This window comes from Dicentrarchus labrax, unplaced genomic scaffold (genome assembly GCF_905237075.1).
Source record: "Dicentrarchus labrax unplaced genomic scaffold, dlabrax2021, whole genome shotgun sequence".
NCBI classification, from domain to species: Eukaryota; Metazoa; Chordata; class Actinopteri; family Moronidae; genus Dicentrarchus; species Dicentrarchus labrax.
The window spans coordinates 28,097,866-28,168,816 of NW_026136713.1; the positions used below are offsets into that span (position 1 = coordinate 28,097,866).

Sequence of the window (70,951 nt, forward strand, 5' to 3'; positions counted from 1 at the left end):
GTACTTTGAGTATATATTAATGCTAATACTTTTACTTGTGTGACATTTTGAATGCAGGACTTTTACTTGTAACAGAGTATTTTCACAGTGTGGTATTGCTACTTTTACTAAAAAGAGAAAGATCTGAGTACTTCTTCCACCACTGATATAGACCTTAACCTTCAACTGTAGACAAACTTAAAGTATGCTGGTCGAATGGTCCAATAAGGTATAAAAACCCTCCTCCACACCTGGAATTGAAACCAACCGAACAATTCCAGTAACAGACTGTTTGGATACAGTCTGAAAGTGTGTGCCGTTATAGCCATATTTAAATGATCAACCCCTCTCTCCATGAAGGCCATCTTTTCAACCCGCTTTATTTCAAGCATAGCCCCATAAATGTGACACTGAGGTTTCACTTCACAGGATATAAAGTTGTATAAAATGGAAATACCACAATCCAACTCATTATTTTATCTGGAAATGTTTTAATGAATTTCCAGTAAATATACTTTTTCATGATATGTATTGATCTTGCCGTATAAAATAATAGACTGAAGACTTGACTTGTACTCTGATTGCTGTGAGAATTCAAATCTTGAGATCTGACTTCCAAAATACTTGAATGCTAAATCATAATCATTCCAAAGTGACTTTACAGAGGAACTAAAAGTGGAAAGTGGAAAAGTTTGATTACCAGTATTAGAGGTAAAAGGTCAGAGGTCATGAAGCCCTGATTGCGCAACAACTCCTCCTCTGACCATGTAGGACAGCCTCCGCTCTCTCTGTCCTCGACTCACTCCAGTGAAAGGATGATCTGAGTGTCTGATGCTTTGCCATAAGAGCCGATGAGAGTGTGTGCAGAATTTGAATGGAGTGTGGTTTTGTGTGTTGCTAAGAGGACTCTGCAGAGCTGTGAGGAATCTGCCATTTGGAGGCTGCCAGGCTCGGTCTGCATCACTTTCTGCAACCTGACTTTTTGTTCCACTTAACGTGACACTAATCTGATCATTTCAGCGTCATTTTGTAACCACCAGGACATAATTTAATCTATTTTAGTTTCCTGAGTTCTTCCTCTGTGGTCGGTTGACTTTTAGTTCCTGTGCCTTTCACTGTTTTTGTGTATTTTTAAAGGGATTCTTTCAATTTTCCAACTAATTTTCAATGTCAACTGCGACCACATTCCTCTAGGTTGGTCCTAAAATTTGAAAGGCCTGCCGTGCACTTTAGACCTGAGAAGATTAGGTTAGATTGACCAAAAAATAACTGGAAAATTGTTAAATTATTAAAGTTTTAAAATATTTTTTTAAGCAACAATGACCCAAAAATCACTGTTTCCAGATTCTCAAATGTAAATGTTTGCTGGTTTTCTCCTTATAACATTTACAGAGACCCAACAGTACCACCATGAGCAAGCACTTAGCGACAAGGGCAAGGAAAAACTGCCTGTTAAAAGGCAGAAACCTCGGACAGATCCTTCGGCTCTAGGTGGGTGGTCGTCTGTCTCGACCAGTTGGGGTGAGCCTTCAAAACAGTCACAGTTTGGTTAGCTTTAGGCAACAAAACGACTTGGGTTTAGGGAAAGATTATGGTTTGGGTTATCAAGTTATCTCATGTGTCTGCAAGACAGCAGATGGACCATTCTTGATTTTTCACAATTTTTTCAACATTTAGTAGACTGAACTGTATTCAATTCAAATCAACCTTATTGCATCATACTTACTACAAATAGATAAAAACGGATAAATAGAAGACCCTTGCAATAAAAAAGTGCATCATGAATAAAAAAATAAGTTTTTACGTCTTTTAAGAAGCAGGACGGAGATAACTATAATCTAACACAACCTTGGGGGAGACTAACTGCTGTGTCAGAGCGAGCCAACATATCTCTTATTTTCAAATGATTAACTGACATGATAATTGGCAGATTAATCAACAGTGAATAAGTCATAAATTACAGCCCTAGTGTGCATAGAACCATATGATGCATAAATAAAAGCAAAAAGGTGGAGGATTTAGTTAGAAAATTAAAAATGCTCAAATGTGCACTACTACGGGCCCTTAAGTGCATTGCTCGCATATGTGCAGCTATTCTGCAAATCGCTCCAAGCTTTGCACTCCTCGCAGCAGCATACTCGTCTTCAGCCTTTGTCCTGTTCTTCGTGCAGTTGAGTGCCTGTATTTGTGCACATTCCGCCTTCGACAGCGACTCTCATCTTGTTCTTTGTATTATCACTGATCCTGACAGGCCTTTTTCCACTGTTTTCGTGGATATCGACGCACAAATAAAATACTAAATAACAGTTTCTCAGGCACTCACGAGGAGGCTTTAGCTGAATTCAACAGGATGTCAAGCTTGATGCATTTGAATCTTGAATCTATCAAGCATGCAATGTTTACATGTGCTATTAATAACAAAAAGCACAAAAAGCTGTTGACATGACCCACTGATAAGTACACTCCCTGATTTTGTTTTAGCATCAGGCACTACCCCCATACCCAAAAATTTCTCTGATGATGTTTTGTAAGTCAGCAGAGTTCAAAATTAACTTTCAAAACACAAATGTGGGAGGAAACATGAGGATGTGGGGCGCCATAGAAAAGCTACAGTAACTTTTTAAGTTAACATACAAGCATAAAAAGATCCATCACACACCTAATGTTACTCTCTCTCTTTAACTTGTTGATTAGGCCTCTTCATGAACGGCTAGCAGGCACTGATCTGCTCGCAACTTGTCATAAATCCATACTTTACTACAATTTAAAAATCCGTCAAGTGCTTTCAAGCTAAAATTTGACCATCTCTGGACTGGAACCTTTAAAGACACCTTGAACTTACTCATTTTTCACTGCTCTATTTCTCCTATCCGAACCATTAACTTAAACGAATAATCAAAAGTAAAACCATATGGATGTTCTGGTTGTACCTCACCTCACCTCACACAGTATAAATAGTGGTTAATTAAGTAAATACTGAGTTTGCAGAGTGAAGTTCAGCAGTTGCATTGGTCCAACTGGTTCTAGTTCAAAACCACAGCAGCATCAGACAGAGTGCTGCCAGTTTCTCACCGCACAGGAATTATATAGCAAGCAGGTTTTGTTTGACGAGAGTTCCTGTAACTCCACCCAGACACGGTTGTTTGCAGAGTTATGCCATGCACACGAAAAAATTAAAACAGCGCTGGAAAACAAAGCGGAAAATTGACATGAATTATTCTGTAAAGCAGGAAGATACAAAACAAGCTTAAATAACCCCCTGCATTGTGCAATAATAAATTAAGGCTAAGTAATAGTGTCAGTATCTGACAGATCAGGGTGATGCCATGAGAACGTCTTGTTTTAACTACTTCCTGTGTTTAGCAAAAGGCGTGAGCTGAATGTACACAACATCCTGTGTGAGGCTGTTGACACAGACCATGTGACAAATGAGTGTGAAGCAAAACACCAACACAGACAAGGACACAGTGATCTACACTGGATGTATAAATCAGTATATTTACTGCAGGGAACTGAGCCTTCTTAGAGATAATGTATACTGTTATTTATCAAGTAATATCAAAATGTGCATTTGAATATACAGTACGTGGGTGTGGACACATGGGGACACAGCAAAAGCAACATTCAGATATCAAAATGCAATGCAGCAGCCTTCCTAAAAGCACTAATCTGGCTCCAAGTAGTGTTTTTTAAAAATTACTAATTAATCCGTCCATTATTTTTTCAATTCATTTTATTAACAGAAAATTCCAAAGTCCCAATCAGTGTCCACTGGTTGTGCTATAGAGCAATGTTTTGATAAGTGGGTTGCCATTTTCTTTGTCTAGCACACACAATGTTTGGAAAGAAACACTGACTGTTGACAAGAAAAGAGGGAACCTATAAGATAAACTCAGGCTCCATTGCTTACTGCAGGTTAGAAGTCCCCCTCTGAGAAATGTTTGTTTGGCTAAAACTCAGCTTTCTCCCCCCATCCACCTCTTCCTCACTACCTGACTCCCAGGTCACAATCGCAGCAGGATAATCCCAGATTAGCCTCCCAGCAGGACGTGGGTTCAATCCCTTTTGATGTCTAGCCGAGCCGAGCCGAGCCGGGCCACAAACCTGCGCTGAGCCATAGCCCACGCTGGCTGCCACCGCCTGCAGAGCTCCAAATCAAATAACAGGACAGGGCCTCCACCTCCGAACACACCTAGTGTGACTATTTCTTTATGTAACGCTCACTTACAGGCAGCAGCAGTGTAAGTGGGATTACAGTGGATTTCCAAACTGAGGCCCCAGCACCCTTTGTGAACTAAACTGTGGCCGAGTCGTGACCCTCTAAAAGGGGAAAGGGGAGCTACTGAGAGGCTTTGGTAAATTTTCTCACACTCAGCCTGCACATGCCTGCAGACAGTAGCCTGTTTAAAATATGTAAGAGTGAGAAACTGCTCATGGCACGCACACCCATCTGCCCCCAAATCAAAAACTGGTTGGACCACTTGAGAGAGAGATGGAGGGAAAGTGGTGAAACTGAGAAAGAAGGCGCAAAATGTCAGCTCAGAGGAAAGAATACTTGCTAAAAGCCTAAAGTAATGAATAGAAATCAGTGAATTGATGCTGTTTGTGCAAGGGTGCATACACACATGGTTGTGATATAAATGCAGAATCCAGCTCAACTGCAAAGGAAAAACCACGTGGATCACCGTATCATACTGAGGCTCAGATAAAGGCTGCAGGCAGAGCGGGAGACATGTTTTTATTCCTAACATTATTCACCGTCTCTGCTCTGATTTTCTTTCAAAAGGTCTAAGATTTAAACCAGCAATATTTCAGAAATTCTAACATCACAGTCCAAAATTGTTATTCAAGGTTTTATACACATGGTAATGATATCGACAGACAACCCAAGAGAACTGCACAGAAACAGATGTACCAACTTGGGTTGTTTCTCACTCACATTCCCTCTCCAGATGTCTCAAACTGAGTTTAGAATCTGAACATATTTAAAGTCCCCCTCCAGTAAAATATCTCGTATATATATATATATATATATATAGTTCTAGTTCCTACAGTGAGCTGTGTGAATGCTGTATGTGCAGAGTTTGACTCTAGAAGGATGTTTTCACATTCATCTGCTGAAAGTGGAAAGTTTCTCTGTGCTCATCGAAAATCTGCTTTTAAGGGGCGGGGCCTACCAGCATGATTTGTGACATCACAAAAAGTTGATCATGGTCCAGAATGCAACTTATAGAGTGTGATGTAGAAACTTTCAGCTTGACTTTCTAAAAATGTAGTAATTTTTATCATGCTTACAGCTTATATTGTTATTTTTATTTGCTGTTATTTAGATCCTGTTACTGAAGTCTGCATTACTTCAAAAAATCAAGGAAGACAACACAACAAAAGACTCTAGTATCTTCTTTTGTCAGCAAACAGAAGCTTCATCGTGATTATTAGCTTAAAAGAATTTGAGAAACAACAAGAGGATCTTTAGACAGGTTGAAAGCCAGCGTTAATAAGGCACCAAGAGCAGTTAAATGTCCACAATGATCATCATCACTGTATTTATAGGTTGATGCTGAACTAGCTCCACAGATGGCACAAACCAGCACTGACTTGGTTTAGGTATTGAGAGAAGAAGCTCAGGCTGACAGGAAGTTTTTTCGGCTCCACTCTGGTTCTCGTGGAGGGACGTAGTCCTTGGAAAGCTCTTTTGGTGTCGCCAGCCTTTCAACACGAGCACTTGCTGTGGCTCTCCTCGCTGCTCTTGGAACCTGGTTTTAGAGAGTCAGACATTTAGTATTTAGTTTTAGGACTGACAGCAATTCGGAAAGAAATGTTAACTAATAACTAACTATTAGTTCCAAACTCGTGTTTTAGAAGATGTTAATCATGTTGCTGCTGTTCAAGCAAAGGATCTTTTGCCATTATACATTTTTCCGCCTGTCATTACGTGTTACATTTATTAAAATAAGAGCCAGACCACAGATCATATGGGACAGATGGCCAATAACAATCTGGCAATTGCGTGCAAGCAGAGCATCCACTGAATAGTCATTTGACAATTGTTGGAAAATTCCACAATTAATTGAAAGAGCTATTCATCATGTGAAAGCTACTCTACAGTACATGACAGAGAGCTGGTTCAAACAGCTGGAAAATATTTTAATTGGCTGTGTGATGTCAAGTATACAGCCAAGGAAAACTGTTCTGGCTTTGATAGGATGTTTATTTCACCTAAGACTCTTTCACTGAGAGAGTTCAAACACACTGCACCAATAAATGACGACGTGATACATCAGTAGGTGATCTTACCATCCAGATTGATTCCTCCGGGCGTCCAAGCTGGCAGCAGATGTTGCTCTGCTTCAGTCTGGGCAGGGACAGCTGGACCAGTCGCTGAGAGATCTGGACCGTCTTAGAAGCAAAAGAAACAATGGATGCGACACTCTGTGGAAGACAAACAGACGGAGGAAATTCAGACTTCATGTGGTTATGATCTAGCCAGGTAACTTGGTCTTCAACCATCAGCTGAAGAAAAGCTGGCTGAGGAAGGTCTGGATTACTTATTATTAGTTCTGCTGCCCAACACAGTTTTCAGAAAACTATTCTAACAGTGAAAGTGATCAAATCTCTACTGCAGTACATACAATTTTATATCATAATAATAGTTGCTGCGATAAAATAAATTTTCTGGAAGTAAAATTGTGTACATTATATAATTTAAATACTCTGATAATCAATGTCTGAACTTCATTACATTAATGTAAAAATCCCATAAATCCAATATTGCAACAACACAGTCCTAATTGATTTGCAGAATTACTTCCAATGGTCTAATACATCAGATATATATTAAAGGAATAAGTCCTTTGGTATTACAAAAACTCTGATGTCAGTCAGAGTTGGGGATGCGGGATGAGAGAAAGGGTGCTGCAGCTCAATGTCAGCCGACATTAGCGCTGCCTGTTGCTGTTCTCGGTGTACAGGTGCTTTAGGTTCTCACCTCTCTGTTGCTCTGGAAGTCTGGATGGTTCACTTTGGGGTCTGAGAGCTGCAGCAGTCGCAGCGTGATGACAGCAGATTTCATTTTGGGATCAACGTGCCAAATAGGACAGTTATTCTCACAGTGAGGTGTGTGAGGAGGCCTGTGGGACCAGCAGAAAGAGCTTTAAACATACCGCTAGGATTAAACATCTGAAAGGTCAAGTGGTTTATTATTAAGCTGAATTTTTTTTACAAAATGACTTATTCTAATGTCCTTTCTCAAAATATTTCAACTTTATCCTCAAAAGGTTCTTCTCCACCAATATTACTCTGTGGTACAGCTACAGGAACCACTTCTAGAAAGTGATGGAAGTACATTTATATTCTGAACAAAAGGCCCACAAACTTATCTTGGAGTTTTTTCAACTGTATCACACAGAGGGCCAGAATAAGAAGGTCACTGAATACAGACAAAAGCTGAGGGAATAGGTAAGTGAGTGGACCTTATATTTAGAATATTTCCCACAGACCCTGTGACATAATAGTTCAGATGAATGCTATGAAACTGCAACGTTCCTGGTCTGACCCCTCTCTCTCCCACTATCTAATAAAGATAAAATGCCCCAAACAAGATGACACCAAACTAAATGCCTTTTCAAGATGTATTTTCATTAAAAATATCTCAAATATCCGTTGAACCTCTGTAGTATAAGAATATTCACTGGTACTTCAGTATTTGAGTTTATTATCTGACTAACCATATATTGTTACCTACAACATGGGACTAATTTGTGAGGACAGGTCTTATAAATACTTAAAATGTATTAGCCTCCTCTACAATAGTAACAGTAACTTTCATATTGTTAAGTTTATTCCTAGAGGGCACATGTGTCTAACTTTAGAGGGATATTTGATTTTTATCTGCCACGTGTTGCTCTTGCGGTGGTTTTGTCTGGTTTTTTATTTATTTAGCGTCTTTGTGTTGTTTTTCTGGAGCAACAAGATGAGAGGATTACGTTTCGACTGCTGGTGATTATTATTTTTTGTGCAGGGCACTAAAACAGCAATCAATGTGATGTCTACTGTTTAAATCACAAAGGCAAATATTCATTTGGTGTACTGGATTCAGTAAACCCTGTTTAAATTTCTCTCCGTGCCCAACAACATGTTCTGCTGCTGTGTTCAGGATTTATAAAAAGACTTCCGCGGCTGTCTGCGAGCGTCCCAGGGGTCCTGAACTTTGGACAATAAGCTCTATTGTCTCCGCTCCTCGCTCTCCCACAGTCTGACACTGAAATAACAGATGTCCAAACGTTGGCTTCCTCACGCAGCGTGGAGACGTTAGTGTTGGACCGCAGCCTCTGCTTAGTTCTTTCATATTTAACTATATGATATGTTATATTCTGCTGCGAAAAAAATTCTAGACTTTAGTTCGTACGTGGACCCCCCTGAGGGAGAATAACTCATGAATCTGCCAAAAAACAGTGACATAGGAGGTCCATGAGAATGCTGGATGTGGACATAATCTCTGAAACAGATACCTCAAAGGGTTGATCACGGTGCCGGTACATACCGTACACATTTCTTAATATTGGTGAATATGCTTCCACAAGGTTTGCCGTCAGTGGAGAAATAATATTATTATTTTGATAATAATCCAAATACAATCATAAAACCTTTAAACTCATTCAACCACTACTGAATAACACTGTCCTCTACTTATTATGCTATGTTTAGGACAGCAACTAATAATTATTGTCTTATTTTTGCATTAATTGATTAATTATTTAGGCTACAAAGTATCAAACAATTTCCATGGTAATGTCTTCAGATTTATCCATTAAAGCTGCAGTAGGTAAGTTTAATAAAGAAACACTTTTTGTCATATTTGCTGAAATTTTCACTGTGTTCTGACAATAGTACACCAAACAGATAATCTGTGAAAAAATCTGGTTCCTCTGGTTCGTTCTAGTGCTCCTTATGGTATTTACAAGAATCCACCGGGCCTGAACAAAAACAACCAATCAGAGACAAGCAACTTGTAAAGACACTGTGGGTTAGAGGCTTGAAGATAGTTGATTGTTGAGTCTCATTCTCAGGGTCCCAAAGAGTCTGGATTTGCCCTGGGAATGAGACTCAACAATCAACTATCTTTCAGACCAAGTATATTTAATATATTCAATTTATAATTGTTTAATTAACAGAGAACAGCAGAAAAATCCTCACAACTGAGAAGATGGAACCAATAAATGTTAGGCATTTTTGCTTGATAAAAAAACCAGTGTTTCACAACCTTTTAGGCTCCTGACAGCTCATCAAAGGTTATAGCTTCACTGAGAGCATTAGTTGTGAGCAGTCCAACATATCCTAACCATATTTTGAAATACTGTACAGTACACACACTGGAATGAAGTTAAAACAAAAGTTAAAGGGCGCCCCTGTGGCTTAGGGGTTAAGACGGTGACCATGAATCAACTGTTGCTGCGTCAAGTCTGACCCGGGGCTTGTTTCCTGTCAGCTCTCTACTGTCTGTTTGTAATAAAGATATAAAAATGCTTGAAAAAATACTGTTAACCCTTTATTTAGATATTCCACCTACATATTTGAATAATTGTAACAATTCAACAGGTTATTTGTTGAGATTCAACAACCGGTTTCTGATATTACACCACTGTGGTTAAGGTGTGGTTAGGTTTAGGCATAAAAACATCCTGGTTAGGGTATGTTTGTAAATTGTCACATAATATCTGTGAAACAACCACAGACAAAAGGAAACAGTTGAGATGTTACAACTAGCTGTAGGCGGACTGTCAAAATAAAGTGTTTTGCTCTGAGAATTGAATGCTGAAAGTATCACAACAAGCTCTACCTGTTTCAGTGATGATAACTCTAAAACTCGATGCTTACTGAGTTCCAAAGATGCCACGTAGATATATGGGCTTCTAAATAACCTTAAACATCAGAACACTCATTTGACCTGGGTTTGTTTGGCTCAGCTCCACTTTACTGCTTATGTTTGATGTCTGATGAGGCTTTTACCCTGCTTCCTGGGAGCTGCGGCTCCTGGTTTTGGGTGTTGACAAGCGGACAATGTGCTCGTACTGGGACGTCCTGGAGGAAGGACGCTGGGTCTTCCTGAAGGAGCTCGTCTCCTCCTCCTTCCTGCAGGAAAATGGAAGCTATTACCACATCCATTATATGTTGTGCTGTGTGTCTGGGACAAAAGAATGTCTTGAGCCAGGGGGAAGGAGGATGAGGAGGAGGGGGGACAGAACAATGGAGAAGTGTCAGAGCGTGGCTGATGACGGAGGTACGAGTGGAAAATCATCTGCACCCACAAAAACTTTTAAATTTGGTGAACACTTAGTCGAGACAGTGGGACGACACATAGCCAAGGTCTGATGCTCCCTGCTGACAATCTGACTGATTGTTTTGCTCTTAAAGCAAATAGTCAAACAGATCATTGTTTAAGGAATGTAACGTCTCAGTCTGGTGATATTTGACGCCATCCGACTGAAGATAGCGACATAAAAATGAATATATTGAATATTTGAGGTCTATTTTTTAAGCTTTGTATCTTCAGTAGTATGAACTGGGCTGGGCTGATTGCCACAGACAGACTGTGAAATGATGTATATCACATAAAAGCATCAAAATCTCACATTTGAAAAGCTGGAACAAGCAAATCAATGACTTTAAAAGTTAATCAACTAACACAATTGATTATTTTCCTTTCCACTAATGTATTGATTAATGGTCTAATTGTTTCAGCACTACAAGTCGACCGACAGAAAATGAATCTGAAAATATTTCAATAATTGCTTAATTGTAAAAGACAGTTTTTCAAGCAAAATTTCCAAACATTCACTGGTTCCAGTTTCTTAATTGTGAGAATTTTCTGCTTTTTTCTGATCGCTGAAAATGGAGTATCTGTGGGTTCTGCACCATTGCTCGGACACAACACACAATCTATAGAATGTGGCTTTAAGAAACGAGGGAACTTAAATTAACTTAAATTACACTATTTTATAAAACAGTAAAAGAACAAATTAATCAGGAAAATAATATCAATAATGAAAATGATGAAGAGTTGCAGCCTTATACTGAATGAAAGCACCAGCTGCCATACCCTATATTAGCCACACTATTAATACTGAGGTATTATACCAGTGATATTGTGGTAAAAAACTAGTGGAGCTGGACCAGGACCAGACTGTCTGCCAGATAATCAGATTAGAAATTAACAGAATGGACTAGACTCCTTGACTACAGAGTGATGCGATTAGATGTGGAACAGAAATGTAATTATCAGGCTTCAGAATACATTCATCACAATCTAAATTCAGCATTCAAACAATCAGAGCAAAACAATATTATACATATTCTTAATGTGCATCTCCATCACTGAGGCCGATATATTGGTGATATATTGGCAACGATCCGAGACATTAGAGATACATATGGAACAACTACCAAAGCGATTTATTGCAATGCAGTGCGATTCAACACGATTTGATTCAACATGATAAGATGTGATGCAAAAGAATATGATGGTGGGCACAGATAGTTTGTTTACCCTTTCCTTGGTTCATAAGCAGCTTGTGCAACAATTTAGAGGAGGAATCAATCACATTTATGAATAATAAAGGCTTAGGGCCACTGTAATTATAAATAATTAAAAATTATATATAAATCAGATTTTACCAATGCAAAGTGAATCAGTGAATCCCAAGTTCATCCCAAATTGCATCGGGCACACGTTTTTAAATTGGTACAATTACATCTTGAACTTTAATGACAGTACACCAGTGCAAACTGGTGAACCTTACCATCCCTGATACATACTGTATTACATTATTACAAATTATTACATTATATTATTACAACTGTATTTTTTACATTATTTGTCTCTCTGATATTTTATATCATTCGTTTTCAGTCTTGTGAAACTGTATTTATTGTTGTTCATTTCTGTTTTTATATGCTGTTTCAGTTTGTTGTTTTGTTTCAGAATGAAAGATGCTATATAAATAAAGTTGAGTTCAGTTGAGTCCATCCAGCATCCTAAATCAACAGAATCTTCTCACCTCTCTTCCACACAGTCCCTGATGAACCTTGAGCTTCGAACCAAACCAGCAGGTGATTGCTGTCATCTTCAATTACAGTAAATTAGTATTATTTGTTCTGGAAGCTGCACTTCCTGTGCGGGCTTCTTATTGAATTACACTGCATGTTACTGAGCTTTTAATCTGACAGCTGAGGCGGAGGAACAACAAACAGTATCAAAATAAAAGCCTCTGAAGCTGTAACTACCATCACAGGCTCTCTGCACTAATTGAGCCTGACAGCTCTCAGGGGTGGTCACCTCTGACTGGGATGCAGCTGGCATCAGTCCTGAACATCACTTTGCAGTTTGCATTTCCTGAATCCGCTCTGTGCCAAAGAGCATTAAGTCTTTACCCTTCAGCTTTGCAAACATTTTCTCAAATATGTCGATGCAGCACAACATAAAAAGCTTGTGTACTGTACAGTCCCCCGGGGGAAGGAACACAAACAGCTCTCCCCGCCTCATGCCTTTTTGATAGAGTCATCAATAATGTTCAGGGTGGCGAAAGGCTACAGTTACCTCTGGTGGTCCTCTCTTGCTGAGAAGTCTCTTTTGTGCCTGGCTAGGTATTGGATTCTTGCACTTGGAACGGCTCCGAGCACTGAAGTGGAGACGGGCCATATTGGCTCCTGGTTGCCCCAGCTCAGCTTCTCACTGATCAATGCAAGGGGAAAAGTTTCCAATAAGGAGCTGTGATGATAAAAATGTTGGTGCAGGAGCAGAATGAATATTTTTCAAGTGGGCTATTACCAAATGAAAGAATCATACTTCCAATCATCTTCCCATTGTTTTAACCTTTACACCACACGTTCAAAGTGTGCCAGACATCTGTCTTTAATTATGTAGTTTAGAGAAATTGCACTCAAGGAAGGAAACAATGACCACAGAGGCTCCTGAATTCCTGGAGTCAATTTCACACTAGATCAATGACCAAACGTGCAATTTCATATGATGTAACAGCTGGAACCGAACTTATCCTGCAATGCTGGACTGTACAAACAGAACATGTAATGAACAGAGGCCACATTGATACCTCTTGTGGTATCAAAAAAGTTATGTTTGTTTTATATATGTAATAAAGAATCAGATTTTAATCAAGAGTAAAAACTCAGTATGACTCAGCTACTCACCAAGGAGTTGTGGCCCAAACTGTTTTTGAGGTTTTGTGCTGTGCAAGATCCAAGATTCTGCCAAAAAAACATTCATAAAAAACCCACAAATCAGCGTTAAATACGAGTGTAATTCAGAGACTTTGGGCCCAGGGGGAACATGCAATCGCTCGGTGGGTTTCCCGTCTCTGGTGAGGGCTTTCTTCTTTCTGGCACATCCAAAAACTGGTCTTACTCTTCAGTTAAAAAGTTGGCTTCAAATTCTAAACCTCATTTTGGCCACTAATCAATGTCAAAGACACAACTGTCAAAGTTCATCTGTGAGTCAGACATTTTCATGAAAGAGGTTTTTTCATTTCGCAAGACTGATGAAATTGTAGATTTTTGGCTTATGCTTTTTCTTTATTCCACTGTGACCCCTCAAGGAGGGATATGGACATGGACATCACTAACATCACACTTCACTTTAACAACCCCATTTATCATTTATATATAAACATATAATAAATAGTTTATAACACATTACTACATAAACAATGTTACAAGTAGGTATAAGAGCATTTCAATTCTATAAGGCAGTATTTTCAATATTATAACTTTCCTAATGAAGATATATTTAATATAATTCAACTGTGCTTCAACACTACTGTGTTGTTCATCATGTTTATATACCATATAAACTATATCAAATACTTAAAGGACCAGTGTAGAATTTAGTGCCATCTAGTGGTGAAGTTGCAGAATGCAACCAACTAAGTAACGTTCACCTTTTAAGTGTGTAGGAGACTCTACGATGGCTGTGAAACTCGCGAAATGCGCTTAAGGCCCTATCTAGAGCCAGGGTTTGGTTTGTCCATTCTGGGCTACTGTAGAAACATGGTGGTTCAACATTGTGGACTTGTAGAAAAGGACCCGCTCCCTCCATAGATAAAAACAACTGCAATGGTTCTTATATTCAGGTGATTACACACTAATGAAAACATATGTATGAATATTATATTCCATTTCTGCCAATAGATCCTCCTCAATGTTACACACTGGACGTTTAAAACAACCATATAGCAGCTTGCAACTACATTATTGTGTGTTATAACCCATTTATTACATTTATTATATGCTGCTATTAAAGAGAGGGCTTCAAATAATGTGTTACCAGAAAAGGTAAGAAACAGACTGTATGTAGACAGTGAAACTTGTTGCTCAGTAATGGGCAAGTACAATACAGTAGGGAAGGAAATAAGAAAAACATCAAGGGGAAATTCACATTTCAGCAGAGGTAAGAAGAGAAAAGTAATAAAAACAGATAAACAACTGTCGGAATGAATTAAATAACAAATAAAATAAAAAATTAAGTAAATTAGAGATGACATTGAAAAGCATACACTAAAGTGTATTCCCGACATTTTTGTTTGCTGAATGTAATCAGATGAGCTCCACCACCCATCAAATCCCAAATCTATTCTTACTAATAGATTATAACCTCACTGATTATAACCTCACATTTAAAACTGTTTATTATATCAAAGTTTAAATGTTAAATTTTAAAATATTCATCACTTTTCAGCTAACTATTTAACTGTTCATCCAGTACTCTTAGCTAATGCTTACAATTTAAACTTTTTATGTCACTTTTTTGCTAACTATTCATATCTGTTAGGTAACCATTTCAACTGTTTATTCAGTATTTCTAGCTATTCTGACTGTATATTTATCACTTTTAGCTAGTGTAAACTATTTAAACTGTTTATCCTTTACCTTTAGTCAACATTAACTATAAGTGTAAAGTATTATACACACATACAGTAAATATAATAATATAAGTAAATATTCAATAGTGACTTACAAGTAGCCATTATGATCTTATAACAATAACTTATTGATGCTATAGCCACAGCATTTAAATCTCTAACTAATTCATTCAAATGATGTTAGTTACTTCACCTGTTTGATGGACCAAATCTGGACTGAATCCCTGCAACAATCAACAACAAAACGAAAATATCAGACAACAAATATGAAGACTGTGTTATAAATTACAATTAGTAAATGTACCTTGTTTTCCAGACATCATCTCAACTTGCAGCAGCAGCAGCAGCAGCAGCAGCAGCAGGCTGGATGTGTCGGCTTGCTGCCTGTTGGTGGTGTCACACTAATCTCCTGCTGTTGCTATGGAGCCAGGAGCCCTTAGCGACCAACTCCACACCTGAGGACTCCTTGAAACTGGAGTCTGCACACTCAACCCATCCATCTTGCCATCTCAAGATTTCCGTGGCAGGATGTTAAATAGAAAGTGATACTTCGAGGTCAGTGGTGAGGGTGGCTGCTGCAGTATTTCTGTGTTTGGATCAGATTCCATATATAATAGTGCTTTGAGGGCCTGACAACAGAGTAAATGTCAGGACCTATGTTAGGACGAGGCTTTCTCCTCACGTGATTAGTCCGTCTGCATTCGTGGATAAGCTTTTATTATTAGTTTAATAAACCATAAATATGAGTTTAATTGTCACAATTACAATGAAGTCACAACAATCACTTTAGTGGAAACCATTTATTTAAGTGCTGTATATAAGACTTTATCAAACTGGGTAGAATCTTTTCAAACAATACTGTATCTTGGACATGTTTCGGTATTGAAAAAAAGTGTAACTTTTTTTAAAATGTGCTTTACATTCATCAAAAATGGTACACATGAAGGCTTTGCACACATCAACAACATGGTTCACCTTCATCCCACAGTTACCAGACTGGACAGATTTGAACAAATATAACAGTATTAAGACAACATAAAGAGCCCACAGCTGTGCTCAGACATCTCTCTGAACAGCAAAAACAAAAGACATCCAGCAAATCATCTGGTTTATATTCCCTTTTTTAAGATAAATTAAATTCCCTTTTCAAGATAAAGGCTCATCAAAGTAGGTAACAATGAACTTTTAAAGCTGTAATCCAAAAATGACACTCCTGCAGTAACAAAGGTATTTGGTAGTGTTACAGTATATATATAGTTTGGTGCTGTGCCTGATCATTCTATAATAACATGACAACAGCTACGAACAGCCTTCAATATCCGCTCTAATATTTAGACATTAAATAGTTGTGGGGTCTCGCTGAAATTAGGCTTTTATTTATTATCAGTTTAAATATTAACGGCACATCAGAAAGCTTGTCAGCAAGCTCCACAATTTAAAGTCTTCTATACTTAAAGCTTTTATAGTCAAGTTTGCCTGTTGTTGCCCCAAATGGCAGAAAGAGGTCACTGTTTGAAAATCTTTTACAGTTTTTAATATGCAAAAATCACGTACCACTACTGACCTGAATACAGCACAATCTCTTTAGGTTTTGTGTTTTGGTTTGAAATTTTGGGTCACAAAGTGGACAAACGGTAAGTGAACATATCAACTCTCTATCAATGGCCTCACTTTGTACTCTACGTTGATATGATGGCTTTATTTTCTTGTGAAAATCTTGCCCAGTAGAACTTTTAATCTTTATGAGGTATTAAATATCGTGTGGATCACGACACACGAGGAACATTATGATACACTCCAAATTAGAAAAATAAATTGTGTGACGCTAACAGACTGTTAGCTCATCGCTGGTGATGAAGCTGCAGCTTCACAGCTGCTCTGAATGAATCTACAGCCTGAAATAAATCCACTGTGATTCAGTACCAGGGCTCCAGAGTGCAACATTTTTAAGAGTGCGACTAATCATTGTTGTAGGTGGCACTGGTGCACCTGACGCTGCCCGGGTGATAACATACATTTATTTCGCAAGCGCATCATCTCTCTGTGTTCTCCTGTGAGCGAACTCACACACTGATGGTAGGATCATATCGTGTTCTAAACCAATAAGAGACAGAGCTCGGTGTGGTCCTGTTCACTGCGCTAAGTTGTGTGTGTTTAAAAATTGCCGAGCCCCGGTCCTTCGGCGACAGCATCAGACTCGGAACCAGAGGAGGAGACAACCGAGTCTGGGATAGAGCCCGGCTCCGAGACCCAAATTAAAAAGGCCAAAATATATTCCTTCAGACAGGACTGGCTGAAACAATTTCCCTGGCTGAGGTACAACAAAGGACGTAACGCAATGCACTGCGTGTACTGTCAGGAGTGCGGTCAGAATATGGCCGGAAATAGTGCATTTGTGAGCGGGTCAACAACGTTTCGTATCGAACTTTTATTTGGAAATGTTTTATTTTGCTTAGTGTTTTAGTTTGAAATTTAGCTTCAATTTCAGCTCAGTGAAGCACTTTAAACACTTTATTTTTCTATTTATATATAATTATGCTTCAAATAAAGACAAGCATTTCTCTACACCTTATTCTTGTTTAAAAATCATTCACATTATATGAAAGTTATGGAGAGCGATAAAAAGGTGACCTTATGGTGTGAAAGGCGACGCAATGAAAAATGTGGGTGCACCTACATTTTGTGCTGGTGCACCTAAAAAAAAAAAGTTAGGCGCACCAGTGCAACCAATGCAAAAAGTTAGTCTGGAGCCCTGAGTACCGTCTGACAAGCTGCATGAACACCTGAAGGCAGCACCTGAACTGCTTCTACAGCTGACCGTGTATCATCATCTACAAACGTTGGGAGGAACAAGCCCCCACGAGCAGTCTTGTAAAGTAAAACATTTATGGCTCTATTAATGAAACCTCTCACCCGCTTGTGTGAAAAGAAAAGAAATCTTTGGTAACGATAACATTTTAACACAAGTTGGTATGAGTTTCCTATAGGCACCCATCTTCAATAAACATTAAGACCTGGTCAACGGTGAAACAAGGAGATATTTTTTCAAATTCAGTTGAGTTCTACAGTTTCACATCCAGAATCTAAAAGTTTTATAATCCCAGCTAAATGAACCAAAACAAGATAAATAATCTAATTTTCTCATACAAGAGTTTGAGCCAACCTGGTGTAGTGAAAACAGCTAAGTGAAAAGGTGCAGAGAACCTATTCAATTCCATCAAAAACACAGGATTAACTGGCAGAGACCAGTCTTTTATATATCAGAAACCATCTGGATGATCAGGTTCCGAGCATCCATAACGCCTGAGCTGAGCTCTGCCTCTCCCTTCTTCACGTGGGTGCCGATGAGGAACAACCTGCGGTCGCCGACCTCGGACAGTGACAGAGCTTCGTGGAGGTCAGTAATGCCGCAGGCTCCTGGAAGGTCCTGGAAACATAAGCCAAACATGAGGAGACATCGGGGTGGAGATGAATCTCAAAGAATTGAATCATCCCCTTACTTCATTCCAAAATTACACCACAGGCCGTGTGTGAGATGACAAACTGAAAATCCTCCTCCTGTGTAGACACACTGTTACTCCTTGTATTAAAGCTCCATTTGCATTTATAAGTTGCATTTTATAAAAATAACTTTTTGTCATATTTTCTGAATCTTTCACTTTAACCTGACAGTAGTACATGAGACAGAAAATCTGTGAATGAATCAGGTTCCTCTATATCTCATTGCCAGGGTCGCAAAGCATCTGTATTTGAAGCCCTGGGAATGACACCCAATAATCAACTCTCTTTCTTGGCTCTGATTGGTTGTTTTCGTTCAGGCCTCGGGATTCTTGTAAATGCCATTAGGAGTACTAGGAGGAGCCAGAGGAACCTGATTTTTTGTCTAATGTACGACTGTCGGGATGTAATGAGAGAGTCGAATGTGACACAAAAAATATTTTTATAGAAATTACCCACTGCTGCTTTAAACACGTCATTAGTTTTTTAGTGATAATAATAATATTAATTATAACACTAGAGCTTAAACTATTTATCCAACGACAGAACATTAATCAGCAACTATTGTTGATAATTAATCATTACAAGTCATTCTTTAATGCAAAAATGCAGAGAATCCACTGGCCACAGCTTCTGTTCCTGGTTTTTCTTAATTTTCTAAAATAACAAACGAAAAATAAAACTAGGTTATGGAGTTTTGATCTGACCCTGTATTCTGAAAAACGGTGAACTGGTGTTTTTCACTATTTTCTGGCACTTACACATTAATATAGAGAAAGTAATCTGCATATTAATCAATAATGAAATTGTTAGTTTCTGCCCCTGTGAACACAAACTGAAGCTGCTTTAAAAGTCTCTAATTATAAACTGTGCGAGGTTCCTCGAGGACAAGTGGCCGGCAGGCTTTTGTTGAAAAGAGTCTGGAGTGTTTTTCTGTCACGCTCACCTGTTTGTTGGCCAGTACCATTAAAGGCAGGCGGGGGTCAGAGGCCAGCAGCTCATGTAGAAGTCTCTTGGCGAGGGGGAAGAGCAGTGCATTGGAAGAGTCGACCACAAACACCAACATAAGAGCCTTGGACATGTACCTCTTCCAGTATGGCCGCAGCTCCTCTTTACCTCCAACTGACAGACAGACAGACAGACAGACAGTGAGTCCAGCTCTGTGATTGGGTTCAGATGTGAATAGGAGTTCAGACTTACTTTCTAGGAACTCGATGTGCAGGTCGCCTCTGTTGATGGAGACGGCGTTGAAGCCCTGCGTCGGCTGCATGTCCTGCTCCAGGCTGCCGCTGGCCAAACAGTGCAGCAGGCTGGTCTTACCGGCTCCATCCAGACCCAGAACCAGCACCTGCGTCCCCGCTGATTTCACGGGTTGAGACTGCAGCACACACACACACACAGACCAGTACACATCAGATAAGGGCTGGACACTAGCTGAAAGATATTCATATATGACGTTCTATACCATTCATTCGATTCCCAATGTTGAGGAATGGAGAGAAAAATAAGGCTAACTGCTCAAACCTGATTATTTTATTTTGTTATATAAATGTTAATTACTTTAAAACTTAAATGTAAATGTCTTTGGTTTAAACCAGACACTTTGGACATTTGATGGACCAACAATTAGTCAATTCATTAAGAAAAGTTCCAGCAGGTTAATCGATAATGACAATGGTGATTATTAGTTGTAGTTAACTTTATTATAATTAAATCTGCATATTATCATTTTATTTTTATAAAATGTAAAAAAAAAAAATGTCCATCAGAGTTGTCCTGGGCCCAAGAGATGTGCCAAAATAATCATAGTCATAGAAAACGAGCCAATATTCACATTAAGAGCCTGGAAATGATGACTCACACAATTCATCGATTAAAAGAACTGTTGCAGATACATTTCCTGTCCTTCTACTAAATAATTAATCGCCTCACTTATAATCTAGATATAAAAGCTACAATCTATCTCTTCAGTCAGTGAGGTCCTACATTTCCCAGAATTACCCCGCAGCAACCTCCCAGAGAACTTGACTAAACTTGTTGCTCTTTAATACAAATACAGGCATTCAGCTGGTCGTGTTAGCGGGTTACAAACTCCAGACAAAGAGAAAGTTAATGCAAACATAAAACATAAAACATCTTCTATGGCCGCTGTATTCTGGTCTATGGGTGTTAGCGGTAGATATGTGAGGCTCTTCTTCTACGTTTGTTTTAGGAGTACATACACCCACTCCCCCGGCGGTTTCCACGAAGGTGTCTCCGTTAAAGTAACGTTTTTACCTCCGGTGCTTTCTGAGGTTCAGCAGCAACAACGGGAGCAGCAGCAGCAGAGACCACAACAGTGTGTTCAGCTGCCTCTCTTCTTTCCTTTCCTTCTTCCTTTCCCTCTCTGCCGCTTCTACCGTCCTTTGCCGGGCGTGTTTCAGGCTTCTTCTCCCTGGAGGAAGATGCGTAGTTCCAGATAAGATAGGCGACTCCCCCCGCAAGAGCCACGGAGACTCCGAGGACACCGGCTTCTCTCAGACCAAACATGGCGCTCAATAGCCGGGTTGTGTTTTACTGACCGTCGCTGTTTTACCGGTCCGTTTCCGCCATTGTTCGTCTTGTAGTGAGTCTTTAAGCGTCCAACCTCTTCGTCCTCTTCTTCTCCTCAACAAGTGGATTAACAGACAGGAAGCTCAGGAGGAACTTCTCCGACCGATATTTCCGGGCTGCTATTTGTTGATGCAGTGTTACAATCTCACCGCTTGATGGCGCCACTATTCCCTACATATTTTAAACTCTTCTTTTTAATAAACAGGAATAAACATACATTAATTATCACAATTGTTACTAACTACACAATAACTGATATTAAATATCTTTAACTAGACTTTATACACCATTTCAAAATTAGCATAACCCAAAGGATAAGTTAATATGTTAATGTTAAATAGTGTAAATAGTAGTGGTGGAAGATGAACTCAGATTCAGTACCACACAGTAAAATGTAAATGTAAAAGTTAAAGTGTAAAGTTACAAATAAAAGTCCTTACTTAGGTAAAATTACAACATAACATAATATATATACTTACGTATATAAAAGGTAAAAGTACTCATACTGTCAAAAGTGGAGCTAATGTCAACTGCTTGATATACTGCCAGATGAATTAATCCATAATTATAAATCATAGTTTATTTATATTTTTTATTAATAATAAAAGAAATGTGGTGTAACATATTGACTACTGATTGAGTTATTAGTTATGACAAAAAGTTACCACTGACATTGGTCGTATTACTTTAGAGAAATGATAGTGGTAGTGTGTTAACTTTTCCACTGATTTAAACTCAAAAGCTTTTCCAACATTAAAGTATCTTTGGTAAAACTGTACAAAAGCATAACGTGTGGGAAAAAATATGAAAAGCAAGATAAAGGAGGTAGAGACTGCACAAAACTGTCCAGATTGTGAGCCCAAACTGTTCCTTATGCAAACAAGGCAATTTTAGAAAGACTTTAGGAGTTAAAACAATAAGTCGAGTTAATTGTGAAATACATTTATTAACTAATTACAGGATTTGCAGTTAAATTCACAGTACCTGGACAGAAACACAATGAAGGAAAATCCCCTTGAACCAAGCTGATAATCACATTAAAGGGTCATTTTCCAAATGAAGCCAACTTGCTTTAACGTGGAGAAACAAAAACAAACCAAACTTCTTTCTTTCTTCTCAGCTTCCTGCCTTCCCACCTTCCCTTCATGGTTTCCAAGGTGCTGCCTGGTTGGTCCTCTTCATCATCACCTTCTCCAGCTGCTCAGGAGCACTCAGGAGCCAGGCCTGGACGGTGCTCTCCTCCTGCATCACCCCAAGACTCTTCCAGGTCCGAGCCCGCAGTGAGGGAGGCCTTTTCCGCTGCGGGGCCTCCTCCGCTCCTGAGCTGCAGGACTCCACCGTCTCGGCCTGTCGGTGCCTCCTGGCCTTGGACACCTCTTGGAAGTGTCTGTAGCTCTTCTGCTTGATGGAGGACAGGAGCCTGGCCCTGCTGCTGCTGGCCTCGGCCTCTGTAGGCTTCTCCTCATCATCGCCAGAGTTCTTGTCTTTGGTATCCTGTGAGAAGGTCTTCTGCTGCCAAGTGATGAACTCTGACATGCGGTCCTTCAGGTGGGTGGATAAGTCTCGATGGGTCATGCTGACCTGGCCGCTGAGCTCCACCGTGCCCTCCTTCAGCTTCTCGTAGTGGCTCTGGATGTTGTTAAGCTCCGTCAGGAAGTCTGCAGTCATGAGCTCCTGGATGGCTGTGGCTCTCCCAAGGAAGTCTGCACACACAACCTCCTTCTTTGGCCTCTTCTGCTTTTGGAAGGTGAGAAAATGTGGCATGGCGGTGTAGTGTATGGCTCTGGCGGCATCAAGCTTTCGATAGATGTAAATCACATCCTGATGCCCCGAGTTTACAGAGTCCATGAGAAACTTCTTAACTTGAGCCCAGTCCCTCAGAGCGAGTCTGATGTTCAACGGTGGAACTGCAAGTTGTGTGTGGTAAAAAGCAAACATCAAATACAAGCCTCCTACACGAATCTGGTAGCTGTATGGGGGCAGGAAGTACTTCACGGCCGTAGCCAACGTTATCCTGCAGAATCTCTTCAGCTCACCCACACGGGCAATACCTAAAAAGACATCCGAGAGGCCCATCTCCCTCCAAATGGCTGAAAACTCCTCGTACCTGACTGAGTCAGTCTGCTGGAAACGAGCGAGCAGTTCCTCCACATCTTCTGTCAGGGGACCGTAGAAGAAGTCATGGTAATAACGCTGCATACGAGGCATCGTGTCTGCAGACAATCAACCTCAGGTAACAGCGAAACTCTCAAGCATGCTTGTCAGAAGTGGGGAGGAGCTCTGAAATCATTCAAGGCAGGTGAGGCACGTCAATGGTAAATTACCTGAGAACTACGCCCTCAAGTGGAGGGAGTCAATTATGGCGACTGGTCAAGCAAACTCATCAAAACAGCTGCACAATGGATCTCCTTGGAAAACATGATTAAAATACTGTCAACTTCCACAATCAGGGTTCAGTGGGTCACATACAGGTATTTTTAAGGCAATGTTTTTTTTGATCCCACTACATAGAAGAACAGATTAATTGATTTTATAAAAACATCAGACTATAGGATATGTTTTGTATGCTGGGGACACTAGACTGAAAATCAACCACTAATAAGTGTAAATAACTTGTAAATAAAGCCACGTCTACTGCGTCACAGGTTGTGTCCTAAGTTTGAGCATGAGCTTAATTTGAAGGGTTTGTAAAGGCTTAATATATCAGGTGTTCCACAACGGAAAAAAGTAATAATATCTGATTTTATATTGGGTTTCTAATTATTTTTTGTAACAACTCAGAAAAAATAAATTTGTACAATGTACAGGTTTTGGTAACATTTCTGACACCAGTTGGTCAGTGCTTTTATTCTGAAAGGCACATTCTTTAAAGATTTTCTTTTGTTTTGAATTGATGTGGAGATGTGCTTTTAATCTATATATGGACTATATCTATATCAGTGTAGTATGTGACCCCCAGGGGACTCCATGCTTCACGGAGGAATATTTCCCAATTCAGATAATATCAACATAACATGGCAAAATTTAAGGCGAAAACCTACCTTGGAAAAAGAAAGTGCACTAATCACCTTTTCTACCTTAATAAGTTAATTAAATTCAGTTAAATCCAAAACCAAATCTCAACTAATGTGAATGCAATCAATCTCTGCACGGATCCAAGTGCAATTCAAGAGTAGCTATTGAATTAATCTAAATGAAAATATTATAGGAAACACAGGGGTCACAGGTCACTGTGAAGAATTTTATTAAGACTTAACAAAAATGGGACACCTGTTTGGTCGCTTTCCTCATTTCCGAAACATGATAAACATGCATCTGACAAATTTAATTCAAGAATTAAAATGATTTTTGCTCGAATTTAGACCAACACAGGGACTGAAAAATAAATATCTCTTTAACATTGCATCTTTGTAGCTGATTGAAAGAAAAGGGACAATTTAAAAGGAACATGAAGCAAACAGCCAGAGTACGACGTATGACATCCTGATACTCAGACCCAAGAAATATTAAGGATGATTCTCCCAAAACTGAACTTCAAATCACTTTGCAAAAGCAGTTTATTTTACCCAAACTGCTGGAACTGATCTGTGGTTTTGCCAAAATGAAAATGTAAGGTCCCACAACATGGCCTTGATGACATGATTTTATGGATTTCATTTAAACCTCATTGAATAATCACATTTTAGTATAGATTACAGATGTGCACTTGGCATATAATGATAGAACAGCACAGCCAGGTAACAGTTCAGAACAAGGAGGTTTTCATTCTCCTGACCATTGGTGAAAAAAATATGTAGTGGCAACATCTGCAGTTTCCTTTAGTTCATTTTACTGTGATCTCAGAAGGTCAAAAGTGACAAAGTAAAAACAGAAACGCTTTAAAAAAACATCTGCTTTTGCAGAGCAACTTACAGCTGATTTCAGTAGAACTGTCCTTTAAATATTCTCTCTTCTGTACTTTAAAAAAACATTAAAACAAATTAATGACAAAGAAGAGCAAAGGGGAGCTTTTGGTTTTAAATGGCCAGAACAAAAAAGTGAAATTGACATAAAAAAGACAAAAGCTTATGGTTTCTTGGTGATGTCTCAGCCACTCAGTGTCTCCTGTGGCGCCCCTTCTGCCTCATGTGTTGCTTCCCTCCGACTACCAGCCTCCTTTTCCACCCTTCTTCTTCTTCTGTGGTGCCTTCTTGCGTGTGGCCCCCGAGGCTGCAGGTTTCTGCTGTCGAGGCGGGACCACATTGCTGGCGGGGGCTGTAGTTGAACCGGATGCAGACCCTGGTCTGGGGGAGGTAGGGGGGCTACTGGCTGTCTTACTGGCATCCCTAGAACAGAGGAAAGAGGCAAAGTCAAAAATCACTCTTAGGCAAAAATGTGTTCATTCTGGGATCATTCTGTATCTCAAGTTCACCGATAACCCTAATACAAGTTGAAATGTGACGGATGGCAAACAATGTGCCGTGTGCACTGCGAGGACTTTAAAAAGGAATAGTTTGAAATACTTTTAGTTTCTCGTTGAGAGTTGGATGAGACGGTTGATAACCCTCTCACATATGGTGCATACTGGTAGGTGTATTTTTGCACTAAGGCCAGGCTAGTCGCAGAAATCTTCTATGCAACTCAAACAGCATGTATTTGTGGGGGAAAAGCACTTGCACTTTCATTTTCCATTTTCAGTATTTCTTTGTGTTTTTTATCAAAGTCTAGTAAACTTTATAATGAAAGGTCATTTTGAAAGCTGATATTTTATATCATAACATCAAAATTAGCAGTCAGTTCACACTGCCTCCTTGTCACAGGTGTAGAACTGTTTCTGAGCATATGGATTTCTACTTTGGCTGAGACTCATTTTATTTTTGGCCTCAGTAACACACAAGCTTCTGCACAGCAGCTGGACACCTCCACTGAGGCTGCACTGGCAGGGACACAAAAGGACAATCTCAGGTGCTTTTCCTCCATTAGCGCAGTTGATCACTAGGTTTCAATTACAGGAAATTGCACACAGACTCCACTCGCAGGTGATGTGCGTATGGGATTGTGGAGTTTACTCACAGCTCGGCTGAAGCTCCTGCCGTCGCTCCCTGTGTGCCTTTTCCTATTTGCTCCTTCTTCTTCCCCTTCTTCTTGCCTCTGTAGTAGGAACGCTCCCTCATGGGCAGCCACCTCTCGATGTCGGGGGTCGCTTTGGGGTCGCAGTTCTTGGGCAGTTTGCCTAAAAAGAAGATGAGGAGGAATCACTGAAGGAGCTCAGCTCAGCATAATAAATGAGACTGATCTGTAGTCAGTAAGTATCTACATAATATATTATCTTAGAAGCATCAATAGGAAAGACTTGCTGCAGCACATTATATAACAATGCTAGGGGCTACCGTATCAGAGGAAATAGTGGTCACACTGATTAATGGCTTACCCTTCTTTTTCTTCCTCTTCTTTTTGATCTCGCCTTGGCTGTAAAGAAAAATCCAGACGCATTAGCATAGAGGAGATGAAAGTGTTGCCACCTACACTCATCCTTCCCACAAGCAACAATATTCTGGACACCATAGAGCCGATGTGGAAGACAGCGACGAGAGCTTACCCTTGTTCTTTGGGAAGATTTTCTCCTGTGACCTTAGCGGCTTTTTTCCTGACATAGGTCGCTCCGTGGGAGTTCTCCAGCTCATCCACGTCCACGTTGAAGGCCATCGTGTCTGCCGATGGTAGGTGTTTGCTGAGGCTGGAGAGGAACGCTAAGGACATGTTTCCCATTGGCATTTCAAATGTACCTTCTTTCAAAACATCATAAGGTCATCCAGGAGTCCTTGTCTTGCTCTTCTGATTATTGGCTTTTGCATTAGTATTATTGATGGATATACAATGTTTTACAAGAGTCTGTATGAAAATTTAAATTAATGATATATGTTCTAAGCTATTGACATCATACTAGGCAACCCTGGATTAGATTCTGGATCAACGTCTATGGTGTGGTCTTCTAGGGCTGTTTTCACAATAAAGCAACTAATCATTTTGTTTATAAAATGTCAAAAATAGTGGAATATTATCATTTTCCAAGGAGGATTCATTGTTTTACATGATCATTAATCCAAAACAACAAAGATTTTCATATATCATAGAGGCAGAAAACCCTCACATTTGAGAATTCAAAGTCAGACAATGTTTGACGTCTTGCTTGAAAAATGCCTGAAACGATGAATCGAGTACTAAAGCAGCTGCCAGTTACTAAAATGATAATATTAGATAGAGAGATAGACAGACAGACAGACAGACAGACAGACAGACAGACAGACAGACAGACAGATAGACAGACAGACTTTATTGATCCCAAGCTGGGCAATTTCAGTAGGTCAAAGGATACGATTTAGCTTTGTCCGTGTTCACCAGAGAATACGCCGAGATGAGTTGTGCCAGTGTGTGGATGTCCTTGGGGTTTTGCCTGTTTCAAGAAACATTAAGCTTAATTGTTGAAAAGAAAGAACTCCAACAATCTACAGTACACAATGCAGTACAAATGTCCACCACCTGATAAGCTAGGTTAAAGGTTGCACATACATTTCCAAATGTGCTGCATACATATGTAAATGAGTAACTGCTTTGCCTTCACAATGAGATCTCATTTTATAATTAGTGTTTTTCCTGCTCTATAAGCACCTTGTAATGTTGTTTACCAAGCTGTTTAAGAACTTGACATCATGCTGGCAAGATGACTGAACAGAAAAGCAGGAACAGCAGCTGCGAGATACCCTCTAAGGAGAACATTATGTGTTTCTCCCCCCCAAAACTCCACATATGTTTAATTTGAGAGCGTTTTGGAGGCTGGAACTCACTTCCACAGCTGCTCCAGATCACTAATGGCTTCTTTTTTCCGTCCGTACTTCAGTTTGAAATTGGCAGCTTCTCGTACAAGTGCCAAGTGTGCAACAGATCCGGGCTGCGGAGGAGGAAGATGAGGCTGATTACACCGTGGAAACAAACTCAGATATCACAAACTACAAAATGTGTTGGCTTGTCTTGTCAGATTTAAGTATTACCCACAGCCTTAACTACAGATGGTTATGTCAAGATTTGTCTTGTTTTTTATTTGACTCCATGGAAAAAAGTCAAAACTAAGACAAAGAACTCAATGCTGTAATGTTTCTGCATTGCACTTCCTGCAGCTCACCTGTCCATCAAACACAGTGGGAGTGTAATGTTCCCTGAATGTTCTCTTGGTACATTTGAACTCTCTATAGGTGGCTGTTTATGTTAGCAACCCAGTTCTCTTTCTGTTTATTTAAACCACAATTCAAACATAAAATGCATCACCAAAAAACAGCTACCAAAGCGGATAGAACAGCAATCAGTAAAAAGTGTCATTGATTGGACACAGGAAGAATTCCTATTGTGTTATATCTCAACTTCTTATCGAAACCAAACATCGGACACAAACCTGTTCAGACTGGTAGTGTTCAATAGCTTGTTTGAAAACGTCAATAGCGCTGTCAATGTCTTCTTCGTGGGAGTACATCGTTACCAGAGCGGAAATCTGAGGAGTCAATCACACATTTTAGATCAATGGTAGGTGACTGAAGCTAAATCAGAGAGTTTACACAGTTACTATTGTTTTCATTTCACACGTACCATCCCTGATTTGTGCTTGAACTCTTCAATTGACCGTAGGACATCACAAGCTTTTGTTACGTGACCTGAAGACAAAAAAAAACAAAATCAAAGTGAAGTAACGGATAAAAGAGTCTGTCTGAACACATCAAACCATAACCAATGTAAAAACAAGCCAGTACCTTGTACTAAATAGAGTTGTGCCATTGTCAGTTTGATGCCAGATGCACTCTCTGGATGTTGCTCTGAGAATTGCTGGAAAACAAAAGAATGGTCCATTACTGAGTGCATACAAAACAGTAACTCTTCACTCAACAACAATTAGGAGTCCTGCAGCTATTGATGCATGGAGCCATAAAGAAAGAAAAAAATTAAGGATCATTCCAACTTGACTACTCTTCTTTTTATTTTTTAAAGAGCTACAGACAGAGGGCACGGCAGTAAAATTAGCTTACATTCTTGAGTAAATGACTCACAGCCACAGCACTGATGTGTGTAATGAGCCTGTAACTGTAAAGCCATTTGCTGGGTCTTTTAAAGTGTCTTATCAATGCTATACATAAATATTCTTTTAGTATGGTAATGTGGGAATGAAACATTTGTTTTTAGGATGGGAATCGGGCTGAAAACAACCAGCAGTGTTGGTGCTTTCTACCTGAAGTAGCTCTATGGCCCGGCTGTGCTGCTTCTCTCTGCACAGCTGAGCAACCTGGATGAGGACCGGCCGTGGGTGACTCGGATTCTGAGACTGAAGACTGGATGACAGTTTCCTGCACTGGTCAGCCTGTTGATGGCAAACAGCAACGCAGCAACAAATCGTGATCAGTGATGAAATGGAAAATGACTGCACCCTCTTCAACATAGCAGCTTTTTAGCTACACCTGTACCTGGTTAGTGTACATGGCCAGGAGGGCTTTGTTGAGGTCAATGGCCTGCAGCTGCTTCCTCGCTAGCTTGTATTCAACACCTTCAGCGTTTGTCAGCTTCACCTTTTTCTTTGAGTCGAACACGTTTTGGTCCTGTGAAAACAGACCGAGCTTTAGTGCACACATATGACCAAGTTACTTTCTGATTTCATATCTGCGTGTGGATGTTAACGGATCTTCGGCAGTGTTTTTATATTCAGTAAGTTGGACGTCGTGGTGCTCAGGTTACCATGAGATCACAATGATTATTACTTTTATGATGAAATATCTAACCTGGCCATACACCCACCTTGTTTATTGTAATGATATTGTTGGCAGTCACAGCAAGCAGCCCCACATCTGATGGCCTGCAATGAAGAGCATACTGTTGACACATACTGTAATGTAATTGTTCATGGCCTCTGGAATGTCTGTTAAACTGTTTTAAGTACTATCACAACAACAATTCAACATGTGCTACATTCTCTTCATCTGCTTTTGGGATTAAATTAAATGTGATGAACCCTGCACTCACTTGAGCTTGATGACCTGGTTGTAGAGCTGCAGCGCCTCGTCTGTCCGACCTTGTAACTGCATTACGTAAGCCATCTGAGAATGGATGACAGCCAGCTCCGAGTCAATGTCCTCCTCAGTCACATCCTGAAAGGGACAAACCAGCAATCACAGTGATTATCCATTACAATACATTTCTAAATCCCAATCTTTGTCTAGACTATTTCTACGTTTTGGTAGCTGTTTATACAATGTAACCAATTATTATTCTGTGCATTGTCAGAGTTCATACTTTACTTCATTATTTCACGATCTTGCTAAATCAATTCACAAAAATAGTTCCACAAAGTATCACATCATTATCTCTAAAGTATCTGTACCACTGTCTTATCGATGCAAAGTAAAACGGTAAATTTCCTTGAAAATGGATCATGCTTGATTAAATGTTTTATAAAAACAAAGCAACACTCACAGAATCATCTGCCAACGAGACTCTGCACAGCTCTGTGAAAGAAAACAATCAGGTAATGTGAAATTGAGAATAGATCAAATGGTAACTCAACAGAAGGTGGAACCGAGCGGGACTGACCCTCTGCTTGTTGTAGTTTATTGTAGGCATCTGTAAGCTGTCCTTGGCCAATCAGAGCGCAGGCAGCATTGTAACACAGCTCATACGTAGACTCTGGAAGACCTAGATCCTCCTGCAGAAACAAATACATCATCATCTTAAAAACCTTTTCATACAATGAATGCAGAGTCATTTGCCTGGTGACACCAGGATATTATGAAAATATCCAGTCTGCACTCCTCTTCTCTGGTATTCACACTCATTTAAAACATATGAAGTAGCAGCTTATTATGTACATTATATTAATTGGTTTACTTTATTTTGTTTCGCTCAGCCATCAAGAGGAACTGCCAGACTAACTACAGTGCACAACAAAGGCCCAAATATGTTAATACTGTAGAGGAGTGTTTACCAATGGAGCATCCTCCCACTGACTCATAGAAGCCACCACAGCAGCCAGGTTGGTCTTCCTCTCCTCCTCATACTCATCCTGGGAGTTCCTGATCAGATCTGTGTAGACGGACTTGCAGTCATCATAGCGCTCCAGTCTGTACAACTGGACAATGAAAAGATAGTTCAAGATTGAGTAGACAGATACGGACATACAGAAAAAAAAACTGGTAAACTGGTACACCCTTAACATAAATTGATGATAATTCATTCATTCCCAGTCAACTGTGGACAACTATATAATAATAGTTGACAGCAGTAGTCATATGTTGGATTTCAATGGAGTGTTTCAGTGTCCCAACACTGTCCAAATGGTGTTTCACAGGTTCATGTATTTTATGGAACTTTGTCACATGTTGAGATTAGATCTGAAGGTAATTCATAAGAATATTCAGCAGCTTTGAGACAAAAGTACACAGCAGTTTAAGAGCTCATATCCCACATCTTGTGGATAAATTGTGTTCTTTTACACGATGCTCCACATCAATGAGGAGGTGGGAAGTACACAGTCTCTAGATCAAAAGCATGCAGCAATACTAGAATCTTCTGAATGGTCAAACAGCCTTACCACTTGACCGTAGAGCTCCTTCAGCTTGTCTGTTTGCTCAGGGGCAGCCTCAATGGTCTTCAGGGCACTTTCTACTCTGTTCAGCCGGTACTCGCAGTACGCCTTCTCAAACACAACATCACTGAGAAAGAGGAAAAAGAAAAATGATTTAACATGCAGAGACAGTGCCAGACTGCAAGATATGAATAAAGTTGTTTGTTATATGTGTAAAGCATGAAGTAAAACTAACTTTTGATAGCAGCACTGAACAAATGGCAAGGTTTAATATTACATAAACAATTAATGTTTTTTCAGTTTCATATCAGAATCAAACAGTAACTTTTCAGCTGATTTGAGGTTTGCAAATACACTATTTTGTTATTATGAACAAAATTCTAGCCATTTTTACTTTGTTTACGTTTGTATGTGTACTTGCACGCTATCTGCCTGTACCTAAATTACAACATGCTTCCTATTGTTTCACTCTTTAAAGCACTTTGGATTTATTTTATAAGACTTTGTTCTACAACTAAACAAATCATCAAAAAGATAATCAATCGATCAGTTAGTCTGTTAAATGGTCGAAAGAAAAACATATATTTAGTGTCGGCCCAACAGTCCAAAACCCAAAGATATTCCAATCACAGTGACTTAAAAACAGAAATCAATCAAAACAAAACAAACAATTATCCACATTTGTAACTCAACAAGTGTAAAAGTTAAAAACAAGGCAATAAGCACACAGTTAGTCGCTTACCTGCCGAGCAGCTTTGAGTGAGTGTTCATGACATTCAGCGCCTCTTTGAAGGTGCCATTCTGAATAAGGCAAACTATTTTACAATGAAGGGCCGTCACATCATCTCTGTTTTCGTGCAAAACTGCGACAGAAAAAGGAGAAAAAACACACCGCACCGACATCATAAGTAATGCAGATGAAAGAAAGGGACACTGCTGACTGAGGGGTTTAATAATGGAAGAATCACCAGTCATTAAACGGTGAGCTGACTGAGAGCTGGTTAGCGGACAACCATGATCAGTTAGCTGGAGGGCTAGGGACACGTCACTAATCAGCAACGGGCGGCGTATTTCTGGGGCAAATTATTATGTTATAACTTCACATAAAACCTACATAAATCACCTGGCGTTGTAGCAATATCACGCAGGTATACGGCTACGGGCAGATATTTGGTATACAGAGCTTACTCGGTGTTTGAGGGAGCGGACAAGTAGCTGTCTAACTGCCGTTAGCCTAGCCTCATGCTAACAGCTGGCCATGCCCTAGCTTAGCCACTGAACTCTGCTAACTGGAGCTAGAAGAAATAGTCCGTCTGTCCGCTGTCTGTCTGCTGTCTGTCTGCTGTCTGTCCGCAGCTCCGGTTCCATTTGAGAGTAACAAAGACAGCCATTAATTCCTACTTTTAGTCAGAGCTTTCAGGGCTCTTGTGTAGTCTCCATTCTGCCCGCAGCGGTTCACTTCAGTCCACAGCGAAGCCACAGAGACCCCTCCGCTCGCCATCTTCACTGAACGGGCTCTCACTCAGCGCCGGAAGCAGAAGCTGTACACATCCGGGGTAACAATAGTCGTATTTATTATTTTATAAATACAATTAAAATACAGCGCCACAATCAACCATAAACTACGACGTTGTTTGGGTGATAAATAAAAGTTGATATTTAGAAGATTTACGCTAGCTTTATGATTTCTCACTTAGACGAGAGGAAGGCGTATGATGCGTTCACAGCCGAGGAGCAGCCGTGCGCACTAATGTCTGAGTTCATACAGAAAGTTAAAGTCTTTGAGATCATTTTTTAAATGGTTGAGTGATCTTTACCTTTAGATGACAGGTGACAGTGATATCATATACTTTACTATTTTGCGGAGGGAAATGTTGTATATATTACTCAATTAAATTACAATCACAATGACAAAACACATCATTGGTTAATAAAATATGATAGTTTAAAATAAAATTAACTACAGTATATGAAGTCATTAAAGTTGGCTCTATCTACAAATGACAATGCCTATGACACATTTATACATACATATTGATCAACTAATAATGATTAATTACACTGTGAGAACCCTTACTTTATATTTGACACAGTTGCTGATAATACTTCTCCACAAGGGAGTTTTGTGTTTTTGCGTGACGAGGTCCTAACTGCGATATTTCCTGGAGCCCGTGAAGGCAGCAGTACAGGCAGCGTTGTGGGTTCGGTCGGACTCGACAGCAGAGGAGGGGGCACTGTTGTCATTCGTCAGGGCTGTGTGTGTGTCGAGCTTTTGTCCAGGAGAAATGGCTGGGATTAAAGGTAAGACATTTCCACTTTTCATTCAGTTTATAAATTCCTTTAATTCTGGCTCGGTTTGTATAATTCTGTCAGAATATCCTGAAGACAGAGGAATGCGTTTGCCATGTCCAGCTAGCTAACGGTAACGTGAAGAAGTAGTTAGCCGCAGGGCCAATACAGTCGTTAGCATTAGCTCAATAGCCTGCATTCATTGGGCTACAAGCGAGCGCTGTCCAGTCAACACAATTAAATGCATATTGACTTAAGTGAGTTGGCACTCTGCAGCCCTGTAACGCTGCATTGTGATGTCCTATTTAATGTCATTCTCTTTTGGTAACGTTACTAACCTAGTGGTTACCGTTATAATGCTAACGCTAGCTGCACCTGACTTCAGTGATTACACAGCCGCTGACTGAGATGCTGTGCTTCCTGGATTAACTGTTAATTGCTGCTAACAAGCAACCACACTGACTGCATTGCTATCAGGGTTTAACATGATCCCCGAATTGCATGGCTTGGATAGCTAATGTAGCTGTTACACGTGAAATCAGCTGATTCATCACATGATAGCTACAGTAGCCAGGGGCCCTGCTGCTGCCACAATGTGATTCCTCTGGGTCTCGGGATACACAAGCACGGATTCAGAAAGAAGCTGTGTGACATTGTCCATGCTGATCTCCTCCCCTCTGTCTCTTGTAGCTCTCATCAGTCTGTCCTTTGGAGGGGCCATTGGCCTCATGTTCCTCATGCTTGGATGTGCCCTCCCTGTGTACGAGTAAGTACCACCATCACACACACCATGTAAGGCTGTTCAAGTGTGTGTGTGTGTGTGTGTGTGTGTGTGTGTGTGTGTGTGTGTGTGAGGGCGCTGTTCACGCATGGCACTCAGATGCACATTGGGTGATCCCATCAGAGGTTTTCAGCTTTAAATACAGGTGTGAATGCATGGCTGGATTAACCTGCTTGGGGGCTCTGGAGCATAAGTGAGCTGCTGGGTCTCTAATACTGACCTGCCACTGTATATAAGACAAAGACCTTTTTCCACCTTAACGAACAATCAAGTCAAGTTCTATTTTGACACCTTGTTCATCTGTTTCTGTGACTTTTGTTTAGTATTTCTAATATGGAATATAACATTACCAGCTTTACTGTGCGGTACTTTCAGAGACACAGAAGCTGCAGCAGCATTTGTTATGAGCACTTCACTTAACATTTTCCAGCTGGGTAACAAAATATGGTGATTTAAGGGTTTTTATGTATGTAAATCAACTTACAACAACATGTACAGCTGTTATGCCTCACCCACGATGATCATTATTTTTCTGTTGCAATTTTTCATGGATTTGGTTAGGCAGGTAGTTAGCGATGTAAGAAGAAGATCCCCATTCTTAATCCAGCAAACAAAGCTCTGATTGGTTGATTCTTTCTCAACTTGGCTGAAACACCAGACCTATTTGAATCACTGAACTAATCTGAGATGTGGGTGGTTATTCAAAGGTTTTGAAGCAGGCTACCAAGTAAGTAAAATGTCAGCTGAAATAATGAAGGTTTTAACACAAGATTTTGACACCCTGCAGTACCTCAGGTTTTAGTAATAAAGCTGGACCCACCTTGAAGCCACGTACAGTGTCAGTGGATATTGTACTTTATTGGAGCATTTTAAGAACAAATTTACCACAGACCAGTTGTACAGTAAAGCTTGGGTTTTTGGAGGCCACTGGATGGTTACCTGCTTTGCACAGTTGGTAATTCAGCCTTGCATGAGCAAGGATGTACCAAGCTTCAGCTCAGAGGTGGACTTCAAATAGATGTCTGTGACTGTGTCAAAAGAGAGCCTGGTCAACTTGCAGTGTATTGTTAGCACACCAAACCTCTCCACTATAGTAGGATAGAGTTGATTTGCCTATTCAAAACAAGTCTGACAAGGTCTTTATACTGCCTGCATGAGATACCTCGAGCCACAGCCCCAAAATCAGGCTCTTGTGATCTAATCTCATTTCTGTTTCAGCCGTTATCATTATACTAAACGGCAGCCTCAGTCCAGCAGACCGTAGGGGAAGAAGTCTGAAAAATTTCTGAAAATCAATTAGTGACTGATATAATCAGCCAGCCTATCATAGATAAAGCAGTATCTGTGAGCCAGTGAGTGACAAGAAATTGCAGTGCGGAAATACCAAAGAAATTCATTAACATTCATAATACAGGCTTCATAATACAGGCCACCACTCTGTAATAATCAAATGTAATGGATCTTTATCAAAAATGTTTGTGTTAATGTTAAAAACAAATATTTGTGGATATATCATCAGATTTCTATTGATATTAATGGGCTGTAGATCCCCTGATTAAAACACACCTGTGAAGTTAGATAATGTGCTGAACACCGTTTGGTTCTTCATCCCTCAATTCACCTGACTGCATCCTTTATCATCACAGCGTGTGGGTATTTATCTCTCCTTCTCTCCCTCTCTCTGCAGCAAATACTGGCCTTTGTTCCTCCTTTTCTTCTACATCCTCTCCCCCATCCCTTACTGCATCTCGCGGAGGGTGGTCGACGACACAGACTCGGCCAGCAACGCCTGCAAAGAGCTGGCCATCTTCCTCACGACGGGCATCGTCATTTCAGCCTTCGGCCTGCCCATCGTCTTCGCAAGAGCTGAAGTAGTAAGTTGCAGAATCTTCTCAGTGCTGTTTCAAGTAATGTCAAAAAGAACGTGCATACAGATTTGTAGTAACTCCAAAACAGTAAATCTAGAATCAAAAGGAGACAACTTTGTGCTACATATCTATTCTACTTCATAATAAATGCAAAATTGAACATCTAACTTCCTGGAAAACTGATCATAGAAGTAGAGTAGAATTTACAACAACAACATTAATACCACCGCACGTTCTGAAACAATCCACCTTATCTTCAACAAACCTTTCGTAAGAGGAAGTATTTCACTTTCTGTGTTACTTGACACCCACATTCATCCGTCTCTCCTCATACTGTGTCTCAATCAAACATCCAGTTTTTACAAGAGCTTTACTTACAAAACCAAGACAACACACCCAAAAACACCAGATATGAATTAATCCACAGCTTAAAATATTCCCCAACAAATGCACAATTGACTACTGTTACAATAGTATTTGCCAAAATCAACAGCGACCAGCTGTTGTACAAGTGTTTAAAAATTCAACCATTTATTTGTGACCCATTTTTTAAGTATTTATGTCTTCAGAAGGAACCAATGGATTTGGGCCTGGAAGCCATAGATAGGGTAGGAAAGTCAGTAACTAAAAGACTATCAGTATTTCTGCTCGCAAAGCTTATCAGTGCCTCCCTAACAGGTTTGGGTTTTGCTCCAGCAGCAGACTGATTTGTACGGAGCGAGGAAATATGCAAATTAGATAAGCAAGAACATCCAGAGTACAAAGTCAAACAAAAACTAGCGAGGCAACTGGTAAAAATGAGTTTAAAAAAGATGTTTGTCTGCAGAGGATCTGACAGACGATCAGCATTTAGCTGCTGGCTGCTGTTAATGTCCCTTCCTGCTGTGTGTCCTGAACACACAACTGTAGGGCCGCGTGTAGAAATCATTCTGTGAACTGTTGCTGTTGACACCCACTTGATTTTGGCCTAAATAAGTGCTGCAGCCTGGCAGCACCCAGCAGCATTTGTTAACCTGAATTATTAATGCGTTGCTTTACAGATCGCCTGGGGGGCGTGTGCGCTCGTGCTAACGGGTAACGTAGTCATCTTCGCGACCATTATGGGCTTCTTCCTGGTCTTCGGATCCAACGACGACTTCAGTTGGCAGCAGTGGTAAAACAGCAGAGGGAGGGGGACCTTAGTCGGAACTGTTTTTATTAGCGTTACAATTATTATTATTATGGTATTACTGTTTGGTTCTTGTTGTTGTTATTTATATGATGACCGCCCATCCATAGACTCACACCAAACCAGTGCAATACTTTCTCTTTCTTTCTTTTTTTTTTTTTACCGCCTGCATCATATTGAACTGACACAAGTGGGATGGAAAAAACTGACTTTGAGTTGGATTTGTTCTCATTTTAGTTACGCTGTCTGACTTCTGTGTTTGTGAGTTTCCTCCATTTGTGTGTCAGCTTTCATTTTGAGCGTTCTGAACTGATAAGCGCCGGGGAACAACTGCTTGTTTTATATGTGAAAATATGTGAAAAGGAATCCAATTGAATGTTGAACAAGACTTAATCTGACCAAAAGCGCAGGGTGATACCTCAGGCTCCTTTCTCCATTTAGTAAACACTCTTGAGAAGCTCTGGAAGAAGCTCTCTCTATACTCAGAGCTCAGATGGGTGTGCATTTCCAGTCTAAGTGCTGAGTTGAGTGAAAATCAGCAGAAACCTGATGGAAAATCTGCACAGTACCAGCTCAGATTTCACCACTCATGATGAGCAAAAAGCTCTATTTCCATTTGCCACGGCTTTTATTGATTGAAACTGTGTCTATTTTTTATTGTCGATGAAATGTGAAAATTCAGCTTGATGCAATGCAGATTTTTCACCATCTTTCTGCTAATGTAATGCCACCAACACTAAGCTGTGACAGTGTGTGTTTGTGAAAGAAATGGGCTGTTACTGCCACCAACCCTTCTCATCTTTCAGACCCTGTTACATGTGTAAATGTGATTTAAATCAGTTATCTTTCCGGCAGCATGTTCTTTCTTTCTGTTTTTAGACCATGTTGGAAATAAATGTTATCCTTTTTTTTTCTGTCTGCAACCCATAAAAACATGTCATCACACAAAACAAGGAGACGATGTTCAGGAGCAGCAGAATGCGAGGGTTTGTTAAACACCCTTGCCATCACAGCTGAGATCAAATTAAACTGACTTGGTGAATTCCCAGGTGCCAACTGGATGCAGGCTGCATATTCCCTATGTTAATTTGCACATGATAGCTCTTACCTCACTCTAAGTATGGGTAAGCCTCGCCTTGTCAGGTCAAGAAAGCATGAAAAGCCTATATTAGCTGCCAGCTAGCGTAGGATTAGCTTGAGGACAGCAGTCCTGTTGGAAACTCAGCCAAGCTAAGAACTGGGCTACTTATAATCAAGGCCCGGTCAGTCACTAACAGCCCTTAAGCTTTTAAACGTGACTCCTTCAAAATAAAAGAATCCTGCATCGTCTGTGCTCAGTGTTAATGTTGTATTTCTCTGTAGAAGCACATTGGGTCGCACCAGCATTTTCATAATAAAAACACACTTATGATTTGTTTGGAAGTGCTTCTATGTTCTCCTTCCTGTGAGAAGGAAATTTGTACACCGGTTTGTGTAATCTGTTGGCAGCTTTGGGATCAGCACAGCCTGCAGTCAGTCAGGTGGAGCTCTCCTGTTTGCTGTTTAACTGCATTAGCTGTGGCTAAACAAGGAACTGAGCATCTGCTGCCTCGTCGAAGCACTGGTTTGTTGAAACGGAGGGTTGAGTGTCAAACATTTCCTCTTTAGATGTTGATTTTGTTTTATTGTTTGATGGCTCAGTTTGAATATGTGCTCTCTGGAAGATGAAAAATGTGAGTTTTAATGAGACTGAACTATCATAATTTGTTTTATTTGTGTGTCATAATCTCAAGACTGAAAGATTTTCAGTTTTTGTGTGTTGTAGGCCCAAAAGATTATTACATTACATTAACCATGGATTTCCATGCACAGCAGATTTCCAGTGAAAGTTTTTAACACTCACTGTATATTCTTTCCCATGGTATAACTTGCATTTAAGGTATAGTTCAGCATGTTGGGAAATATGTTCTTTTTTTAAGAGTTACATGAGGAGATCGATTATAACTCTCGTCTGTGTGTTAATGGAGCTAGAGCCTAGATGTGATTAGCCTAGCATTTAACGCACAGACTGGAAGCAAGGGGGAGACAGCTAGCCTGTAAAAAATATTCATTATTTAAGACGTTGTATCTTGTTTGTTTAACCCCTCCATAAACAAATGGTTGGTTTTAGAGGGATTTATGTTCTTTAACTATAAACTGTTGGATCAACTTGTTTGTAAAGAAATAGCACAGAACTCAAAAAAACACATTTGTCATTTTAATTTTTTTGTTTGTGTGTGTATTAAACAAACGAGATACAACGTGTTAATCAGTAACCGTTTAACCCCCAGCTTCCAGGGCTATGCTAAGCTAATCACCTCCCGGTCCTGGCATCACACTTGAAGCACAGACATGAATATCTGTCATCTCATCTATCACTTGGGAAGAAAGCAAATGAATATTTATCATAATGTCACACTGAGTGAACTGTAACAACTGATCATTCTGCTGCAGTACAGAACATTACCTGTTCTTACAGTATATCCTACATAAAAGAAAAACTCAAGCATTGGAAATCTGCCTCAGGAACCTGTGTCTAGAAAATAGTGTTTTTAAAAGTGAAATCTGGGTTTTAGCACTACACATTGGCATTAACACTTCACTCTCAGCTCTAATATTTGTGAACCTTCTTGTCTGTTACGTGACTCTTCCAGAGATCACAGCCTCAGTGCAAGCAGTGATTGTATTAAAAGAAACCATAACAATGGTAACTTTTTAGTTTCACTTCAAAATGTATTTAACCAAGTTACTGAATATAGAGAACTACTGACATGATTTGTACATATTATAATTCTGTAACACCACTTTGAATCTAATAGAAGATGCTCTAGCACAGTGGTGGTGGTCTGTAAGCCGGTCTGTGGTTGGACAAGCAGGGTAACTCCATGTTTTGTTCCTGAGACGTGACTATACGACACTGTATGCATTTTAAGCTCGATTTGTCAAATGTTCTTTGTTAACTCCCCCGATGTTACAGAATCTGGTGTGTAGACGGGTTTCTTTGTGTTTCTGTTCTAAGAGAGATGTTACACTTTGTTTCTCACAGATTTGGGAGGATTATGTATTTATTTATTTTATGGGACGCTTCGTGTCATGTCCAACGCCATTTTCTATCTCCAACTTTTGTGTTCAAGAGGCAGAAGTCAGCATGGTGGTTTTCTTTTTTTTAATAAACGCCATTTTTGAACATCCTCTCCATTGAATGACTACACATGCATATGCCTTGCTGGCAAGACTGGATCAGATAGGCAATATAGGCTCAGTCGTTTTACTTCACAGGAAATAAGCTGAACTGATATTATCTGCATGGCCTGGTTAGTTTGTGCTGTTGTTGAGCAGCACTCAGGGCTCGCAGGAGAATCAGCTCATTACTAGACAAAACAACAGTCAAAACATCTCATGTTAGATCGAAGGAGGGTCTTTAAAGCATATACAGTGATGGGTTTTAATCATCTTAAGTCTTTTGTGTTTATTAATGGGTCTATTACTGATAATACCCCCAACTGAAGGCCGCTGTATAAATAGTGATCACAATATAATAAACACACCTCTGTATGATATAAAATAAGCCCTCATCAGAGAAATTATGGCCTTATATCTGTATTGTATTGTATGTATTTTTGCACACTTTAGTTATTTATCTAATTTAAAATTCATTAAATTTACATTTCTGCCATCAGTCTGCACACAAGAACCCATTCAGACCAGTTTCTATGGCAGCGTAAACTGAGGTCATCCTGTTTGCTGTATTATCCTTCAGATATCTGTTCTAATAAGTCTGTTCTTTGGGTTACTGGGTGTAGATTGACGACGAGAAATGTAATTTTGCAGGTATTTTAAATGTAAATGTACTAAATAATGAAAATTGCAAAAACTAAAGAAGTCTGAATCTTTTACAAAGCCACTGTAAGTGTGATAGAAGCAACTTATCAGTTCAATATAATAACGGACTGATGTTTAAAACAATAAAGAAAAACATCATCTGATTTGTTTTAGAAAGCTAACCAGGCCACAACAGGCCCCTGGATGCATACTGTAGTTATTAATAGTCAATATTTATTTAGCACGTTTAAGTGTCTGTTTTATTTTACCCCAAAGAAATCCCCTCGAATTAGCTTTTTACCCCTGAAGGTTATTCTTGTAATGTTGGAAAAGAACTTAAAACAATGTTGATATCATTATGGGAGACCAACATCCTGACACATTACTGCTTTTATACAGCACACATTCAAAAACTAAAATGAATGAATTCATTAAACATATACACATATACAAAGTAAGAAACACAGGTTTTTTGGGGTGCCCGGTTAGCTCAGTCGGTAGAGCTGGCGACCAATATATGGAGTTGCTGCAGCGGCCCGGGTTCAAATCCAACCTGCGGCTCTTTGCTGCGTGTCATCCTCTCTCTCTCTCTCCACCCACCTTTCCTGTCTCTCTACAGCTGTCTCTATAAAAATAAGGCCAAAAAAAGAACTTAAAAAGTAGATTGAGAGGAGGAGCTGTGCTTTGTCTCCCTCTGCTGGCAGTAGTAAGTGCATCAGCAGCAGCAGTCCTGACACTGCCAACTCCTTTCTAAGAGGAGAGAAGATAAATTGAGGAAACAGCATCTCGTTTATAGACATATTTGGCACTAGCAACCCATAACTTACCCTATAGTGAGAATATTTTAAAAGTAGCTGGTATTCATTATCTCTTCACATTATTTGGTGTACTTTATAAGCTTAATGGTGCAAGTATAAGTATTTCTTATGTGTAATTTGTTTGTAATATTAAACTAGAAAACAAAAAGTAGCAGTAAAGGATGCTGTGCACCATCATTGGGCACTAAACCAGTGAAACTCAGTTAGAAATAAAGAAAACCCTGGGATGCATTATGATTGAAAGGAAAGTAGTAATTAATTGACAGTCAGTACTGAGTTATCAAATGAATCAATGACATGAAAACACTAAATTCAGCCACTATTAATGATTGAAAATGAGCAGAATTTTCCATCTGTCAATAGTGACAGTCAGACAATCATAGGCTACATCCATCAGACTGCATGAGAAATAAACAAAAATATCATATTCTACATACAAACTACTAACACACAACACTAACACATCTGATACACAACGTACAAGCTGTTATTAAATTCCAGAGGTATTTTCCTCTATAAAATCACTTATGCAATCCTATATTATAAAAGTACTAACCTGAGGCTGCTGCTTTAAAGACACCCGTCTGCTAGACACAACATGCCCGACTGGCTTCAGCTCCCTCTGTGCCTTGGGCCAGAAGTTTCATATAATATCAGATCAAACCTTCAATTTGTGCATGAAAGAAGTCATAGTCTTTCTATGTATTCAAGCAGCGAGCCAGATGGCAACAAACAAACCCCCACACACACACACACACACACACACACACCAGCAGCGTGCCTCGCCTCCATGTTATGAAAACAGCAGCTCAGATTAATGCTTAAACTTGCCCTCTTTAGGTGCGTCTTCTTTAAGACAGACAGGGCAATGTGCACTCCGTGTCCTATCTGACCATAGGACACACCCGCCCTGCCCTGAGGATCATGGGAAGTTGGAAGAAGAAGCTTTAGATTGGAGTGAGTTGTTCAGACAAAGATGAGCATGAGGAGATTTTTCCGAACTCACAGGGATGAAGACTACAGTCAGATCCAGTATCTGACGGCCAAGTGCACCCGCCTGGCTCATGACAAAGGTAAGTCATGGAGGTCAAGACTTTGACCTCTGAGATTAAAGTTACACATTTACATTTTAGAGCCGTTGCTGGAGTATACTGGTTCAGTCTGGTGTCTGTTACGTTGTATATGTCTCCTGTAATCCACAGTTCTTCTAATATCTTCCTAATATTGACTAGGGAAAAGACTTACACTGTTATAATGACTGACGATTATCCAAAGTGACAAGGTTACCAGATTTTACCATATAAAGTACCAGAGTAGTGTAATGTAATATAATGTTTAATCTAAAAGACATTGTTTTGTGGCGTCTAAAAGTGCATACTGCCTCTTGAATGTATTAGATTCATGTTTAAATCTGGTCTCATGCTATAAAATGAACAGCTAACAGAAAAACAACAAAGATTCATGCTACAAGTGTGAATTTCTTCTTCTCTTTCTCTGCATATTGTCCAAAAGTAGATAATATAACTGACTTGGTTCAAAGGGCATCACGTGAAAGTGAAACTATAGACTGTACAAGTATGTCTGGTAGTATTTATTGCTCTAATGTTGTCAGGGTTAATAGGGAAGAAATAATATTTAACAGAATTATCCTATGAAAACAGTTACAGTACACCACAGTGACATTAACCCATTATAACTTCACTGAATTAGTAATCAGTTTTGATTTGAGCTTCCTACCGGTGAAACATGACTAAAGGCATAAATACTCATGCTTTTTAAAACCTTTTGTTTCCAGTGGCTACTTGGTCTACGAATTGTGAGCAATCAAAACAGTTTTGTTCCGTCTGTCTGTTGCATGTGAATTATTATTTTTTAGAGGCATGGAGAGGTAAGACCTGATAGTATCTGACAAGGATTACACATAAGACATATATGAAACATAATTTAATGTAGCATGAATTAGTTTTTTCCTTATTTCCTACACAAGTAATCTCCCATTACTCACATAAGTATGACATAAAATCAGAAAGCATACTTGCATTTTCAGGAAAGGTGAGCCTCATGACCTGGGGCATTAGTACCTGTGATATACAGCACTGAAAATACGTTGTTGTAGCTGCAGCTGAACTAATTTGATGTCTGCAATTTTAAGTATTTTAAACCTACTTTGTAACAGAATATGGTAAAACAGCCACATGGTCTGTTCTTTTGGACAAGAGTTAATATAATACGTAAAAGACTCATGACAGAAGAAAAGCACATACAAAGAAACTCCTTTCAGTAGTGTGGTTGACTATAAGAGACATTAAGAAATCAGACCTTTATCAACATCTGCTGATGGCCAGGAGAAGATCCAGGAGAAATGTGTGTAGAAAATACATCAGGGATAGTTAACGTTCCATGAGTGCAGTGATGAGGTGACAAGGATGGGAATGCCTCCAAAAGGGAGGAAAGTCTTTGCCAGAAATGTCAGCAGCTGACATACAACCCTACATTTAAAGTGTTACGGTTTAAAACATTATTTTATGCTGCGGACAGTAAAAAATTTGGTTTTTCATTAAAACAAGTCCAAGTGGCACACATTCAGCAGATCTTCTCTGTTTTAATGAAAATCCTCCACAGCCATGGTTTAGTGGTCCAACCTGACTCTGGCTTTGTGTTCTTTGTGGCTGAAGTAATGCTCGACAAGGAGTTCCTGGTGTCCAGAGACAGGGAGAGGAAGCTGCTGAATAATCTGGAAGTTGCGACCGCTCAGCTCCACCACCAGGAGCAGCTGAACATGGAGCTCAGGATGAAACAGGACCAACTCATCGGCAGGATCCACCAGCAACAGGTGAACTGAGTGTGAATCAAATGTCTGTCGAGGGAAGAAATAATCTCGTTGTTGGAGTTAAACCACAGTGGCTGGAGGTCATTTATCATTAGATCTTAAAGCTGCTATAATCAATATTTTTAACAGGGGATCAAATGATTGTGTGTGTATGAAATGAGTTGCTAGAAGTCCGACAGATAAGTATCACCACGCTCTGCAGTTTTCCCTCAGCTTGTAAGGAGGAATTTAACATATTTAAGCTAATCATTTTAGTGTCTTTCAGCTCATTGTTTTGGTTTAGGGCAACTGAACTGTTTTGGTTGACTCTTAGTTGATGTTTCAGTGCAAAAGGTCTAAAAACCCAGCTGTACACTACCTGCTCAGCACCAAACAGACACAGTTAGAGACTAGCTGGGGAACATAGTGGCACATTTAGCAGCTAAAAAGCCAGATCTTTTTCTAAGGTGTTGATGGAGGCAAAAAACAGAGCTAAATGAGAGTGAATATTGGACTTACCTTCATCGGGTGGACATTAACACAATGCTGAATGAATGATAATGTTACTCCATGTCTGCTGAATGTATAAGTAGGCAACTGTTTGCTATATTAACCTAAAAGGTGATAATATATCAGTGTTGAGTTTACAGCCTTTTTTACGGTGGTAGCTCAAAGAATCAATTGAGGTTTAAATGAATGTTAATCATGAATGATAAAGAAGGAACTAAAATAGTCCAACTATAAATAAATCTATATTTTGTCAATTAATTAACATTGGCACAAGGAAGGAGGGTAAGCTGCTGCTGGCTTATCTAAATGTGTGATTTGGACTCAAATGTCGGGAAGACTAAAACCTTTTTAATACTTTAAGCTGTATTAATGATTGTTTTTCATCTTTTTCCCTTCATGGGGGCGTTCAGAGGAACATTAGCATTCATTGCATCAAAAAAAGATCTGGCTCTTTAGCAGCTAATGCTAGCAGCTAACTTTTTCACCAGTTAGTCTCTAACTCTGTCTCAGTGCCTGAACTGTACCAAAAAAGGTGCCAGTATCCTTTTTAGCACAACCTTAACCACAGTATAACCGTGATACTTTTGGTGCTTTTTCAGTTTTAACAGGGATATTTTCAGCACTATTTTCTCATGGAGATATAGTTATACAGGCTTTATCTTCTTTCCACGTATAGACACCTAACTAGTGCCTAATTAGATCAAAACCTGTACCAGTACCGTAATTCAGCACAACCCTAACCCTAACTGTTTCTGTGTTTTATTCTTTATAACAAGGCCATTTTCAGTGCTGTTTTCTTTTGCGTTAACCTAGCTGCGTGTTTACATGGAGACACAGTTACGCAATTAGGAATACCTCACCAGCATTGCTGTGTGGTTTTAGAAATACTGAGGTTCAAACAATGAACTTGTTAGGTTAGTGGTATCAAAGCAAAAAGTTATTTTTAGACAGTTATTTCACATCTTTTATTGAAAACCCCTTGGAAAAAATACTGAGGTCCATACCTTGGTGACCTCAGAGGTGGCCGTACTCAATAAGAAGTAAGGGTACTCATGGACAAAAATCTGAAGTGATTTTGGTGAGTACTGGCCCTTTTCAGGCACTGCTCTGCCATTTGGTGCTGGGCAGTTATTGTGTAGAGGGTTTATTAGAGTTCTTCTGAAAAAGCTGCATGCTTCTGCTGGGAAAGAGATTGCTGATAGCGAACCAGACAGTAAATGTGCTGTAAAACCCAAGCTATTAGTTTAAAAAGGCTTAAAAGCAGCAGAGTTAGCTGATAATTGTCTGCCTGTTTGTTACTATGAGTGACTCCTTTCACTAAATCATGATTTCCAAAACAACATTTAGCTCCATTTTAACCTCAAACGTTGGTCGGGCAATTAGAGTCTTGTTAAGAAATATTTACCTGAAGGCCAACTTCTATCCAATTCAGAGTGGTTTTTTTTTCATTTGTGTCATTTCACCTTGTAGTATTTAACCTCATTACAATCCCATAATTTAAGTCCACATAGCCATGACCATACTAGTGGGCCACCTATGCTGCAATTACTGAAATTACACTGGAATTAAGCAACCAGTAAGTGCCAGTGTTAACATACTGTAAATACAGAGGTTTGGCAGTAGTTACCAACCTTTTTTTGAGATTTGGGTTTCCTGGCACAGGTTGTGAGCTGTGAGCAGTTTCACCATAGAGAGATTTTATTCTCTTCTGTTTGATTTTATTACTTTTAGGGGCCTGGATGCAGTAATCCATAGGACAAAAGACTAGAGAAAATGTATTATGTACTATGATATATTTTATAAAAATAACTTTTTGAAAAATATGAGTTTTATTATTCATTTATTTTAGTTTTGTGTGTGGCAGAAATAGATTGTTTTTCTTTATCTTTTATGTCCCACTATTTACCTTTCAAGATTTGTTTTATGATCCAAACACCAGTTGGGAATGCCTTGCGTGAGTTCCTGATAGTCTTTTATTTCAATCGCTGATTACATCTTAAGACCATTCTCTAACTTACATTTGTTCCGGTATTTAGAAATCAGATGTTTCACTAAAACAACCTGTGCACTTTTAGCAATGCCCTACTTAACATTTATCCTGTTTTTACCTGGGAGTTCAGTGGTATTTGTTAGAGATTTAGAGAGTGTGACTCACTCACTTTCCACACATAGATTTAATAAAGCATCAGGTTTGGGCTTGTCACAAACTCTTTGACCCACTGTATAGAGGTGTGTTTGATATCACTTGTACAGTCTGTACAATATAATGATGGTGTAATCAGGACATCTTAAAAGGTCAGGAAGTACTTAGGAATGTAGGATTCATTTGTATAGTTAATTGGTGTAATTTATGTATATTTTGTCCATGTCTGTGTGCATGTGCCTTCATGTAAGCACCTGTATCAGATGATATGAATCTTTTACTCTCTAAAGTAACAGAATTAAGCTGAAGCATGAAATAGTAGTGAAACTACAACAGTAAAATAAAATTTGGTTCTGTAAAACATTCTGCAAAAGGTATGTGAACTGGTATGTATGCATGTATATACTTATCTCTGCACATGTGTGTAGCTGTGGACGTGTGTGTGTGAATGTGTCAGTATCTCCATGTGTCTCCCCTGCAGGACCTGGTGGACTTGCTGCAGCAGCGTGTGGTCCTGCTGGCAGAGGAGAGCTCCCGGGACGAGCAGCTGCTGCAGCAGGTCGGCTCAGAGCTGCTGTGTCTGCAGAGCTCCGAGGTGAAGCTGGAGAGCCTGGTGGAGGAGCTGCATGCTGAGGCCCATCACAGAGCTGTGGTGGCAGAGAGCCTCCAGGCAGAGCTACGCGCTGAGGCCCAGCACAGAGCTGTGCTGACGGAGAGCCTGGAGATAGAGCTCCACAGGTAGAGAGAGATGTTAGCTTACCTGCTCTATCATCTTGATGTTGTTATCAAGCCTGCTGTCCATCTTCTCGACCTGCAAAGCAAAACCACACAGACACATGTCACCATGGAGATAGAGGGGACGGGGAAGAACCAGCATCCCCTAACGCCAAAAAGCAACAAGGCTGATGGGATATCTGATCTTAAATATTAATAATTTAAAGTAACATGTAACATGTAAGCCTCACAAGGCTCAATATTAATCGTGTAATTTGTTGAATATTAGTCGACTGACAGAAAATGAATAAACAATTTAAAGATCCATTTAATTAATGTAATAACAGAAATACATTATATTTATAGAGCATATTGGAAACACAGCTTGAAGCTCTAATATTACACAGAACAGACACAGATCAGAAAAGGGATGTGAACATGGTTCTGTTTATACTGTATTGTGTGTCTGATTAGGTGTACTTGGACATATGCATCTTTGTGTTTTAGACTGTCGGTTTGACAGTAGAGGCAATCTAAAGATGTCACCATGGGCTCTCTGTGGTTGTGGGGAGCACTTTTTATGTTTTCTGACTTTATAGAGTAAAACAAGAATTGAAAAAACAATGAACTGATTGATTAAAAAAGCTTAAAAAAAAGTTAGATGCAGCCAAACTAAATATTCATTATCTAGATTAACTTTTTATATTGACTTATTACATAGAGACATATAAGACTGAAGCACATTAGATCTCTGAAGAGTTGTTATTGATATTGGTGGTAATTATGAAGTTCATTTTGCTGTATGTCCACTTATCAGTGTACATCTTTGGTGATGATACTAAAATGAGGGTGCACAATAAAAGTGCATTATAAACCTTTACTGTGCTTCAGACGAGGACCCGTCACAGCTCTGAGCTGTGGAGGAAATACCAGAAAAAATGGTTGCGGTTCCTTGTTTTTCTTACCCATGTTGAATTGTGGATGGTTCGATTAAAACACATTCCTCCATGTTCCACCCAGCTGTTAAAACTGAACAAAATGTAAAAACGAACCAGATAAGGCAGCAGACTAAGAAAAGAAACATTCAAATTAATTGAAAAAAAAAAAAAACATCTAACGTTTGATTACCATCTCCAGCAAACTGAAGCCAAGTGAAGCTGTCACCAGCTGCTCTGCAAACCCACAGAGAAGAGCTACATCTCAAACTGTTGTCTCAAGACTGAATGAAAACATCGAGTTCGGACCTGCGATTTTAAGTCAGCAGAAATGCAGTGGTCCTCCGAGCAGTGCCGTGCCTCAATCTGCTGACTTTAAATCCTTGTGGAGAGTTGGCTTAGTGTCAGAATACGTTATCACATTATGATTCTAGGCCCCCAAGTCAGAAGATGAAACAATTTGTCTTAAAATTGATACAATAATGTAAATGGATCTCATTGGCTTGTCTGTGACAGAGTATCACAGAGGGCTGAAAATAGAAATCCAGTTGAATGGATAAATCTGTGTAAGAAACACCTGTAAAAACACTGAAATAAGGAACATTATTTTAGTTCAGAACAATCCAAGCACCAAATAGTTGCATTGTGACTTTAAAGTTCTGTTAAAGGTCCAGTGTGTAACATTTAGGAGGATCTATTGTCAGAAATAGTATATAATATTCATAGCTATATTTTCATTATTCACCTGAATATAATAATCGTGTTTTTGTTACCTTAGATTGAGATGTTTTTATCTACAGAGAGAGCGGATCCTCAAACACTGGCTGTAGATACGACCTTTTGTGTTTTTCACATTTTAATGACCACAGTGGCTTTTTCTTAATGTTTGGAAAAGGAGAGTGAAACAAGGGAGTTGCAATCTGCAGCTACAATGCTACATGCCACTAAATCCAACACACTGGCCCTTTAAATGAAAAGTTTGCATGCTACTTATTTCTCCTTTTAGTACTTTTTTAACCAATGGGTTATTAGGAAAGCATGAAAAGTAAAGTAATAGAAGTAACAATTATTCTCATTTCCATGAGTTAAAGAAATAACTTACTGCAGCATGTAAGGCAAACATTGATTCATTTGAACAAGAAAGCAGTAGAATTATTGTAGAGAAAAGGGTATAATTCTAATGATTATACAGTGGTGTTAATGTGGGAACCCAGTCGGTTTTAGTCCATAATTATCCAGGTTTGTTTTTGTGTATTATTGTAACTTGAGATCAGGTGGATGATGTTTCAGTGTGTGCCAGAATGCTAAAATCATTATATATACGTATGTCAATTAAAGGTTAATTTAATTAAGTCTAGAAACGTACAAGCGTTACGCTGACACCGACATGCATATTGCCTCTACTCTAGTAAGTAACAGTAAGGAGTATGCACAGATAAGAGAGTCATTTTGTATTTGTCACCAACAGTAAGACGATGGAGCTGGAGGAGCAACAAGACACCAACAAAATGCTGATGCAGGAGCTGAAGGATTTACGCTCTGCTCATCAGAAGGAGGTAAAGGAACAAAGTTTAGGAGAGAAACATACAGAGATCAATGCGGCTCTGCCACATTTTGGGTTTGTGAGTAACAAGTCAGTTGTTACAGCACTGCCTGTGGGAGATAGTGAAGCTACACTATTCAAAAGCAATATCAAAGGGTTTTGCGAATGTGCTGACAGAGGGAAAGCAAAGAAAGTGTCAGAATAAATCAAAACCTCCATAGAAACTTCTCCACTGTTGCATGATGATTCCTGTTTTCTGTGTTTTCACTTTTGTTTGCTTGTTAGTTGCAACTGCTGATTTTCATTATCATTGAAACTGCTGATTATTTTCTTGATTAATTGATTGGATTGCTTGGTCAATAAAATGTAATGAAATAGTGAAAAATACCAAAATTGACGTATTTAAACTAAAATTATTGCTTGTTTTGGCTTGAAAACATATTTAATTTAGGTATTACGGAAGCAAACCAGCAAATATTTACATTTGAGAAGCTGTAAGCAGAAATAGTTTAGTTTTTGCAAAGGATTACTTAAAACTACTAATCAAGTGTGAAAAGTGTCGCTCATTAGTTTTTGTTAGTTGGCTTATTAATTGACTAATTGTTTCAGCTATATTCAAATTCTAAACACACATTTCCCTTAAAGTATTCCCTTAAAACCTAAATAAATGATGTGACAACTTATTGCAATCTTTAAGTCTTTTAGTACGCAAGTTCATATCAGGTCACATAAAGACAAACAATGTAGCAAAATAATCATTTTTATTTTTCAGTGACAGTATGAGCATTAAAATATATGTAAAGTACCAAAAGCAAATGTACTTACTATTCAGAATGACCCATTTCAGAAGTGATGAATTAATGTGCAAGCGTCAATAATGTTGCAGCTGATAAGGCTGGAGCTAATGTCAGCTACTTTATATACTGTCAGGTAGCTTCATGTATAATAAAACATCATAAATGATTAAATTATTTTGTTAATAATCTGAGGAGATATAAAACAATGATGCTCCTGTTGCTCAGTGGTGTCATGTCACTTTTGTCCAGCAGATGTCAGGATTGGACCCTTTGTTCAACTCTGCTTAGCTCTTTTCTGCTTGAGTGCTAATAGATAAATAATGGACCTTTAATGGTTTTATAATGAATGTGGAGTATTTCTCTTTGTCAAGCTTGCAGCCAAGTCCTCCAGAAACAATGCAGCACAACATCTTCCTTCTGCCAGCTCCTCCAATCAGAAGTAATGGATTAACACTGTTCATGCTTTTCTCAGGCTAGTTCAGGTCAATGTGTCAGCAAGACAGTTAAAAAGTGTGAATAACAAGTCTGCTGCTCGATTTAGCACAATTAATTACATGAAACATAAAACCTAGAGGTTCAAATTTATGCACTGCGGCCAAATTTTAAAAAACTCCAACCACCCCAGAGAACACACTAACTCAGGTTTTGCTGGCATTAGGTTTGTATTAATGTGTGTTGAGTCTGGGCATCAGTGAAACATTCCTACACACTGTCAGGATTTTTTTATTTACACTTGGCCTCAAAGACTCACTCCCTTACTGGCCCCTGTTTCAACCAGTCCATCAAACAGCAAACAATCCAGGTACTACAATGATCTCTCTCCTACGAGACAGCTGCACACGTCCAAGAGAACAAAACAACAGACCGCCCTGTCAGTGAGAAACTTCATGAGAACATTTATTTGTGGTGGATCAGCTCAGTGAATAATAGTGAAAGTCTGACCCTATTGCATTCGCTCATCTTTCCAGATGACGCAGGCGAGTTCAAGAGTCGCCGCCGCCAGTCACACACCACATTTGTCCTCGTAACTTCCTGCTCTGTTGTTGTCTTGAGCCCATCCTGGCTGAGGGGGAAGTACAGTGATGTTGTCTTGTCTTTGAGGTGAGGGAGCTGCAGCAGGAGAACGAGGGGAGTCTGAGGAAACTGCAGGAGACAGCAGAGCAGTTTGAGTGGCTCTGTCAGCAGCAGCGCTACTGGATGTGCTGTGTCAAGAGGTGGGTGCTTTGTCCCTGAAGTGACTCTTACAAACACACACAGAATCTGATGTGAATTACTTTTAAAGGACATTCAAGGCCCTGAAAACCACATGTCCTAATTATAGCAACACATCAAACTATTAGCTGGTGGTTGCACTGGATTTGTCCATCGTCTGTGCTCTCCTTACTGGCTTCAACTGGGCAGGCCCATGCTGAAAGGAGTTAATGTCAGGTATTTTCACACGCCAATGAGAATGGAAAGGAATATTTCATCATTCACGTCTACTTCACAAGAAGTCAGTGGCAAACAAAACCTAGCATGTGACATAACGTCACATAATGTTAAGTTTTGAGTATTAGAGGTGTTGGTAGGCAGTTTTTTTTAACCTTTGTAGCCAGGGTAGCTGTTTCCCCTTTATGCTAAGCTCAGGTAAGCTAAGCAGCATCTGTATCAAAGTATTCCTTTAACCATTTTTAATTTATAAATAAGGATTGATTGTTGATTATTTAATAAGAAATATTTAATGTTGTACAGAAATACTTATTTTGTCCATTGTATGCATGTGTTTGACCTGCTATGACCTCAGCATCAGAAAGTAAAGCTCTTCTGCAGAATGTTGCTTCTTGCCAGTAAAGGGTGTTCATTTGATTTATGGGAGGCAACCCATCCTACACATCTATATCTTTTTAGTTCAATTAGACACAAACTTAAACATCTGAATTTACTTAAATGACGAAGAGATACAGAATCACTCACTACAGGGGTATAAAATCCAGGGTGCAGGGATTTTATAAACCTATATCATCTTCTAAACCTTTCATCTATATCCACAGATTCAAAGACTGCCTGATGGAGGAGAGAGAAGCTCTGCTGCGACAGGTCATCATGCTGGAGAAGAAGGCTGAGAAACTGAAGAAGAGTTTACACGATGACAGTCCCCCAAAGAGCGTCCTCTGTCCCCTCCAGGACACTCAGTGCTGTGACAGGTAAGAGAGAGTGAACAGTGAGCTATAAAGTACATCAGACACCCAGACAGTAGATAGAGAGATACAGCATACAGTATACGTATCTCTATGATAAATCTACACATCTTTTGCCAGAAATCAGCTCTAGCATGTTTTAAAAACACACTCCCACTGGGAATGAAATAAAGAAAACAAAATTCCTCATTTTTATACATTTTCCACTTTGGCCCACCCCTGCATGCTTTCTAGTACAGCATGAATTTACGACACGTCTAAGCTGCCTTTCTTTTGAAGCAGTATAACATCGTGGGATGCAGATGCAGAGGCTGACCTCGAGTCTCAAGTGAAGAAGTCAAACACACTGTACGAGGAGCTCTTTAACCAGGTACCAGTTTAATGTGTCTGCCCAATAGGGTTTTTAATGGTCTTAATGGTGTCCACAAACTCTTTGAAAAAGAAAAAGAAATCTTGTTGCAACCTCATCGTTCTGCTTAACCCCTCTATATGTATATATATAGTGCACCAGCTCAGTGTTTTGAAATCTTTGGGTGGGAGACATGTGCAAACCTTAGGGGTGAAATATTATTAGGGAGGGCTAATATTCATCTGAATATTGTTGCCAGGCCTTAGAGGAGTTGCTGTTGTTCCAGAAATTATAGCTAAGTGTGTCTATCTCTCTTCTGTAGACTGTTAAAAATAAAGAGTCTTTGAGGTACCTGTAGGGGTCACCGAAATATCTCTTGGAGCAATAACTGTTTGTCTGACTTCCACAAAGCTCTCTTATGTGCAACTTATGATTTTTTTCATTATCGAATAATCTGCCTGTTATTTTCTCCATTATTTGATTTTGTTTCGTTCATAAAATGCCTGCTTCCCACAGACCAAGAATAAGTATTCAGATGGCTTGTTTATTGAAATAACAGTCCAAAACCCAAATATATTCAGTCCACTATCATACGTGACAAAGAAAAGCATCAAATCCTCACATTTGGGAAGTTGGAAAAATAAATTGTTTGACATTTTTGCTGGAAAAATAACAAAAGTGAAAGCTGCAGTAGGTAACTTTTTATAAAACACAGATAATCTGTCAATTGTTTAGGATCCTCTGGCTCGTCCTAGTGCTCCTAATGTCATTTGCAAGAATTTGCCGGATACGAACAAAAACAACCAATCAGAGCCAAGAAAGAAAGTTAATTGTTGAGTTTAATTTCCAGGTTGTCAAATACCGACCCTAGAAATGAGCTATCTTCAAGCCACCAACCAAAACTGTCTTTCTATCTTTCTCGGCTCTGATTGGTTGTTTTCATTCAGGCCCTGTGGGTTCTTGTGAATGCCATTAGGAGCACTAGGAGGAGCCAAAGGAACCTGATTTTTTCACAGATTATCTGTCTCGTGTACTACTGTCAGGATGTAGTGAAAGTTTCAGCAAATATAACAAAAATATTTTAAGAAAAATTACCTACTGCAGCTTTAATCAACTATGAAAATAGCTGCAGTTTCTTTCGATCAACTATTCGAATAATATCCGCTGCTCTAATGTGACGGTTCTTAAAAGAAACTTTGTTGGCTCGTTTTGAATTTTACAAGAACCCTCGGCTGAACCTTTATTTTAAGAGCGACCCCTTCTATATTAAACATTTCTGGATCAAAGACAAGGACTGATCTGAAGACTGAAATAGAAGACATCCAAAAACACAGGGCTAATATTCATCTGGGCGAGACTGCCAGTCGCTACAGGGGTTGTCACACAGCCAGAGCTCTGAAACTTCATGGGTACTGGAGTCTCATCTTTGTTTTTGTCTTTTAAAGGTTGCTTGACAGCCTTTATGCAATCATTGGGTAACCGCAGAATGTTCCTTAAAGATGACCCAAATGAAAATCACTGACAGTATGTCTCCTTTGTAAGAACTTTTGTGGAAGTATATGAATGCCATGTTTCTACTGAACATTACAGCGGCTATAATCGATATTTTGATACAAACAATATTTCAAATAATGATGTGAAAACAATGTGAAAGGGGGCACTCGTAGTGATGAACCCACAGAGATTCTAATTCTGCAGCTCCACTTGGCTTTCTTGAGCTTTGAGTTTCAGCTCGCCGTTACCGTTTTGGCTGTAGCAGTCAGCTGTTTTCAGCAAAAAAGCTCTTAAAGCACAATGTACATTACCTCCTCAGCACCAAACAGCAGACAGACACAGTTAGCAACTAGCTGGTGAACATTTATTTCCCTCAGGAGTTGGTGGAGGCCGAAAACAGCTAAAAGAGAGTGAAAATCAGATTTACATTCATCAAGTGGACAGAAACAGTGGACAACAAATTGGTTATTGCAGGATTAAAAGGGGCTGTGATAAACTCTTTAATCAGCCTCCCGCAGGCTTATTTTACTGTACCTATTGGCTACAGTTCATTCAGATGATCAGTCAGTGTTTTAAAATCTCTGAATCAGAGGAGAAGAGTTCAGGTCCCAGGGGTGAAATATTAGAAATCCAAAACACAGGGCTAATATTCATCTGGGCACAGCTGCCAGTCCGCAGTGGGCTTGTTGTAGTGCCAGGATTTTTAAAAAAGAAGCTGAACCTTCAAGGGCATTGAAGTCCCATCATCACCATGTTTTTATTTTGTCTGTCTGCTGTATATTTTAACAAGGACATACAATACAGTGTTCAGCAGTGTTGCAGAGACAAGTGGAAGAACAGCCACTAGAGGGCACTTATGCTATCTATGAATAGCTTTTTAAATGAGTACTTTAAAACAAAGGAATTTATATCAGTATTCAAAATAAACACTCATAATGAGCTAGAATAGAAGAAAGAATATGCTACAAAATTAGCCCTATAACTTCATAGAGTGAGGGGGCATAATCAGCAGCTTGTTTGCCTTTCACACCATTTTTCTTTCTAGTTTTAATTACTGAAATATTCAAGGACCTTTTCTTGTTGCAATAGGTCTTTACTTACTTATTTCACTGTAAAATGGGAAGATCAGTGTGTTTTTTCCACTGGAAATGCACATTTTTAGGTACACTGAGGCATAAAAACGTGTGTAAAAGTTTCAACTGATTCACCCCTTTTTAAAAATCTACAAATTTAAATACAAAATGACAAGTCTTAACAGTAATTCCAGTATATTACAACTTGGGTCTTATTAATGTAGTTTTTGGCAATTCTTTCCATCAGTAATAATAATATTGTACACACAAAGTTCATTGCGTGGCTGAGGAATGCAGCAACATCTCGTAAAAGACGCTGCGAGACAAGATTTTCCGTGCAATGAGGGATTATTAACAACACTTTGATGTGCTCGCTTTGCTTCTGCCCCATTGAACTTTATGGTAGTGATGTCACCTTGTTCCCAGATCTCAACAATTACTTTGCTCAGTAAAATGTTATCATAACTGAAATTATGGCCAGAGCTACAACAATAAGACGCAAGTTGAGTGAGCGGATAACTGAATACGCCAGAGAATTATTATCCGAAAACGTGAGATGCTTCTAATATAAAAAGTAAACCCACTTTGTTATTTGATGTCTTTATATAATAATAAGGGTTTATTCATTAATCTTTTAGGGCTGAGGTGCATTAGTATTGTAGCTGCCTTTGGATTTTAGAAAAGATCCTCTACCTTCAGAGGAACCAGTTCAGTCTGGATCGGTGACAAGTGCAAATCTCAGGGGTGAAATAGAAATTCAAAACACAGATATTCATCTGAGGACGGCTGCCAGTCCCCTGTGGACTTGCAGGGCTGCCAGGACATTCATAAAACTGATACTTCGTGGGCATTGGAGTCTAATCAGTGTTTTATTTTTTCTGTCTGTCTGCTTTAAAAAGTTAGAGGGCTTTGAGGAACATTTGATTGCAAAGCTATTTTGCAATCAAACAGGAACCCTGCGATGTCCCACAAAGAACTCCTCCAGGAAGCGTTCACGAATCCTGACAGGACCGCAAACGCTTCATCCTTCTGGAGGATTGTTTATACTGAAGATCCCAAAAGGTGCTCGCTGCAGGATTTTTAAAAGCTCCCATGTCTTCAGAGTGACAACTTCAGTGTTTTTAAATCTGTGGATAAGAGGAAGCCTGACAGACAGAACATAAGGCTCATACTCGCGCTCTGCCAAAACCTTGAGAGATTGCTGATACTTTCTGGGCACCGGAGTCACATCAGGCCTTTTCTCTGTCTGTCTGTCTGTGTGCCGGCTGCACATGGCTTCCTCCCAAGCCATCCTCTTCCAAAGCAGCAGAGAGATGACTAATAATGACTGGAGGGAGGTGATTGCCAATAGCCTCTGTGCTTCATTCCCCTCACCTCTCACGGGCTCAGCAGTGCATTTCTTGGGATAATTATTCTGATTGAGTGCAGATGATGCACTGTGCTTTTTTTTCCTCCAGCCCCTGCAGAGCCGAGAGAGGGAGGAAATGTAGCTGGAGGAGCGGGGATCGCCGGAGACATGGAGGAAATAAGCGTGATAAAACACATTATCAGCTTTGACATGATTTATATAAAGTGTAGATTCACACTCTGTAGACATGAGTATCCTTCTTATTGTTAAAGAGAGAAGACACTGATGGCCAAAAATGGAAACACGATGGTGGGATCCCAGTGAGGTTTTGGTGATTTGCAAGTCAAAAGATATGTGTCTGGGGTTAAACTGGGATGTAAGTTAACTGCTTCACATTCATTTCGATTAATAGGCAACGGTACTGAATTTAAATGTTTTGGGTTTTTATAATCCATCCATCCAGTACCTATACCATTTATCCTTTAGAGGGTCATGGGAGGGCTGGAGCCAATCCCAGCTGACATAACTGATTGATTGATTGATTGATTAAGCACACTCTCTCACTGTCTCTCAATGTGTCACTCTCAGGACTGACACGTTGAGACAGACAACCATTTGTGCTCACAATCACACCTAAGGGTGATTTAATGTTGCCAGTCAACCTAACCTACATGTTAGTGGACTGTGGGAGGAAGTCAAGAACCCAGAACCTTTTTGCTTTTAGGCAGCAGTTCTTACCACTGCACCTCCCTGTTTTTTTATCATTCTGTGCAGAAAGTGGTCAAATGTGAGATCACAAAAATACCTTTAAAGAAGCAACTTTCTGCAGGAAAAAAGGTAAAAGACGGACTGACTTTCCCATAAGCTCCACATTGTTAATGCCATGAGACTGAATCTTGCCGTTGCATACAGAGTGATGAGATTACTATACAGAGATAACTCACTCAATAATTACAACCTCTGATAGTTTCCTTTAGCCAATCAGCAATCTTCAACCAATCAGATCAACAAACCATATGACGTAGTCAAACTCTTACCAAGGTCAGTCAGGATAAGAGCGAAAACATCTTTTCTATTGAGAAAAGCCTTCAGTTCTGTTTTTGCTCTTCTTTCAGTAAAAAATAAACTCTCCAGTTCTGATAGAACTGATGCTAGAATAATCTACGCTAACTTCTTTAGCAGCCGCTATTGTTGTTTTTCGAGCTGCCAGTAGTTCCTCACTGGATGCCGGCTGGTCCGAACCACTGTGGTTTGGACACAAGTGCATCGCTTGAAGGCAAAATGGATTCTCACATGATCTTGCAAGGCCTGGCCTGTACACGCCTGCAGAAACAAAATCTGGAGCAAAGACACACACCAATTCAGTTACTGTTTCATGATGTAGTTAGAACCTGTACTACCTAACTGCCTTTTGTGCTGTTGGAACAGTTATATATCTTAGACATCTCGAAACGTGCACTTTGTAGCCAAATTAATCCCAGTTTTAACCTTGATATAGAAATGTCTTTTGACCTGCCATTACTGCACTTACTTGGACGTTTTTCTCTCTGATTTCCCCTCTTGCACTAACTGAATGTTTATTGCCTTTAGTCATCTTCACTTACAGTTTATTTTTCTGTCCTCAGGCAGGGAGCCCTATCAACGGATACCAAAAACCTCCTTGAGGACAGAAGCCTGGAGCCAGGACTCGTCTACTTTTTCTCTTCCCACCTTCTGCAAATCAGAGGATAACTACTAGATGTTTGTGTATGTGTGGTTGGCTTTGTGGAATACTTCCCAGTCATTGTCAAGAAAGAAAGAAAACTTGGAAAAACATACCTGTGAAAGCATACATTCATTGTTTTTCTTCCACTATTGTTCACCTGTCTTGAAAATAATCTGCTGTCACAATATATGACTGAATTAAACACTGTAAGTCTGCTCCTGTCCTCCTTTTGCTGTGACACATGCGCATCACATGTGTTCCTAAAGTCAAATTTTCCTGTAATTGTCCGTTATTCAGACCTTGTAATCCACACCACTAACAAGAGCAAAAGCACCTGAGAATGCTCTCTTTTGTTGTTTTGCCAATGAATCCTCACAGGGGAAGCAGCAGCTGGCGTGCAGAGGAAACAACAAAAGTGTTGTTTAGACCAAAATGAAGCCCTACTGATTGTTCCCCCATTGAGGATCTGGTACATTTCGACCCTCATGATCAGATCTCTTCACTTATCACTTGGCTTTCACTTGTCAGCAAGAATCTAAAAAGCATGTGAGGCTCCATCGCTGTGAACCATATGATGCACACATGGTGCAAAGGCAACAACAGTTTACAGACAAAGCAATTGTTTGGGGTAAGCATGTTGCACGACATATGAGCTGCTTAATCAATACACCGTGGCTGCGCATGTTTGGGTGTTGTTGCATCCAACAGTGAGTTAAATTTAGTGGTTCTTGAGGAAGTGGCAATTAAATGTTGGACTCAGCACTAAATGCATTAAACAAAACCGCCATGTTGCATCATAGATCTTCGTCAGACATCTAACTATAAAGCAAGAATCGAGAACCGTTAATCCGTTCAACCTTTTTCTGAGGACTGAAGGGGGAACAGTGTCGAGTCTAAAGTTGATCAGATGAGTGGTTCTCGACAACGCTGCAAGCAATCAGGCCGCTCCGAACAGGCACTGCACTAATTGCAGTCTTGATATGTTGCAATCCTCCAATGACTTCCTTTTAATGTGTCTCATTCATATTCATATGACTGCATTTTATAGACTACAAGATATGTTGATTGATCTTTCAAAGTTTAAAAGTTATATTCATATACAACTAATTTGCATAAGTTTTATGAATGTTTCTTGCACACAAGTCTTATTGATTAAATAGGATAAAAAAGCAAATACCACACACTGTTAATCACTTGTACTCACTTGCCAGTGTCATTCCACATCATTAATAAAGCAAGTACAAGTGACTAAAAGTATGTGGGATTGCCTTCCAACTCTTGAAAAACATGAAAAGCTGTGTGGTTTGTCTGTTCTAGAGTACTGTAGAAACATAGAGGTGAAACATGGCAGATTCTTATTTTCAATTATACACTAATGAAATCATACCTATGAATATTTGATTCCTTTTCTGCAAATAGAGCCTGGTACATGTTACACACTGGACCTTTAATTTGTTTTCCTTCAGTATAGCTTTACTTGAGACTCGGTCCAAAACCAACTCTGGTATTAACTGTTGGCAACTAAAGCAAGAGCAGTATTTTTATGGTCATCTTCAGGCACTTTAGTACACTCAGGAAAAGATTGTGGTTTTGATTAAATATTGAAAACATGGACTTGAAGCACAAAACAGGATGCATTGACATTTTAAAATATTTAACAAAACCACCCTTTTCCTAACCTCAATCAATAACCTTTAATAGCCAAATTCACATGGGATGCAGAATACAGTCCTGTACTTTGTGCTTTTGCCTCTACCTTTAAAAGAGGTAATATTAAAGGTAGGCGTTGGATTATACACAACTTTACCTTGACAGTCAGTACAATGAGAAATATGAAATACATTAAGATGGTTTATGGTTTAGTAAAGCTGAAAAAAGGGTTTTTGCTTACTATTTGCTTCATAAGCAAATACTTTCCACTCACCCTCGTAAACAGTTTTAAGCCTGGGGTTTAGTTCAGCATCTTAGTCATCTACCAGAACACTGAATTGCATTAACTCTCCCTGTGTGATAATGAGAGTGAACACCTAAGTTAATCCTACATATTAAGGTGGGAGAATGAAGCTGACTTTGCATGAAATACAAACACACTTAATGTTTTGTTCAGTTACACTCTGCCAATCGTCAGTATCGCACACCTATTAAACAAAAAGGTGTAGGGGAATATTAGGATTTAGACATGGTTTGATGGGTCATAAAAGTGCAAATATCTTCTAACAACAATACAAGCTCTTTTGAAAGATATTAACATAAAGAGAATAAGGGAGGAAAGGAAAATAAAATGCTTCTCTGTACGGACACACAACCAATCTACTGAGATTTTAGGCACAAATTCACTTACCACTAGATGTTGCACTAGAGCACCAGAATCTCAGACCAAAACAGTGGGCACCACTGCTGACCAGACTCTAAAACAAAACCAGTCATTTCACCTAGCAGATAATCAATAAAATAAAAAAAACACCTAGAACTAGACAGAGACAAAATAAAATCCAAAACCATATTTATTCGCCGAATTACGTGAGCAAATAGCCTCGAAATAGCTGGCTACACTGGCTGCCAAGTAATGCTAGCTAATCCTTGGGGACAAATTTGCCCATCAATCTACATCCACTTGTTTTTGCCACTGATTCAGATTGTTATTAAAGAAAGGGTGCCTCCAGAGACAGACCTTTGTTTAACCAGAAACAGCCGTAATATCGCTAACAATTGTCCGATTTAAGTCACAACTGGGTTTCCATGAACATCAATTTATGTTTCATTTGGCCTTTTGGAACTGTACACAGGTCATTTTACTAGCAGGAGCAGGAGCACCTTTAGGCAGGAAAAGATGTGGTGTGCACATGAGAGGAGCAAGAAAGAAATCCCTCTGGAGTTGGAGTTCCCCAGGGTACATCATAGTATTTCGCAGATTTTAATTTTATTTTCTTGGGATGGTACAGAATAAGATGTTAACTTACAATGAACACTACACACTGGGACTCGGACCAACTAATAGTGTAAAAATGTGCCTGTGCATGAAATTTCCCAACTCAAAAGAGAAGAGAATTTAGAGTTAAGTTTAGGGAATGCATTGCATTGGCCTGCCGAGCTAACAGTCAGTAATGCATAGCTTCAGATCTTGGGCTGAGTTTGAGTCTCAAATTTGGCGTTTTCCAGACGAGATCAGTATCTACAGGCTGGATTCAGGTCTGAGTGCCACTCCAGGTGGTCCATGTCCCCTTGCCCCTGAAACAGCATGAACACCACTAGAAAGCAATGTGTGCCTGTATTTGAGTGTTGTGTAAGAATTCAAGCATGGTATCGAGGTTGATGGGGGCAGAGGTCAACAGAGTTGAGGTGACGCTGCTCTCGGCCGGACATGACAGGCTGCAGCACCCGGCGTTACGTCTTGTCACAAAGGTGTGGTCCCAGATTTTGCGGCGGCGCCCCGGACCACAAGGGACACCAGTGGCAGCGGCGGCAGCAGCCTGCCCTCTGACTGCCAAGCGCTAAAAGAGTCTGACCTAAATGGGCTGTGAATGGCAGAGGTGTAGCCAGGGATTAACAACGTGTGGCAGCTGGAAACAGGTCGCGTTTGCACACAATAAATGCTGTCGCACCCTTCCATGCAGAACGAGACTCAGACATTATAGGTGTTATTAATAGAACAATTATAGGTACAGCAAGAATAGCATGTTTATGTCCAGCCGTCGTCACAGCCAGGGAAAACACATTGCAGATATTTAACACCAGGATATACCCATTAAAAAAGTGAGACTTGTTAAAATAGAGACCAGGAGACTTGTATTTCCACGTGTGACTTTTGTCTGTGCACTTGCTTGTACAAACACAGATTATGTGGTACAAGTATGTACTGTACGTAGTTTATGTGGATTATAAATAACACCACATGGGTTTGGAAAGGGTTCAGTTATTGTGAATAGAAAGCGTTAAAGCATTAAACATTTATGAGAGCTGGGGTCCATTTAGAGAAATATCCCTCTGTCTCTGCTCACAAAACAAACTCCCACATAGTTGTTTGCGGTTCGGAGCTTAACCTAAAAGACAAAATGTTAGTGGAACACGGAGTCACGTCTTATTTGCTCCTCCAAGATGGGACTTCAATCCAGCTGAGTCAAAAGATGTTTACGCCCGTGTCCTCCGTGTGTACCGCTGTTTGGTTCCATCAGATTGATTACTATGGATGTTTTGGGACTTTTCCCTCCCTCTCAGAGGAAGAAGCAAACTGCTCGGCCGCATGCTAATGTAAAACAGAGCCGCACGATGCGGTTTTCCCTCTGACACTGTTTGGATGGGTATGTAAATGTTTAACAGTGGCGTGAGTAAACACACACAAGGGTTAGGTGTCGGGATTTCAAGAGGTCCTTGTTTGGCGGCAGAGGATCTTCGCTGTTAATGCCCCTGTTGTGTACGGCGAACATAACGGCACAAAGCTGTATGTAAACACGAGGCTATTCTTACTTTAAAGAAACACTGACATCACATGTAGAGGAATCCTCGCCATAAACAAAATGAATAGCTACGTCGAGTGAAAACACAAACCTGGCACTGTGCTGAAGAGGGTTCAGCACATACAGTATTAGACGACTGAGATGTGCGTGCTTTGTTTTCAACAGATGTTGCACTTTTTTAAGGGTGCCACAAACTATACACTTAGATCACAAGGCAATCACGAGAATACAAAGATAGTGTTTCATTAAAGCAAGTAAAAATGCAAAAAGTTACATAATGAATAAGAATAAGATGCTGAGCAACTGGAAGCAGTGGTAGAGGTACTTGCTTTCTTTGTCCTTCTGCAGTGTTGTTTGGACTACGAATGGAGAAAAGTTATTTACATGAAAGATTGTGATGGTAGAGAGCTTGTTCATTGTCTTTGTGGTGGGCGAGTGCGTCTTTTAAAAGAAGATGTGATGCAATGTGACAGGAAAGCAGGAAAGCTGCATGTGATGTCTCTTTGTTAAAACTTCAACAGTGACTGCGTGTTGCCATCACAGCATGCCTGTTGTTGTTTTCATCTACTTGCTTCCTCCTTTGTCTTTTTGTTGGCTATCTGATTGTTCATGTGTTTACGAACGGAGGTGGAAGAGGAAGTGATCGGAGGATTGTCTGTGTGTCTTGTTGTCTGGGCCTACCTAAGCACAAATCATTATCACAAATTATCATTTTATTTATTTTTGGGCACATGGGACAACAGTTTTTTCCTAAAACTGTAGAAAAAAGGCAGTAAGAATTGAGGGATTTTCGTTATTTTCAGTACAGGCTCCTATCTATATATTTCATATAAAAAAACGGTTAAAATAACATTGAAGTCAATGGAGAATGTTTTTCCCTGCTGTATTAATAATAATAATTGTGTGCTACTTTTATTTATATGGAATATATAGATAGGAGCCTGTCATGTGTGTACTGAAAATAAAAAAAATTCCTTCCATGTTTATTGATTATTCTGGGACATTTTCAACAATTTTAGGAATAATAATAATAAATAAATTTAAGTTCCACACGCCCAAAGACTAAGTATAGTGTGATAAGAAATTGACTGTATCTCAGACACTACAGGGAGCACAGACAAGTATTTGGTATTTATGAACTTATATGAAGAAAGTCAAACATATGAACAAATGTTATGGCTTTTTTCCGTATCAAACTAAATATAGTCTTTGAGTTTAAATGGGCTGCAGGTCGGCAAGGTTTTTGCAAGACTGTAAAGATTGGTGTGAGAAACATGCAATGGGCGTTATGGTCTCTGCTGTTTGACATGAGATTTGATCACATGCTGCTTTTCCTGCTTTAATGTCAAATTTACTCACATCTTCTTTTAAAACGTTGTACTTGGTCACCACAAAGACAACAAACAAGATGACTACCATCATGCACTTTCATTAAAGTAAATAACTTGTCAATAGTTTTTATTTGTAACCAAAAATTAAAAAACGCACATAGAATAGGAAGATACTCTTAACCAGGAGGGTAGAAGACTAACAAACACACTAGTCTTTCTGTCTGTGTCTTTAGAGACAGTAAAAAGGGTTTGACATCTTTAAGCTTCCTTAAGGCCCTCTTCCACCAGCAGACGGTCGCTGTGTCACTCTGAATAAGCTAACCGATTCACTGCCTTCTGGCTCGCAGCCTTCCCTTTGTATAGATCCCACAGGCTCTCTCTCTCAGACAGAAAAATGATTGATGTAAGGACAATCTGAGAAGGTGTGTGATCCAAATGAGAGCCAGTGTGACTTTTCATTCTTCAGTGAGGTCAATTTGGCCAATCTTCTCTTCTTTAAGGAGCGTTTATGGGTTTGGATGCAGGTTTGGTTTAAGGTAAAAGTTGTGGTTAAGCGTGTAGAGCTGGAAGGAAAATGGTCTGAGGTTTAGGGAATGGATGTAGACAGTAAAGGCCCTCCCAGCTGTAGTAATGCAAACCTGTTTGTAGCTGCTTGCACGTGTGTTTTCTTGCTTGACAGTGGCAAGATGTTGACACACCATTGACCCCTGGTTGGCATGTGGCGGCAGCTGATTTTACAGCCCACGGGGTGACTGAAGGGTGAGTGTGCGTGTGTATGAGTGTGTGTGTGGCGGTGGCGATGAGCCCCAGACGGCAGCCTCAGCCATCCGGACCATGGAGTGCACAGGTGAAGCACAGCGACAAGGTCGTTCCAGCATTGGCCGGCTGGGAAGAAAAGCCTCCCTTTACTGTTGTATGAAGCCTAATATCAATGGTCTGCGAGACAGATGTGTTTTATGTTGAGAAATATACTTTCCACTCTGTGGAGTGTTTACACTGGCAGGGCTTTCTGACTGGTGTTATGGTGGCCGTTTCTCATTGTTATTAGATTGTCAATATTGCCAGTGTTCTTGCTAAATTTTGATAAATTGCTCCAAAGGAGATTTGCAGGATGACCTGCAGAGCAGATGCATGGAGGTGAAAGCTGTAACCTTAATTTGATTTTCAGCTATTAAATCCACTTTTCATGATCTCATTCATGAAGCGGTGATGTAGACGAAGGCACAGAGACAGAAAAGTTTTCTTTAAACTCAGACACATAAACTGCCAAACTGAGGGTGAAAGGTCAACTATACATAACATCATGGATTGCTGGATTCTTATGTATGTGCTTATGTGTGTGTACAAATACAGACAAATTATAATACTCTTATTAAGGCATACTTCGACATTTTGGGAAATGCACTTACTCGATTTTAGAGTTAAATGAGAATCGACCATTCTCATGTCTACAGAGAGCCAAAGTCATGACGTTGTGTCATGGCCAGCCTCTGTTCCTCTTCTTCTGTAATTCACTGCAAGCTCTCATTCAGCTTTTCTTTTATCTTTATGAAAGTGTCTTCTGTTCATATTCAAATCAGCATCCACTACAGCAATTGCTATAAAGAAACTGAAACCTTCATGATTTTAACAAAGTTAAGCAATTACTTTGTGAGCACAGAAGAACTACTACTCCCATTAAAACATACCAGTGCGGCATATGTATAAAACTCCCCAAAGCTTGCTTCTGAAGTACTTTTTTTTATTTTTTAGCTGTAACTACTACAGTGTTCACTCTTCTCTGTCCTGCTGTTATTACAGTCAAGTTGAATGTTTAGCCTGGAAAGGTCCATGGCTTATGGGAAATTATGTTAATTAAAGGTTGCTAAAAAACATAGATCAGATTTAAAAAAACACCGTCCTTACCTAGACATATGAAGCGAGTCACGCAACATACTGTTAATAAAGGCTCGGTTCAAATGCTGTATTTTTAGTTAGTAGTGTAGTGAGAAATGTCAGTGGGCTTTTGAAGGAGCTTTTCTTACTTCTGGAAGAGAACCTGGAAATTGTATCATCATTTAGCTGTGTACCAGGGGTGGGCGATATATATCGTTTGCGATAATATCGTCATTGTTGTTTTGACGATGTAAAAATTTCCATTATCGAGTATTTAAATTACTTCGCCAAAAATATTGAAACGCACGCGGAAACTACTCACATCCACTTAATACACAGTGCAGCAACGCTCTCTACAGCATGGCAGGATTCAGTCACACGACTAGTGGGCCTATGTGATCACATGACGTGATCACATGACCTCTCGCTAGCATCCTCCTTGCAACAGTTTAGCAGCGCGTTGTGATGGTAGAAAGGAAATGCAAGCACCTCCAGTCCTTGAAGCTACCGGTACTTCAGATGATTTAGTGCCGAGACGTGGGTCTACCTCTCTGGCATGGAAATGGTTTGGTTTCGAAACGAGCGGAGACAAGCCCTAACTCAGACAATTCCAATCACATTTTAAAGGACATCGACTGATTATCGTTATCGCCAAAATCCCCCAAATAATCGATAATAATTACTTTTTGCCCATATCGCCCACCCCTACTGTGTACTGGTAAGAATCTGGTGACACGTATCAGGATACAGTGGTTACAATTCAATATATTACGATATGTAACATCCAACATCACGTTTACAACACAGTTTGGGGTTTAAACACACAAATCATGTTTCCATATTATCAAACTATTCCTTAAAGAGGTTAAATTAGCTGCATCTGGATGTTGGGCTTTGCCTGTAGACTGTTTTTGACTGGCTGATAGCTCAATGCCTGTGTTTGGAGACCTTGTCAACCAATGTCACTTTCTAACTGTTGATATTCTCCTACAATGTAAAACCAGCAAGTTATCAGGCCGAGCTGCTGGCACCAATTTGGTGTACAAGGTGCACCAGGTTGTAAACATTTCCTCCTTAGGTTTTGGCAGCAACATCTGCAATCTATTTTCTCTCAGACCTGAAATGCCTCTTGTGTGCCAGAGCTGGATTGTTTTGGAGTTCTTTTTTTTTCCTTTACTCCAGCTCTGTTTCTTCTCTTTTTTTATCTTCTCTTCACCTCCTCTTTTTCAGACATCCAGCTATTCTTTTGGCACCCTAAAAAACAAGAGGCCTGGGAAGGATCCTGGGAAGACTGTCAGAGGTTTTCATCAGATATCAGTAGTGAAGGAGGGATGTCTCTCTTTGCCTTTTTCTCTGTTTGGCCATTAAAACCACAGTTGAGCTGCTGCTGCCTGGCTCCTGGTGGGCGTATATCATGTTGTGTGTAGAAGAAGTGTTGTCAATACTGTTTAAATCAGGATGCTCTTCCACAGCATGCGAAGCCACGATGAAAGCTCTGCTAAAGCCCAGCATTAAAAGCTCAGTCAGCTCTCTCCCAGCCTCACATTTCCAAACATGTCATGAATCATGGAAAGATCTTTGCAACAACAGACGACTCAGCAGTCAGATCGGCTTTAACCTGTGCCCTTTGGTGGCTGCTTTTAGTAACTTCTTCACAGAACAAATCTTAAGAACTCCCTTTTTTTTTTTTTTTTTTAAAGAAGGAAATTATCACATTCAATTCAAAATGCCTAATTTATTCATTGTTTTCCTGTATTTTTTCTTTTAATATGATTATTGTCTGTTGATTGGTACATTTTTCTGTTCATTTAGTTTTTTTGTTAAATCATGTTTTATGTATTAGTTTAGTTTTTCCTCTTCTTATGTTGAAAGGAGGTTCATTTTAGGGATGGGTTTGACATGTTCTTGACGGATGTTATTTTCCCCATTCAGTGTTTTTCCCCTTCGGTATATTGATTGTGAGCATGTGCAAACATGGAAAAAAAAAACGTTGTGCCAAGACAACTTTCCAAAAATACTGTATTGACCCAAATATAATACAATATTTTTTTTCTGGAATACAAGCTCAGTTCTTTTTGAAAGGACAGATTACTGATGTAGTATCTGCTCCCACATTGTGGGTTATTTGTAGCCTTAAACGACCTCTGTGTAGGATTTAGTGGCATCTAGTTGTGAAGTTGCAGATGACAACCAACTGAATACAGCTCACAGCTCCAAAATACTTATAGTCTAAAGTCTTATAATCAGGGTCGTCTAATATTAGGGTCAGTACGGTAGATTTCTTCTCTGTGCAATTACTTTATCTGGAATGGAGTATATTACATGACTACTTGATCTGTGTTTAAACTGTGAGACTCAACATCCCTGGTCCATTACTATAGTCTGTGTCCTCGTGACCTCCTGTCACATGGTTTCTTTTTTTTTCTTTTAATATTTTTATTTTATTTTCAGTTTTTAACACCTTGACATACAGCCTTTACATTCGTATATCTTCATTCAACTTCGATACTGTAAGATCGCTGCATTTACTTAGAGACACAAGTAAAAACAAAACAAAACATAACACAACAGGAATGCTCCTTCTATTAAAGAAAATGGTAATCTATATAAAATTGACTATCGTTTGTAATTAGTACAAATTAAAACACAGATATAGAAAAACAATATAAATCTTACAAGATCGGAATCTGCATTGTCCACCAAGACTAGTCATCCACTTCTTCGTCTGTTAAATCCAAGTCCTTAATGTAGTTGATGAAAGGGCTCCATATGTCCTCGAAGACATGCTGTTTAGCCTTTAATATGTAAGTTATTCTCTCTAATGGAAGGCTTGCTAACATCTGTCTTATCCATTGAGTAGTACTTGGTCTATGAATCTTTTTCCACAATAATGCAACACACTTCTTAGCATAAAGCAAGCTGAGGTCTATAAACGCCCGCTCATTCCTACTATAGTTATGTTTCTCTGGGTATAAGCCCAACAGAAAAAGTTTAGGGTCCAGTAAGATTTGTTTTGAAATAATCTTCTCGACTATAGCTCTTACCTCTTCCCAGAATATTTTAATCTTTCTGCATTGCCAAATGCAGTGAAACAAAGTTCCTCTGGATTCCATACATTTTGTGCATACAGCTGGTCAATTATTATTATATCGATTTAAATCTATCGGTGTCACATATGTCCGCATTAACCATTTGTACTGTATAAGTTTAAGTCTTCCTTCCATGTATTCAACTTACACTGTGAATTTTCTGATGAATAAGATGTCAGCAACCTGTAAACGTCTGATATGATACCCTTTCTTAAACTGTTCTTTATCATAATTTTCTCCAAGGA

General features: G+C 39.5%; 6 protein-coding genes and 1 long non-coding RNA gene across 8 annotated transcripts; 3 read left to right on the forward strand and 4 right to left on the reverse strand.

The window, feature by feature from the left end:
- Positions 1–4,702: 4,702 nt before the first annotated feature.
- LOC127375147 (testicular haploid expressed gene protein-like) lies at positions 4,703–15,785 on the reverse strand. Its single transcript, XM_051420983.1, has 9 exons — positions 15,772–15,785; positions 15,217–15,296; positions 15,106–15,136; positions 13,186–13,242; positions 12,575–12,709; positions 9,988–10,110; positions 6,968–7,109; positions 6,277–6,411; positions 4,703–5,735 (listed from the first exon to the last, which is right to left on the reverse strand). Exons 1-9 carry the CDS (start codon positions 15,783–15,785, stop codon positions 5,604–5,606), a joined length of 849 nt encoding a protein of 282 aa, XP_051276943.1. The 3' UTR covers positions 4,703–5,603.
- Positions 15,698–21,092, reverse strand: arl9 (ADP-ribosylation factor-like 9). Its single transcript, XM_051420717.1, has 4 exons — positions 20,688–21,092; positions 19,611–19,788; positions 19,357–19,532; positions 15,698–18,339 (listed from the first exon to the last, which is right to left on the reverse strand). The coding sequence occupies exons 1-4, from the start codon at positions 20,937–20,939 to the stop codon at positions 18,166–18,168; spliced, it is 780 nt and encodes a 259-aa protein (XP_051276677.1). The 5' UTR covers positions 20,940–21,092; the 3' UTR covers positions 15,698–18,165.
- Positions 21,093–21,928: 836 nt separating this feature from the next.
- Positions 21,929–24,093, reverse strand: LOC127374968 (snRNA-activating protein complex subunit 1-like). Its single transcript, XM_051420714.1, has one exon. It carries the CDS (start codon positions 23,208–23,210, stop codon positions 22,146–22,148), a length of 1,065 nt encoding a protein of 354 aa, XP_051276674.1. The 5' UTR covers positions 23,211–24,093; the 3' UTR covers positions 21,929–22,145.
- A 136-nt stretch (positions 24,094–24,229) lies between these two features.
- Positions 24,230–33,137, reverse strand: srp72 (signal recognition particle 72). Its single transcript, XM_051420709.1, has 19 exons — positions 32,998–33,137; positions 32,339–32,459; positions 31,603–31,723; positions 30,997–31,140; positions 30,606–30,717; positions 30,489–30,520; positions 30,039–30,163; positions 29,814–29,871; positions 29,486–29,617; positions 29,254–29,382; positions 28,781–28,853; positions 28,620–28,684; positions 28,429–28,524; positions 27,827–27,930; positions 27,358–27,435; positions 26,581–26,718; positions 26,413–26,450; positions 26,055–26,214; positions 24,230–25,327 (listed from the first exon to the last, which is right to left on the reverse strand). The coding sequence occupies exons 1-19, from the start codon at positions 33,095–33,097 to the stop codon at positions 25,147–25,149; spliced, it is 2,007 nt and encodes a 668-aa protein (XP_051276669.1). The 5' UTR covers positions 33,098–33,137; the 3' UTR covers positions 24,230–25,146.
- On the forward strand, positions 26,143–27,020 carry LOC127374975 (uncharacterized). The gene is made up of 2 exons (XR_007887301.1): positions 26,143–26,286; positions 26,459–27,020. It is a non-coding gene; the product is annotated as an uncharacterized LOC127374975 (long non-coding RNA).
- A 611-nt stretch (positions 33,138–33,748) lies between the features above and the next one.
- Positions 33,749–40,907, forward strand: leprotl1 (leptin receptor overlapping transcript like 1). Its single transcript, XM_051420718.1, has 4 exons — positions 33,749–33,897; positions 34,576–34,651; positions 36,354–36,540; positions 37,575–40,907. The coding sequence occupies exons 1-4, from the start codon at positions 33,882–33,884 to the stop codon at positions 37,689–37,691; spliced, it is 396 nt and encodes a 131-aa protein (XP_051276678.1). The 5' UTR covers positions 33,749–33,881; the 3' UTR covers positions 37,692–40,907.
- A 2,204-nt stretch (positions 40,908–43,111) lies between these two features.
- Positions 43,112–60,172, forward strand: LOC127374969 (disks large homolog 5). Of its 2 annotated transcripts, none has more exons than XM_051420715.1 (8): positions 43,112–43,433; positions 45,036–45,193; positions 48,304–48,560; positions 50,940–51,027; positions 52,913–53,025; positions 53,842–53,994; positions 54,268–54,358; positions 59,878–60,172. In XM_051420715.1, exons 1-8 carry the CDS (start codon positions 43,337–43,339, stop codon positions 59,914–59,916), a joined length of 996 nt encoding a protein of 331 aa, XP_051276675.1. In that variant the 5' UTR covers positions 43,112–43,336; the 3' UTR covers positions 59,917–60,172. The 2 variants fall into 2 exon arrangements, with proteins under 2 accessions (XP_051276675.1, XP_051276676.1); XM_051420716.1 differs by having other exon boundaries at positions 43,114–43,433; positions 54,271–54,358.
- Positions 60,173–70,951: the final 10,779 nt, after the last annotated feature.

Coding starts and splice junctions, on each gene's coding strand:
- LOC127375147 (XM_051420983.1), bottom strand. Junction 15,137..15,216: donor GATGATGTCTGGAAAACAAG/GTACATTTACTA, acceptor TGATTGTTGCAG/GGATTCAGTCCAGATTTGGT. Junction 6,412..6,967: donor ACTTCCAGAGCAACAGAGAG/GTGAGAACCTAA, acceptor TGTCTTCCACAG/AGTGTCGCATCCATTGTTTC.
- arl9 (XM_051420717.1), bottom strand. CDS start 20,939: ATGTTTGGTCTGAGAGAAGCCGGTGTCCTCGGAGTCTCCGTGGCTCTT. Junction 19,789..20,687: donor AACCTCAGAAAGCACCGGAG/GTAAAAACGTTA, acceptor TGTGTGCTGCAG/TCTCAACCCGTGAAATCAGC. Junction 19,533..19,610: donor GCACATCGAGTTCCTAGAAA/GTAAGTCTGAAC, acceptor TCTGTCTGTCAG/TTGGAGGTAAAGAGGAGCTG.
- LOC127374968 (XM_051420714.1), bottom strand. CDS start 23,210: ATGCCTCGTATGCAGCGTTATTACCATGACTTCTTCTACGGTCCCCTG.
- srp72 (XM_051420709.1), bottom strand. CDS start 33,097: ATGGCGAGCGGAGGGGTCTCTGTGGCTTCGCTGTGGACTGAAGTGAAC. Junction 30,164..30,488: donor TCTCGTTGGCAGATGATTCT/GTGAGTGTTGCT, acceptor TGTCCCTTTCAG/GATGTGACTGAGGAGGACAT. Junction 26,719..27,357: donor AACACGGACAAAGCTAAATC/GTATCCTTTGAC, acceptor GTTCCTCTCCAG/CCTCAGCAAACACCTACCAT.
- leprotl1 (XM_051420718.1), top strand. Junction 34,652..36,353: donor TGTGCCCTCCCTGTGTACGA/GTAAGTACCACC, acceptor CTCTCTCTGCAG/CAAATACTGGCCTTTGTTCC. Junction 36,541..37,574: donor TCTTCGCAAGAGCTGAAGTA/GTAAGTTGCAGA, acceptor GTTGCTTTACAG/ATCGCCTGGGGGGCGTGTGC.
- LOC127374969 (XM_051420715.1), top strand. CDS start 43,337: ATGAGCATGAGGAGATTTTTCCGAACTCACAGGGATGAAGACTACAGT. Junction 45,194..48,303: donor GCAGGATCCACCAGCAACAG/GTGAACTGAGTG, acceptor TCTCCCCTGCAG/GACCTGGTGGACTTGCTGCA. Junction 51,028..52,912: donor GCTCTGCTCATCAGAAGGAG/GTAAAGGAACAA, acceptor CTTGTCTTTGAG/GTGAGGGAGCTGCAGCAGGA.